At 34.1% G+C, this 52,940-nt stretch overlaps 2 protein-coding genes across 2 annotated transcripts; both read right to left on the bottom strand.

Annotated features, from left to right (window-relative positions):
* Nucleotides 1-2,155: 2,155 nt before the first annotated feature.
* On the bottom strand, nucleotides 2,156-4,974 carry LOC132304598 (protein FAR1-RELATED SEQUENCE 5-like). The gene is made up of 3 exons (XM_059802352.1): nucleotides 4,351-4,974; nucleotides 4,012-4,261; nucleotides 2,156-2,451 (listed from the first exon to the last, which is right to left on the bottom strand). Exons 1-3 carry the CDS (start codon nucleotides 4,972-4,974, stop codon nucleotides 2,156-2,158), a joined length of 1,170 nt encoding a protein of 389 aa, XP_059658335.1.
* A 9,303-nt stretch (nucleotides 4,975-14,277) lies between these two features.
* Nucleotides 14,278-21,986, bottom strand: LOC132302441 (anthranilate synthase beta subunit 2, chloroplastic-like). Its single transcript, XM_059799309.1, has 7 exons — nucleotides 21,471-21,986; nucleotides 18,993-19,063; nucleotides 18,807-18,844; nucleotides 18,620-18,730; nucleotides 16,844-16,943; nucleotides 15,362-15,497; nucleotides 14,278-14,703 (listed from the first exon to the last, which is right to left on the bottom strand). The coding sequence occupies exons 1-7, from the start codon at nucleotides 21,753-21,755 to the stop codon at nucleotides 14,599-14,601; spliced, it is 846 nt and encodes a 281-aa protein (XP_059655292.1). The 5' UTR covers nucleotides 21,756-21,986; the 3' UTR covers nucleotides 14,278-14,598.
* Between the last annotated feature and the right edge of the window lie 30,954 nt (nucleotides 21,987-52,940).

Here is a 52,940-nt window from a genome sequence, read left to right as displayed (position 1 = left end):
ATTAGCACTGTCTAACATAAAATCGCCATATGCAAGAGGCAATTAAGTATCGCCATCATTGGAGAAAATAGCCAGATGCCATTCACGGAACCATGTCACCTTGAAATTAATGGTTTCAACCTGTCCCAAATCACAAACAAAATGGACTAAACAATATATGTACACATACATATTTCAATTGACATAAATAGGCTTGAATAAAAATCCATTTCATTTTCTATATATACAAAACCCAAAAAACAAAAGTGAACAAGTTATCCATACATTTACAAATCTTTACTCAAAAAGGGATATATTTTTTATGCCACCATATTCTGTTATCATCCATCAACCATAGTATACCTATACACCATCAATTTGTCAAGAATTTCTTAACTCAAAACAAATTTTGCCGAGCTGGAGGATTGATCTTGGATGTTGTCTCCTCCGATATTGGCATCAAATTACGGTCACCACTGGTGTGATCAACATCCTTAAAATGGATCATACAAAAACAATGTTTGTACATACGTTAATTAATGCAAAGTTAAAACATACATGTTTAGAATATATTGCAGAAGCATAAATTTTATAAGAGATAAACTTACAAGATAATCTGAGAATCGGCACTCATGATACGAAACAAATGGAGTCCCCTGCCAATATATTCTCAATGTTCATTAACTAATGGATTTCAAAAGTATGAAATAATGTTCATTAATTTTTATATACCTAGTTCAGAATAAAAGTTTGTTTATACCTGTTGAGTTGGTGGAGTCCTGGGATGACTGAAGTTAGTGGTAGGGCAATATGTCATTTGGTCGATATTTGTTTCCGAATGTAAACGTGCACATGGGTGATGATCTTCGTAAATCCAAGTGGCGTCGCTAGGAATGTCACAACCCTTATTTCAATATAAACATTCTTAATTAAGAGATTATCATACTGAAAATTATAATAATATATAAAAAATAAAAAATCAATGTTTTCATTTAAGAAAAGGAGAAAACTCACATTCAAACGTACATATGTAATAGGTGCCACGGTATTACTGCCACCTACACCTGCACTAACGCTGTTGTTGCCATTTGATTTCTACAAAATAATAGATTTATTCATTGTAAAAATAAAATTATGACATTGCTAATATCAAAATGTTAATGACATATACTGGAAAATTAAATTATCAAATAATAAAAAATAAATTAAATTAACCTTTCGTTTCGCATAGTTTTTTTTTCTCTGCATGTATTGTTCAAACTTATTCTTCTTCTTGCGCCTTGGTCCCTTACCACCTGTTTCTTTATTCTTTATACTCTTGGCATTACTTCCGGTCACGGCTTGCCCAATGATACTTTCATTATGTTCATGATTATTACTTTTTTCAGTTGAAAAAACTGAATTGGTTGCCTCTTGTTCAACATCGAAACATTGCCTTTCAACATTAATGTGTTTCCTTTTCCATTTCATCCCCTTTAGCATCAAATTATTGAATACCTCTTCTTTCTCGGATGCAAATGAGCTGATTTCTGTAAAAAAAACAATGACATAACATCCTATACCTTCTGCGTACTTCAAGTTTAGGATCAGCAATAACTTCACATCCACGGATGTCTTGTACGCTGTTATCCCTAGCTTTTCTCGTCCACCTTTTTAGTATATACATAGAAGGTAATTCTTTGAAATACTGAGTGTCGTCTTTCAGTACTTTAAGTACATGGCTGCACAAAATACCTTTCATTGCATATTTCTCGCACGAACAACTTAGAAAGCCATCATCCCACCTTGTCACAGTCCGATCCATACTGCCATCATGAACAGATACTCTAGAAACACGTAATCCATTTTCATCAAAACTTGTTCCTTCCACGGTAGCAACCACACAAGCTTCTATGAATTGGTCCTGGAAAAGTTCAAAAATCTTCAATGTGTACATATTGCCCACTTGTTTTAGAATGGGACAATTTTGTTTAAGTCTAGGTAGTTTACTGAGTAAACCATACTCAGCTTGATATTCCTTGTACCGTTTGTCTGACAATAGCCTGTCAAGGTGCATGAAGAAATCTGGAATACTCATTTTCCTGGTTAAGTACTCTTTCAAGCAGCTATTTAAACTTTCACTCAGCTGCGTTGTCCGCATTCCAGCGGTAAACCAATGTTTAACAAATGGATAACCCTATTTTTCTCTTAAACCCAACAAATTGTTCAACCATGTGTTACCAACAACATTGTAGTCCCTTAACATTACATCCCATTGTATACAAAAATCATCCTTATCATCATAACAGTACATGAATTGACTCAGCACACTTTTAATCCCTTCATCATTCCTAAAAATGGTGCCTACATGCTTCTGTGCATTTGCCATGATGTGCCACGTGCAAAGTAAATGTCTTGTCCTCGGCATAACTTGTGCCAACGCCTTTGCCATTGCACCATCTTGGTCAGTAAGAATCGTTTGTGGTGCTTTACCTAACATCACATTCAAGAATATATCAAAAAGGCATGTAAATGAATAGGCAATCTTATCATACATCATCACTAAAATTTTTAACAGTATTGAAAATTTGAAGGCGAGAACATTATGGCCCAATAAAATATCTTCATTTGAAAAAGTAATTCACATAAAAAAGGTAAAAAAGAATGGCCATGTTCAATTATTAAAGGCTGAAGTTGATCATGCCCTTTTTTAACCCTTCCTTTTATATATATATATATATATATATATATATATATATATATATATATATATATATACTTTTTCAATATGATTCTGATTTTTATGTAAATTACTTGTGGTTACTTGAGTGAGTTTATTGTTTGTAACTTGTAGCTCACCAGTAACTTAATCATATTTGAAGTCTACTACACTACCTGGAGATGTTAGAATCTTTGCTTCCCAAGGGTAGTAGGAACAGTCATTTATACCTTCCAAATACCTGTATATGTTTTCCTGAATACAAATACTGAATAATGCATTGACAATACTCGTGTATAAAGTACTAACTTTTTCTTGTATACATACATGTCCATTATGTGCACTCTCGGGTTGAGTTTGAGTTATATTTTAAAAAACAAGCAGAGAAGAATAATGAGATGAAAAGAGAAATAAAAATAAAAGGACTTTATTTAGGTAAGTCCCACAATCCACATTCTTTACATCTCCCACAACACCTTGTGTTGTTATTATTATTATTAAAGAGATATAAATTTTTTTTAAGACATAAAGAGTTATAATTTGAGCTAAATCATTTTAGTGTAAAAGATGTGAACAAAAAGAATAGAGGAGTTAGAATTCTTATTTTACCCTTGACATTTGACAAAATGAGTACAATAAAATGTTGCAACTATTTTTGTTTTTCTTTTCCATGATATAGAAACAGAAAAACAGAGATTATTCATTGTTCTCTCCTTGATAATTAACTTCTAATTAAGTAGGTGCAGCACAGATAATTAAATTATAATTTTAACCTACATGGAATCTTAAACCAATTCATTTTTTTTTTAACCAAATGCACTCTTCCAATCTTTCACCTCACACAATCCACATTCTTTACATTTCCACCTTCATCTCATTATTCTTCTCTGCTTGTGTTTTAAAATATGACTCAAACTCAACCCGAGAGTGCACATAATGGACATGTACCTACACAAGAAAAAGTTAGTATTTTATACACGAGTATTGTCAATGCATTATTTAGTATTTGTATTCAGGAAAACATATACAGGTATTTGGAAGGAATAAATGACTGTTGCTACTACCCTTGGGAAGTAAAGATTCTAACATCTCCAGGTAGTGTAGTAGACTTCAAATATGATTAAGCTACTGGTGAGCTACAAGGTACAAACAATAAACTCACTCAAGTAACCACAAGTAATTTACATAAAAATCAGAATCATACTGAAAAAGTATATATATATATAAAAATAAAAAAAAAGAAAAAAAAAAGGAAGGGTTAAAAAAGGGCATGATCAACTTTAGCCTTTAATAATTGCAAAAAGAAAAAAAAAAATTACATTTAGACTACTTACCTGACATTGCATTCAAGAATGAATCAAACAGCCACGCAAAGGAATTGGCAGTCTCGTCATACATCAATGCTAGTTCAAAGACAGCAGTCTCCCTATGATGATTCAAACCGAGAAAAGCCATAAAAGGACGATTACTTTGGACGAGCTTGTATGTCGTGTCGAATGTGACGATGTCTCCAAAATACCCATAGTCAATTATCATTCTCGAATCTGCCCAGAAGATATTAGTTATCATTTCATCGCTATCCAACTGCATGGTGTGAAAAAATGAAGGATTCTCACAAGATTGAATTTTGAAATAATTCATCAGCCATGTCTTCTCTCCGTATTCTAACTCACTCTGTCTCTTGTCCTTAGAAAATTTTGTTGATCAACTTTGGTGTAGCCAATTGATTGCCTCCCACCAGCCTGCCTGCTCATTGACTCAAATGCATTACCGAGTGGAACTCCAGATTCGCAGGCCAATTCCACATCAATTGCTTGGGCAACACTTATTCTTCGTTGTGATGGCATCATATGTGTGCATTCTTCAATTATCATAGGATGATTGTGAGATTCGACAAAATTATATACAACATACTTTCCCTTCTTGCGGTCATATCTAATTTGCATCAGTACACTACAACTGGTTCGAGTTTCAGCCCTGGGCTTTCTTGTATGGATATCCCTCTTGTCCTTCACCCTAAAACCTTGTTTGGAACACACAAACTTGCTTATTGTAATATTTCCTGTCTTACGGCTTTTATTTGCATAATCCTTACGAATACTGAATCCAACTTTACCCCCATAAGCATTATAAAAGTCGTATGCTTCATCCTCAGTGTCAAACTGCATGTTCAATTTTGGTGTGAATTCTATGTCAATGGGATTGACAACTTCTGCTACTAAGTTTTCAGAAATATTGATTTCGGCAACGATTGCAACGCTTGTTTTCACATCATTAATACTTAAGTCATTATCCATTGGGATAACTTCAGTATGAATGCTACAACAAGCAAAAGGTCCATCAAAACGTTAAAGTCAGTTTCTATAACTTGTGACAACAAAAAATATATACTAAATATTTACCGAACTAATGAAAAGGGCTAAAAAATCGTACAATTAACCAAGATTTCAGATACACTAGAATGCTTAACCAAAGTCAATTTCAAGAAGAAAAAAAAAATAACATAATTTAAACGAACTGATGACAAATGAAAGAATTAAAAAAATTTAACTTTAGGTGTGAAATTAGTTTTGCAGAGGTGTGAAATTAGTTTGCAGAATTGTGTTAATTGCTTATTTTGATGGTGAAGGTGATCAGTGTCCCTACTTATTAAACTTTAAAATGTTCTTTTCCTCATAAATATCACATAATAACCTGTGAAATGCGTAATTGCCTCATACATGAGAAGACAAAATATTTGGATAACACATTGGTACCTAATGAAGCCGACTCAGTTAAAAAAAAAAAAAAAAACAATTATGGAAGATTTTACATTCACTAGAATAGTTATTGAATATTATAAAAGAAAATCCTACAATTATCCAGGATTTCAAATGCCCTAGAATGCTTAACCAATGCCAATTTCAAGTAAAAAAAATCATAATTTACACTAACGGACGACAAATGAAAGAATTAAAAAATGTTAAATTTAGGTGTGAAATTAGTTTTGAAGAACGGTGTAAATAGTTTATTTTGATGGTGAAGGTGATCAGTGTCCCTACTCATTAAACTTCACAATGTATTTTTTCTCAAAAATGTGACATAATAACCTGTGAAAGTGTAATTGAAGACAAAATATTTGGATAACACATTAGTACCTAATGAAGCTAACTCAGTTAAAAAAAACAATTATGTAAGATTTTACATTCACTAGAATGGTTATTGAAGATTATAGAAGAAAATCCTATAATTATCCAAGATTTCAAATACGCTAGAATGCTTAACCAATGCCAATTTCAAGTAAAAAAAATCATAATTTACACTAACGGATGACAAATGAAAGAATTAAAAAATGTTAAATTTAGGTGTGAAATTAGTTTTACAGAGGTGTGAAATTAGTTTGTTAGAACTGTGTGAATAGCTTATTTTGATGGTGAAGGTGATCAGTGTCCCTACTTATTAAACTTCACAATGTTTTTTTCCTCATAAATATCACATAATAACCTGTGAAATGCGTAATTGCCGCATACATGAGAAGACAAAATATTTGGATAACACATTGGTACCTAATGAAGCCAACTCAGTTTTAAAAAAACAATTATATAAGATTTTACATTCACTAGAATGGTTATTGAAGATTATAGAAGAAAATCCTACAATTATCCAACATTTCAAATACGCTAGAATGCTTAACCAATGTTAATTTCAAGTAGAAAAATATCATAATTTACACTAACAGATGACAAATGAAAGAATTAAAAAATGTTAAATTTAGGTGTGAAATTAGTTTTGCATAGGTGTGAAATTAGTTTTTCAGAACTGTGTAAATAGCTTATTTTGATGGTGAAGGTGATCAGTATTCCTACTTATTAAACTTCATAATGTTTTTTTCTTCATAAATATCACATAATAATCTGTGAAATATGTAATTGCCGCATACATGAGAAGACAAAATATTTGGATAACACATTGGTACCAAATGAAGCCAACTCAGTTAAAAAAAATAATTATGGAAGATTTTACATTCACTAGAATGGTTATTGAAGATTATAAAAGTAAATCCTACAATTATCCAAGATTTCAAATATACTGGAATGTTTAACCAATGTCAATTTCAATTAAAAAAATATCATAATTTACACTAACGGATGACAAATGAAAGAATTAAAAAATGTTAAATTTAGGTGTGAAATTAGTTTTACAGAGGTGTGTGAATAACTTATTTTGATGGTAAAGGTGATCAGTGTCCCTACTTATTAAACTTCACAATGTATTTTTTCTCATAAATGTGACATAATAAACTGTGAAATGTGTAATTGCCGCATACATGAGAAGACAAAATATTTGGATAACACATTGGTATCTAATAAAGCCAACTCAGTTAAAAAAAAATAATTATGGAAGATTTTACATTCACTAGAATGGTTATTAAAGATTATAGAAGAAAATCCTACAATTAACCAAGATTTCAAATACTCTAGAATGCTTAACTAATGTTAATTTCAAGTAAAAAAAATCAGAATTTACACTAACGGATGACAAATGAAAGAATTAAAAAATGTTAAATTTAGGCGTGAAATTAGTTTGGCAAAGGTGTGAAATTAGTTTTTTAGAACTGTGTAAATAACTTATTTTGATGGTGAAGGTGATCAGTGTCCCTACTTATTAAACTTCACAATGTATTTTTTCTCAGAAATGTGACATAATAACCTGTGAAATATGTAATTGCCGCATACATGAGAAGACAAAATATTAGGATAACACATTGATATCTAATGAAGCCAACTCAGTTAAAAAAACAATTATGGAAGATTTTACATTCACTAGAATGGTTATTGAAGATTATAGAAGAAAATCCTATAATTACCCAAGATTTCAAATACGCTAGAATGCTTAATCAATGCCAATTTCAAGTAAAAAGAATCATAATTTACACTAACGGATGATAAATGAAAGAATTAAAAAATGTTAAATTTAGGTGTGAATTAGTTTTGCAGAGATGTGAAATTAGTTTTGTAGAACTGTGTGAATAGCTTATTTTGAAGGTGAAGGTAATCAGTGTCCCTACTTATTAAACTTCACAATGTATTTTTTCTCAGAAATGTGACATAATAACCTGTGAAATGTGTAATTGCCGCATACATGAGAAGACAAAATATTTGGATAACACATTGGTATCTAAAGAAGCCAACTCAGTTAAAAAAAACAATTATGGAAGATTTTACATTCACTAGAATGATTATTGAAGATTATAGAAGAAAATTCTATAATTATCCAAGATTTCAAATACGCTACAATGCTTAACCAATGCCAATTTCAAGTAAAAATAATCATAATTTACACTGACGGATGACAAATGAAAGAATTAAAAAATGTTAAATTTATGTGTGAAATTAGTTTTGCAGAGGTGTGAAATTAGTTTTACAGAACTGTGTGAATAACTTATTTTGATGGTGAAGGTGATCAGTGTCCCTACTTATTAAACTTCACAATGTATTTTTTCTCATAAATGTGACATAATAACCTGTGAAATGTGTAATTGCCGCATACATGAAAAGACAAAATATTTGGATAACACATTGGTATCTAATGATGCCAACTCAGTTAAAAAAAAAAAATTATGGAAGATTTTAAATTCACTAGAATGGTTATTGAAAATTATAGAAGAAAATCCTAAAATTAACCAAGATTTCAAATACACTAGAATGCTTAACTAATGTCAATTTCAAGTAAAAAAAATCATAATTTACACTAATGGATGACAAATGAAAGAATTAAAAAATGTTAAATTTAGGTGTGAAATTAGTTTGGTAAAGGTATGAAATTAGTTTTTTAGAACTGTGTGAATAGCTTATTTTGATGGTGAAGGTGATCAGTGTCCCTACTTATTAAACTTCACAATGTATTTTTTCTCATAAATGTGACATAATAACATATGAAATGTGTAATTGCCACATACATGAGAAGACAAAATATTTGGATAACACATTGATATCTAATGAAGCCAACTCAGTTAAAAAAAAACAATTATGAAAGATTTTACATTCACTAGGATGGTTATTGAAGATTATAGAAGAAAATTCCATAATTAACCAAGATTTCAAATACGCTAGAATGCTTAACTACTGTCAATTTCAAGTAAAAGATATCATAATTTACACTAACGGATGACAAATGAAAGAATTAAAAAATGTTAAATTTAGGTGTGAAATTAGTTTTGCAGAGCTGTGTAAATAGTTTATTTTGATGGTGAAGGTGATCAGTGTCCCTACTTATTAAACTTCACAATGTATTTTTTCTCAGAAATGTGACATAATAACCTGTGAAATGTGTAATTGCCGCATACATGAGAAGACAAAATATTTGGATAACACATTGGTACCTAATGAAGCCAACTCAGTAAAAAAAAAAAAACAATTATGCAAGATTTTACATTCACTAGAATGGTTATTGAAAATTATAGAAGAAAATTCTACAATTATCGAAGATTTTAAATACGCTAGAATGCTTAACCAATGTCAATTTCAAGTAAAAAAATATCATAATTTACACTAACAGATGACAAATGAAAGAATTAAAAAATGTTAAATTTAGATGTGAAATTAGTTTTGTAGAGGTGTGAAATTAGTTTTACAGAACTGTGTGAATAGCTTATTTTGATGATGAAGGTGATCAGTGTCCTTACTTATTAAACTTCACAATCTTTTTTTCCTCATAAATATCACATAATAACCTGTGAAATGCGTAATTGCCGCATACATGAGAAGACAAAATATTTGGATAACACATTGGTACCTAATGAAGCCAACTCAGTTAAAAAAAAATAATTATGGAAGATTTTACATTCACTAGAATGGTTATTGAAGAATACAGAAGAAAATCCTACAATTATCCAATATTTCAAATACACTATAATGCTTAACTAATGTCAATTTCAAGTAAATAAATATTATAATTTACACTAACGGATGACAAATGAAAGAATTAAAAAATGTTAAATTTAGGTGTGAAATTAGTTTTGCAGAGGTGTGAAATTAGTTTTGTAGACCTCTGTGAATAGCTTATTTTGATGGTGAAGGTGATCAGTGTCCCTACTTATTAAACTTCACAATGTTTTTTTTCTCATAAATATCATATAATAACATGTGAAATGCGTAATTGCCGCATATATGAGAAGACAAAATATTTGGATAACACATTGGTACCTAATAAAGCCAACTCAGTTAAAAAAAAAAAAAAAAAATTTATGGAAGATTTTACATTCACTAGAATGGTTATTGAAGATTGTAGAAGAAAATCCTACAATTATCCAATATTTCAATTACGCTAGAATGCTTAACAAATGTCAATTTCAAGTAAAAAATATCATAATTTACACTAACAGATGACAAATGAAAGAACTAAAAAATGTTAACTTTAGGTGTGAAATTAGTTTTTCAGAACTGTGTGAATAGCTTATTTTGATGGTAAAGGTAATCAGTGTCCCTACTTATTAGACTTCATAATGTTTTTTTCCTCATAAATATCACATAATAACCTGTGAAATACGTAATTGTCGCATACATGAGAAGACAAAATATTTGTATAACACATTGGTACGTAATGAAGCCAATTCAGTTAAAAAAAAAAAAACAATTACGGAAGATTTTACATTCACTAGAATGGTTATTGAAGATTATTGAAGAAAATTTTACAATTATCCAAAGGTTCAAATACGCTAGAATGCTTAACCAATGTCAATTTCAAGTAAAAAAAAATCATAATTTATACTAACGGATGACAAATGAAAGAATTAAAAAATGTTAAATTTAGGTGTGATATTAGTTTTGCAGAGGTGTGAAATTAGTTTAGTAGAACTGTGTAAATAGCTTATTTTGATGGTGAAGATAATCAGTGTCCCTACTTATTAAACTTCACAATGTATTTTTTCTCATAAATGTCACATAATAATCTGTGAAATGTGTAATTGCCGCATACATGAGAAGAAAAAATATTTGGATAACAAATTGGTACCTAATGAAGCCAACTTAGTTAAAAAAAAAAAAACAATTATGTAAGATTTTACATTCACTAGAATGGTTATTGAAGATTATAGAAAAAAATCCTACAATTATCCAATATTTCAAATATGCTAGAATGCTTAACCAATGTCAATTTCAAGTAGAAAAATATCATAATTTACACTAACAGATGACAAATGAAAGAATTAAAAAATGTTAAATTTAGGTGTGAAATTAGTTTTTACAGAGGTGTGAAATTAGTTTTACAGAACTGTGTCAATAGCTTATTTTGATGGTGAAGGTGATCAGTGTCCCTACTTATTAAATTTCACAATGTTTTTTTCCTCATAAATATCACATAATAACTTGTGAAATGCGTAATTGCCGCATACATGAGAAGACAAAATATTTGGATAACACATTGGTACCTAATGAAGCCAACTCAGTTAAAAAAAAAATAATTATGGAAGATTTTACATTCACTAAAATGGTTATTGAAGATTATAGAAGAAAATCCTACAATTATCCAAGATTTCAAGTTCACTATAATGCTTAACCAATGTCAATTTCAAGTAAAAAAATTTCATAATTTACACTAACGGATGACAAATGAAAGAATTAAAAAATGTTGAATTTAGGTGTGAAATTAATTTTGCAAAGGTGTGAAATTAGTTTAGTAGAACTGTGTGAATAGCTTATTTTGATGGTGAATGTGATCAGTGTCCCTACTTATTAAACTTCACAATGTTTTTTTCCCCATAAATATCACATAATAACATGTGAAATGCGTAATTGCCGCTTACATGAGAAGACAAAATATTTGGATAACACATTGGTACCTAATGAAGCCAACTCAGTTAAAAAAAAAAACAATTATGTAAGATTTTACATTCACTAGAATGGTTATTGAAGATTATAGCAGAAAATCCTACAATTATCCAACATTTCAAATACGCTAGAATGCTTAACCAATGTTAATTTCAAGTAGAAAAATATCATAATTTACACTAACAGATAACAAATGAAAGAATTAAAAAATGTTAAATTTAGGTGTGAAATTAGTTTTGCATAGGTGTGAAATTAGTTTTTCAGAACTGTGTAAATAGCTTATTTTGATGGTGAAGGTGATCAGTGTCCCTACTTATTAAACTTCATAATGTTTTTTTCCTCATAAATATCACATAATAACCTGTGAAATATGTAATTGCCGCATACATGAGAAAACAAAATATTTGGATAACACATTGATACCAAATGAAGCCAACTCAGTTAAAAAAAAACAATTATGGAAGATTTTACATTCACTAGAATGGTTATTGAAGATTATAGAAGTAAATCTTACAATTATCCAAGATTTCAAATATACTGGAATGCTTAACCAATGTCAATTTCAATTAAAAAAAATATCATAATTTACACTAACGGATGACTAATGAAAGAATTAAAAAATGTTAAAATTAGGTGTGAAATTAGTTTTACAGAGGTGTGAAATTAGTTTTGTAGAACTGTGTGAATAACTTAATTTGAAGGTGAAGGTGATCAGTGTCCCTATTTATTAAACTTCACAGTGTTTTTTTTTTTTTTTCTCATAAATATCACATAATAACCTGTGAAATGTGTAATTGCCGCATACATGAGAAGACAAAATATTTGGATAACACATCGGTACCTAATGAAGCCAACTCAATTTAAAAAAACAATTATGGAAGATTTTACATTCACTAGAATGGTTATTAAAGATTATGGAAGAAAATCCAACAATTATCCAAGATTTCAAATACACTAAAATGCTTAACCATTGTCAATTTCAAGTTAAAAAATATCATAATTTACACTAACAGATGACAAATGAAAGAATTAAAAAATGTTAAATTTAGGTGTGAAATTAGTTTGGCAGAGTTATGAAATTAGTTTTGTAGAACTGTGTGAATAACTTAATTCGACGGTGAAGGTGATCAGTGTCCCTACTTATTAAACTTCACAATGTTTTTTTTTCTCATAAATGTCACATAATAACCTGTGAAATGTGTAATTGCCGCATATATGAGAAGACAAAATATTTGGATAACACATTGGTACCTAAAGAAGCCAACTCAGTTAAAAAAAAAAAATTATGGAAGATTTTACATTCACTAGAATGCTTATTTATAATTATAGAAGAAAACCCTACAATTAGCTAAGATTTCAGATTCACTATAATGCTTAACCAATGTCAATTTCAATAAAAAAATATCATAGTTTACACTAATAGATGACAAATAAAATAATCATAAATTCTTAAGTTTATGTGTGACATAAGTTAGTCTGTACTGTGTGAATAGCTTATTTTGATGGTGAAGGTGATCAGAGTTCCTATTTGTTAAACTTCGCAATTTTTTTTTCTTAGAAATATCAAATATTAACCTCTGAAATGTCTAATTGCCGCATGCATTTAATACCAATTTTTTTTTTATTACACATTCATACCTACTGAAGCCAATTCAGTTCTAAAAATCAATTATAGAAGATTTTACATTCATTACAATGATAGATCGATGACAAATGAAAGAATCATAAATTTTCTAAATCTACATTGTTCCGTTCAAAACAAAAATTTCACTGTAAATGAACAATATATTAAATGCACAATATTAATAAGACTTACCAACAATCAAGCATTAATTAGGTCAATTGTAGATACCACATCAGGTCCATTGTAGATTTCCTTCCTGTAGATGAATAGTTGACATTGCGTTGAGAAATCAGCACACTGCAATCTGGGTTTTGATTCAAAAAAGATTATAAAAAAAGTAAGAATAGAGGAGAGAGGAATTAGGGTTTCCAATAAAAAAGAAATTCAAAAGCAATATGTTTTTTTGATGGAACAAAGAGAGGAATAAGGGTTTGGATTAAAATGAAAAAGGAAGGAGGGAAATAACAAAAGCAAAAGGGAAGAAGGGGAAAGTGAAACTGCAGAAGGGCGGGGGCGGCAGCTTATTTCAACTTTCCTCTTTTTTTTTTTTTTTTTTTTTTATTGGCTTTACAGTTGGCACGTTAAGTTACTGTGCTGTTTGTGGACTTCTTTTTCTTGTGCCAAGCCAAACACGGCATTAAGCAGCTCACAGCAGGGGACTGTAGGGTAATTCACAGCAGGGGATTTGAGCCCTGGCCATTTTTGCTGTACGCACACTCTCATGTGTTGTATCCGTGTTCGGATTGGAAGTGTAATTTTTTTTATTTGGTTAGAATATAAATTTTTACATTTGTTTTTCTTTGAAAATCTTTAGCCTAAAAGTTTCTCTTCAAAGTATAAAATTCTAATTTCGACTAATGCTAAAAATAGATAAGTAAGAATTTAGGTAGCTCCATTAGAGGCATATATTGTATCTTCCGGTTCTTTTATGAGATTACCGGCATCTTAACGAATTTGTTCGCTAACAGAGAAAGAAGTGAGAGTTTGCCGGTGCAACGATTGGGGGAGGCCCAAGTGCTGTGTACCTGGTAACTCTTTATCATCGTTTCTTTTTCCAGTTTCTTTCAGTTCACGCCTTCTGCTATGTTCCTTTCCTTGTTTTCTCGCTAGTAGTCGGGGATAATAATGATGACAAAAAGAACCAAAATAATCAAAGGGAACCAGTAGTATGATAAGAAAAGAACTCGGCGACTGAAGCCAAATTTACTCACCAGAGTGTAACAGAGCAGGATTGTACATATGTTTGCCCATCACTGAATTGCCTTCTTGTGGAGCTGGCTTAGGTTAAGGTCAGGTTCAACAGACCTCACAAACATAAACCCTTCATTCTATTTCATAACTTGAGAGTTTACAGAAGGAGAGACTACAAATTTTTTTAAAGCTCCCCTCATAAGGAACGGAACTGGTCCATACGTTCTACATTTTATGATTCCCTGGCATATCAAGATCTATTACATCGATAAAGAGTTACCAGGTACAGCATTCAAGCTCTAGTTTTCAGATTCGGCTTCCTTTTTCTCTATCAGTTTGAGAAAGTTTTCAACTATCATCTTGCCTTCGGTGGTTATGATGCTTTCTGGATGGAACTGCACCCCCTGCATTTTCAAAGTTGAAGCAAATAAATAATCTTAAGTTCATCATAAATGAAACGAAAAGAATAAACCAGGACTCAGTTTTTTTTTTTGGTCCCGTCTTCAATGATTCTCAAATGTTAACTACTGAGTAGTTTAACATTGTTATTTCTTATAAACATCTAAACAGAGTACTTAATTCCATATTTTGCTGCATTTTGAATGGGATGATAAAAAGATGCAGAGCGAGAGTGAGGAACATTAATAATAGGAGGGCAAAATTCACATCAAACCATGAGGGCAGGAATGAGGTTTGCTAATGAAATAAAAGGGGTATTACATGTCCAAAAAAAAGGGTAGAACATGAAAAGTTATAGGCTCATCAATTACATTCTTATTTAGAAATTTCTTCACAATGAAGTACAGCAGTTGAAGCACATATAATCTCAGAACTTGCTAACTATATACCAAGAAGTGGTTTTGAATTAAACTGCCCCCTTATTGTCCAATTTGTGTGTATGATAGTGCATTAACTTACTATAATTCAAGACTATTATTAGATGACCCAGAAGTTGTCAACTCTTCATCACATAACACATTGGGAGAGCCTCTGTGGCTTAGGCCAATGCATCCTCAAGCAGCCATTACGAATTATAAGTCAAAAGGGAAAACATCAACATACCTGAACATGCTTATATATTTTGTGACGAGCAGCCATTACCAGTCCATCCTCCGTCCAGGCAGTTATCTCAAGCGCGTCATGAGGAAAACTCTCCTTTTCAATCACAAGGCTATGATATCGACCAGCAGTAAAAGGGCTGACAACAAATATACATATATTAGAACATATCATTCAATCAGTTAGTTACGTAAAATTTTATTTAAATTGGCCACATTAGTGAAAATTGAGGAGGTATTTGAGAATATAAACCAGATCACATGAAAAGGAGAATATTAAACCAACTGATTACTTAATTTTCCACTTAAGTACAAGGCAGAGCTTATAAAAAGAAAACAACAAAAGATCACAGAATTTTCAAATATAAGGAAATCTTGTCAGTTTGTCACCAAAGTACCAAAAAAATAACTTCAATATATTCATTTATTAAGATAACCGACTCCTAAGACAGCTGAGTGATACATAACAGATTTGATAAACCCTGATTAAAATTGGGAGATTTACAAAGAAGTCCTACTTTTGAAAAGTAGGAGTTGATGGTCTCATATTTTTTAAAGTAAGATTTCTTTGTAATTTTCTAATGAAATTTTACTGAACTAAAAATAAAAACCAATGATAATAAGGGAATAAAGTTCTCAACAATGCAATAAAAAAGTAAGCATGGGAGCCATTCTTCCCTCAACCCTACCAATGATATATAATGCAACCACTTAGGATAACAATCCTTTTCTCGTGAAACTCCACTAAAACTCATATCCTCCACTGATTAATTAATGATGTTCTGAGGCAGGATAGATAATGAGAATTTTCTTTTTTACATTTCTTTTTGTAAGTTAGACAATGAAATATTCCACAATCAAGAAAAAGAGAGAGTGAATACTGAGAAGTCAAAAAACAAGGTTTATGTCAAGTTGAGTACAAAAGACGAGGAAGAGTGATAAATACATAATTACATATGAACGAACATATATATACCTATAAATATAAGGTAGCTAGGAGAAGCAAGAGAAAATGTATAGTATTGAAACAATTACATTAAGGATGCAGATCAGAAGCTAAAAGAAAATGAGATTAAGAAGATGGAAGAGTTATTCTCATTACTTAATGGAAAAATCGTAAAGATTCACTTTAGCCTTTAGGAGAACATTTTCATTGAAAGTGATGGTGCTGATCTGAAAAAAAAAAAAAAAAAGGCTAATGAAAACAAAAAGATGGTATGAAAAACCTAATCAGGAAAAGAACTATTAAAAGAAAATGATGAAAACCAAAGTTGCACCATTTGAGCGAGGTCAACAATTTTTAAAAGACATGAAACCATGAATTTATTTTCTACATCTGGAATGTTCACCACATTATAAAAATAATTTTTAATTACTGAACTCACGTATGAATGAAAACTTGACAGTTAAAGGCTTTTCTATTTGAATATAACATTAAAACAAATAATATTTACAAACTAAATGCTGTAAAGTGAAAAGAACATACTTCGTTAAGCCTACAAACAATCCATCTTCACCGCCCTCATTGTAGTATACAAGAGAACTTTTTCCATGCATAACACCAGTAGGAGCACGCACAATCTTCCCTGCAAAAACAATCACAAAAAGTTACATTAAATTATAACCACAAGCAAGAAGCTTGAATAGTAACCCAGAAAAGGAATGTTTATGCGCGCGCGTGTATATATACACAGATATGTATAACCTTATAATACATTTTCTCAATCCTACAGCAAATATAAATCAAGATTCTATAACTAAGAGTTTTGATGAACTCATTGAAGCCTTCTTCCACGTATTTATGATTTGTTGAACAAATCACCAATCACAATTTTGCCCTGTCAGTCCAATCAAAGGTCGGTACAAGTTTTCTTACAGCTTTAACCCACATTCTTTAACCTTATCTTCGTTATCGCAATGCCTTCTACTAGAATAGTATCACTCAAAATTAATGACATTGAACCTTTATTGCAGAGAATCAAATCACCACCAACTCTCTCTTAACAATAGTGTATCCCATAAATAATTCTCCTACACTTCTTCTATTGATTTTGATGACAAAAGCGTGTTTCAAACTTTTGCCTCGTCATCCAACAGAAGCATATTCAAATCTTACTGATAGACCATCCTCTTGAGAGAACAAGAGAAGACAAAGGATTTTAGGTCACTTCATTTTACATTTTATTTCAAAGAGCATCCAATTGTAAATGACTTTGTGCTGACAAGATCCATGGAAGAACACAGATTTTGTTCAATAGTGCTCATCATATCAGTAAAGGACTTCTCCTTGGTATCCTTTTTACCGCTCCATAATATTTCAATTGTTTGCTCACTAAACTGATTTTTAGGATATTCAATCTTTAATCTTGTTCGTACTTCCCTTGATCTTGTCTCTCTCTATGTTTCAATTGTTACTTTATATTGCAATATATAAGCCAAACAATTTGAAAATCACCTAAAAAACCTACAGATTGATAGAAGATTTATTAATCTGTTCATGAGCATCAATTTCAGTGGCGCTAGTTCGTGCACCAGAGCAGTCACTTTGTGAAAACGCTAGTGGAGCCTCACAGTAGCCACTTTGTGACATCAAGAACTTGGTCTGTCTCAAGTCCTCCCTCCCCATGACTCTGTTGTAATGGGACTAGAACTACTTAATGTGCCTATTAATAAAAGATTTGTCAGCATAGAGGATTTTTTCTTTAGAAGAAAGAATGAATTATCTCAATTACGTATGGACCAATTTTATGTAATATTTTTTAATTAACAATTTCGAGAAAATTTTGAGGAGCTCCTTCCTTTAATAACCATCTATATAGAGAGAAATTTATATGTTAAAAAATTAAATGTTTTCATATGAACATTGTACGTGGTCATGAGAAAATCTCGTTTCAGAATTGGCATCTGGCTGGAGGTACATATTAAATGTTTATATTACATATCACATTTTACTGTGGTCATTTATCTGTTCGCTTATCTATTTGCTGTTCTTCTCACAGCATCACCTGAGAAGTAATTATTTAAAGATCATCATACTGGGGGTAGATATTTGACAATTTTTAGTAATATGTGCATAATCTGAGAGTTTACCATTTTGTATTACTTTCTATTGCTTTTGTTACTACATATACCAGCCATTTAATATGGAACACTGAATACGTCAAGCCGGTATACTCCATTCCAATTAAAAATATATATATATACTAAATATCAATTCAATGATTCCAATCCAAACTCACAAATTTGATCAAAATCAACTCACCTCCAAAAGCCTCTCCCATGCATTGTAACCCCATACACACACCAAATAATGGTATAGTGGGTCCAAGTTCCAAAACAGTTTGCAATGATATTCCAGAATCTTGAGGTGTACCTATAATAAAAGAGAAAACATGATGTATAAAATTTCACTATGATTAAATATATACAAGACAAATGAAATAGTTTACCAGGTCCTGGGGATATGAGTATTCCTCTTGGATTTTTCCTAAAATAAAGCAGAAAAAGAAACATACATTCAGACAACAGTCACATAAATTACAACAAGAGAAAAATATTATAAAACAAATCCCTCACCACCCAAAATGCAAAAATCAGTAAACATAACTTTTTGAACTAAAAATTAAAATTCTTACCTTCTCAATTCATCGACAGTAAGCTCATCATTTCGGTAGACCTCAAAGTTACAGCCCAGTTCTCCCATATACTTTGGAACACAAAGACAGGGTATTAGCATGATATTCTACCTATTGAAGCATCAGAATCATGAACAACAACTCACAAAGTAAATACATTTCATCATCTAATAAATTCATCTTCTAAATAATATGGGATTACTACAAAATAATAATGCTGTTTAATTCAAAAAATGCACGGAGAAGATTACGGCAATAGTCAAGGGGCAAACAGGGAAAGGATGTAGAAAATTTTTATGGAAAAAGAGCAAATTTGCAAACACCTTTGTTCCTTTCCTGCAAAATCTCTCACAACCTTGTTGTCTTCTAAATAAGTCTTTTTAAGGTAACACGCGAGACATTTTAATTGTCTTCCAAAACATTTTCCTCTCAAATTCTCTCTCTTCATTCAAAAGAAAGGAGCAAGAATAATTTTAATCAAAATATCTTTCTCCCAACATACCTCAAACTAATAGAGATAACCTATGAAATGATATCAATTTCCCATTTTCAAATCTTACTTACCAAAGAGAAAAATATATATCAATTTCTCATTTGAATCATTACTAACAAATTGTTGAAAGATGCCCTCTGATGATCAAAAAAGTTTTCCCACCAAAATGATAATGCAAAAGACTTCCACCGTTTTGGCATAACATTATTACCACACCCAATTGTTGATATACCATAAGAAAGGAATACAAATGAGCAAACTCATTTAGATTATTATAAGAAAACATGAAAAACCAGTATCAATTTATTTTTTTCCCCGGTATGGTGAATTAATTTCTATAGATGAAGAATAATCAGTTGTACAAACAAGGCAAAAGCCACAAGGCCTTCAGAAGGCCAAGACAAAAGGACAACTAAAACAAGGCGCATACACTCCAATAAAAATAGGTCCAAACAGGCACAGCCAAAGAATAACTACAAATCCAATCACAAGCCCAAGCCCAGTGGAGCAAAAGAAGAGGAACAATGGCATAAGAGATTTAGTCACCAGTCTGAAATGCATAAGAGATCTATTCCTTTTCCTTTTTATCCTCTAAATTCAATTAAAAACGAAAAGTTCTGTAACTTAGTCTGGAATTTGCACTCTGATTGAAATTCTTTGAATAGTGGTAACTTAATATAATCAAAGGACCAAATTCCAAAATGAATAAAACCGACTAATTAATTTAGAATAGAAGCCTAGTCATTGTATAGCTTTACAAGTACATCGATAAAGTGATCTGGTATAAAATGGGGGGTTCATGCAAAATCGTGGATTGAATGCTAAATAGGTGGATTCTCAAGGTATACCTTGATTTGAAAAGCTTTACCTAATATCTCTTCTCTAATGCATTCGCTAAAGAAATGGAAACAAGGTTTAATAAATGAAGCTACGTTGTCCTCTATTTGCGGATGAATGTTTAACATGTATGGACTTAAAATCCCAAAAAGAAAAACCAATTCTACAATTTGAAAGCCTAAAAAAAAAATAGCAAAAATGGAAGTGCATTGGAATGTGATACGGCAAAGGCACTCACCCTTGAGGTTCAAGGTTTTGGAGCATTTAAAAAGCATCTATACTTACAAACAAACACATAAGTACACACGCACAAATACATTTAAATATACATGTATTATCGTGTCACTGAGCATGATAGAATTAAATTTTTATAAAAAAATCATAGAAAAATAATTTTGATTAACATACTTTGAATATGAATTGTAGGAGAGGAATTTTCAGTATTGTATGTGAAAGAAAATTGTAACCATGTTCTTTAATTGCTTTGCTAATTAGGCGAGAAACCAGCAAGGGCTTTGTGACCTAGTGGTATCTCCTCTGCCTTCCAAAGTGGATGGTGAGGGTTCAAGTTCCATGAGTGTGAGTTTATTGCCGATGAAAAAATAAATAAATAAATTATTTATTGCTTTGCTTCTATGTTGTTTCAATTTCCAGAAACATTAAAAATGGAATAAATTTTAAAAAATAATAATAACAACTTCAACTAAGCCAAAAATAATAATAAAACAGATCTTTTTACAAGCGTGAAATTTTATAAGTAGTTCAATTTTAAATGGATCTAAATTAATCAGTGATCAAGATGCTTTTTTTTTTTTTTTTCAAATGTTATCTATCCTTCCTTGATATTTCAAATGGCATTTTTTTCCTACCAGTCTTCTTATCAACTTAAACTTGTTAACTAGTATTTTTTTTTTTTTTGTTGATGATGTCTCCAATTTCTAAAAAAAAAAAAATTTTAATTAAAAAATGAAGAAATTTTAAAAGAATTAACTTCAACTAAGCCCAAAACGTACTATGAAACACATTTTGCGATACATGCAATGAAAATCTGATTACCAAAATTATAAATTTGATATCTTTCCTGCATTTTCTCAACATGCAAACAAAGAGAACATAAAACGAAGGTAGACGAAAAGAAGAAATCAAACCTGGCACAGATTATAAGTGAAGCTATCGTAGTTGTCGATGACGATGATAGGAGCGGTTGTCTTCTTTTCCGACTCGACGGGACACGCAGAAGCATTGTCGGAGACAGCCAAGGGCATTTTGGGGAAAAAAGCACATCCAGCACGAAGCAGAGATGAGCCGCCGCGAAAGGGCTTATGTGTGTGAAGAGAGAGAAGGGAAGGAGGGTTTGGGGTCTTGAGAGAAAGTGAGGGTTTGACTACGCCATGGAGGAGGAGTGAGGACTGAGAGAGACTAGCGACGGCCATGGTTTAGGTCTTTGGATTGAACGGAGGAGAGAAAGAGAGAGGAGAATGCGTTTGGAGAGAGGCACTAAAGCATACATATATATACTTATGTATGTATATTTGTAGCATTGGCGACTACACGGACATGTGGAGCTTCGCTGTCAGAGCGATTGCTGGAACGACCGAACCCTTTCTATACGGGCCGCTTCAACAGTGAAGAGAGAGAGAGTGAGGGAGAGAGAATAGTACATTGAATTTTCAATTAATAATAGGGAATTTTGTTGGGTCAATAAATACTTAATACAAATTTTTATTTAAAGAAAATGATAGAAGTATTGATGGATTTTTCTTATGATGTGAGAATTACTTAGATAAATACTCTTTTCGTCTTATAAAAAATAATACTTTTGAAGAACCGTGACTTTTAAAAATTCAACGGTCACGTTTCCTTCATAAACGGCACTTTTTTTTTTAAGACTAAAATAGTACGTGATATGACTATATTATTATGGGTACAACTAATTTTTTCCTTGTCCAAAAAAATTATATACATATAAATGAAATGTCTAACAAAAAGTCTTTGTCTTTCATTTATGAAGGTTCTAAAATAATTATCTTAATTTAAAATTGAATGTATTATTTTTAATATTATTTATATTCTTTATTTTAAAATTATAAAAGTAGGCGGACCATATATTAAAAAAATTTATTCTTTACTAATATTTACTATAATAGAAAAATTATAAGCGTTATACTCTTAAAATTTTTGAGAGGATTCGGATTTAATATGTATAATTAAATGGGCAACATCAGAATGTATACAAGCACAAAATTTAGGTCGACTCAATAATAAGACAGAATTAATGACTCACAAGTACTTTCATGTTTCTTCCATGTTTAATAGTTTCCCTTCATTCGCATTGATTTTTTTTTCCTTTTTTAATACCCTTCTTTTGGTTCGCATTTATTTGAATGTTTTTGCCCAATAACACAATAAATGTTTGTTTTTTTGGATAATTAATAACACAATAAATGTTGATGGAAAGTAAGTCACACTTTCTCTTGACATTGCTCAACCAAATTGTATGATCGAAGAGCTCAATCTAATTTAAGAATTAGAGGAATGATAAGGACAGTCGCTTCACAGCCTCTTATCTCATTGCCTACTTTAAATCTCATTAATTACTCTTTTTTTATTATCAAGGAACGTGAAATATTTAACTACTTTAAAACAAAACTTACCTTTAAAAAACAAAATTAACCTTTAAATTTTTTTCCATTACTTTTCTTGTATCTCCTCCCTCAATTCATATACGTGTAGTATATATATATTTTTTACCGCCTTTATTTCTTTCCTTTTTATTTCAATTGTCGCCACTAGTTAATTATTTCCTTCTTTTTTTTCTTTATTTCCCTTTTTTTTTTCTAAATTGTTGCCATTAAACCAAATTGTTATTAAATTTTAACCCAGAACAAATAAGAACAGGGGAATGTTCACCAAATTTAGAAAAAAATTTAAGAACAAGAGAATGTTCACCAAATTTGTTATTAAACCGAAACAATTTAGAAAAAAATAAGAAAAAAAAAATGAATTGAGGGTATACTAAAAAATATGATGGCCTTATAAAAAAGAATATATTCATTATAAAAAATTTATTTCAATTGTGGCCCTGTTCTTAAATTTTTTTCTAAATTTGGTGAACATTCCCCTATTCTTATTTGTTCTGGTTTAAAAAAAAAAAAAATGAAAAGAATGAAGGAAAAAAGGCTAATGGCAACAATTTAGAAAAAAAGGGAAATAAAGAAAAAAAGAAGGAAATAATTAACTAGTGGCTACAATTGAAATAAAAAGGAAAGAAATAAAGGTAGTAAAATATATATATATACTACACGTATATGGATTGAGGGAGGAGATATAAGAAAGATAATGAAAAATGATTTAAATGGTAGTTTTGTCTTTTAAAGGTAAGTTTTGTTTTAAAGTATGTTAAATATTTTACGTTTCCTTGAGAATAGAAAAAAAGTAATTAATGAGATTTAAAGTAACCAATGAGATTAGCGACTGTGAAATGATAGTTGCTTGACCTTAGCATTCCTCTATGAATTAATATATTTTTTTTAAATGCAGAAAGTAGACACTTGTTACTCATTCTAAAGTTTACGGAAGACACTAATACACTGAGATATTGAGGCATGTGCAATTTACGAATTAATTAAGAAGGCGTATTTAATTATTCTAACAAATATTAACACATTTTTATGCAAACAATTCTTATGGGTAAAGTTTAACCAAAGCCGGCAACGTTTTACGTGTGTGTGATACAAGAGAACATTGGAAATAATAATTTATATCCACTAAGAGTAACATTGCAAAACAAATTTGAAGGTAAATTACATTGATCTCCCTTGAGGATTAGGCAAATTATAAATCGTTATTATGTTGACACATTTAAGATTTGGTGCATGCCTTCAATGACACCCCTAGAGGCAGGCTTGTTAACCTCCCTTTTATAAAATATTAAATAATATGAGTATATTATTATAATATAAGGGTATTGCTGATTTTTCATACTAAAAGTCACTTTTTGGAATGGGCAACTAGGTTTAAGAAAACTCAAACTAATAAACGTTGAACGATCTATCAGTGTATAATTTGCTAAACATGAAGGAAGGTCAATGTAATTTGTCCAAATGTAAAAAATATATATCGAGAAAAAGGAAAGAAAAATTGTTATCTTTTCAACTGGGATAACTTGACTTTTGTTTGTCTTTTTTTTCCTTGGATAATCTGAATTGACTTCGGTTGTAAATTCGGGTACTTCCATTTCATTTTCTTTTCTTTTTTTATCAGGGCAAAAACAGGGGGAAAAAATACAAAAACAACAAGACATATCCTCCAGCAAAGCTTCTCCACAGAAGCAGGAACAAAGGACCAGACTGGCTCAAAAAAATTTGGAAAGGAGAGACCATCGACATACTTCATAAGCCACCCGATTACGGTGTCTTGGGAGTTGGGACCCAATTCAACGAGAAATCTTCTCGATGCTGAAGAAGAACCTTGATATCGCAAATAAATGAGGCTAAAGCTTCTTCTTATATGCAAAAATTCATAATTGGTTGACAATCACCTTCAAAAATAATTCTAGGCTAGCCAGCCTAGCTGTGGGGGCAAAAATCTCCCCTTCCAATTAAGACAAGACACATCATCACATAAGGGGACCACCACAAATACTGAGACTATTCAACTTTCATATTGGGCTTCTACAAGAAGCTTGGGCCGGGTCAACTAATCATAATGGGTTGAACTCATTAAAAAAGTCCGAGATGATGAGACCCTGAGCCCATGTACGAATATATTACTAAACCCATTTTCGTAATAGTTCTATTAGAAGAAAAATTATAATTTATGGAAACTAAATAATATAAATTCTTGTTATAAGGAAAGTATGATGTAATTCAGATTCTTAAGGGACAAGCAATGCGAGTCCTAAAAGGAATCCATTAAGGTTTTTTCCTATATAAAAATGGCTCAAGACCCTCAATGGGGGACACAGAGAAAAAAAGGCAAAGCCCCCAAAAATAGAGATCCAATTCTCATTACTAGAACTACGTTCCAACCTGCTTCCCAAGCTCCATGCGGGATACGTAGGCAATCTAGGTAATCCTAGATTTGGTCATATTATCAAAATACCCCCTCATCTCTCTATAATTTCTCTAGTTCATTGTTTGTTCTAAATTATTATTTTGGGTGTAGTAATTGTAGAGAATTCGTTGACTTGTCAAAGTTGAGCGAATTTTTGCATCTACACTAGCCCTATTGTAGACAACCTTGAATAGTCGCTTAAAGGGAAAGTCCTTTAGCTACCTCTGGTGAAGAAACATCTTGAAAAAACCAAGAGTCCAATCTAAGAACTTGCCCTTCATGATTTTTAACAACATAGCCACCCCCACATAATTTTGAAGAAGAACAAAACGTTGCATCAACATTCACTTTAACAAGATCATAAGGAAGAAGGCTCCGCTGGTGACTTTGAAGCAAAGCATGATGGGGAATAAGGAATAACAATTTATTTTGTCTCTGGACTTCATAAAATTCATGATAGTCATATACTGCATTTTCAACCAGAGTTTGAGGATCCACCATTTTGAACGAGAAAACACTGTTGTTTCTATTCTTCCACAAATGCCATCAAATGTATGCAGCTAGACTTGCACATTCCATATAACTGTCACCATTCTTCCAGAGTTCAACCAAGGCAAGCCATCTCATCTGCCAAATTGTTGAATTGGACTTTGAAAAATCCAAATGCAAATGACTTAGTTTTCAAACCCTTTGAGCAAAACTGCAGTAACACAAAAGATAATCCATTATTTTCTCTACTTGACCACAAATTTTACACATAACCTCTGTTTTAATTTTCCTTTTCTTCAAGTTGTAATTGACTGCAATTTTTTCATGGACACATATTGTCATATGAAGAACTGCACCTTCTTGGTAGTTTGCAAACTCCATATCTCTTTCCATTTTTTTTTCCCCAACTGAGATGTATAGCTGCAACCCTCCCCTTAAGGTGAAAAAGTATGAATTAAAGTTTTCATCACTTTTAAGGCTAAAAAGTAAGCACTTTTGACTGTAAACTTCCCATCAACAGTCAAACCCTAAATTTTTGTGTCCTAAGTATCTTCTAAAGATATAGGAATTTGGAGAATTCTTTCTCCGTCAAGATGGGTGAAAGAATTTAACACCAATTCGCGCTTCCAACTTCTAGTGTTACAGTCTATAAGAACTCCCACCAGTTGAATATCATTACCATGGGGGAGGGATGACACATTGAAATTCTTTTTCCCTGGTAACTAAGGGTCTTTCCACACATTAATTGATTTGTCATTCCCAATCTGACATTTCATACCTTTTTAAATCACTTCTTTTGTAGCTGCCAGATTTCTCCATAACCATGAGCATCCAGCATTACATGGAGAATCAATAAAATTACATTTGTGAAAAAATCTCTCTTTGAAAATCTTAAAAAGTATGGAATCATCACCCATTTCAAGACGCCAAACCATTTTCGCTAGCAACACAACATTAAAAGCTTCTAGGTCACGAAATCCTAATTCTCCCTCTTTTTTATGCTCACATAATTTTTGATAGCTAGCCCAATGAATCTTATTGGAATCAATCTTGCTGCCCCACCAAATTTCATTATCTTACTTTTAAGAAAATCCAGAGTTGAGAGAGGAATCTTAAAACACTGCATTGAGTAATTAGGGAGAACAAAGAAAACCCATTTTAAGAGAGTTTCACGCCCTGTTTTAGACATATATTCCCCTTTAAGTGATTTAACTTTTGCAGAGACAATTTATTTCAGGTAATTGAAAGTATCAGTTTTTTATCTCCCAATGATTGAGGGAAGACCCAAATAACTGTTAATCCAATCGACATTTCGATCGAATTCTTAACATCCTTCTAAGATGGTCTATTGTATTTAAGTATGTGTCAAAACTAAATAAAATGCTTGATTTGTCAAAGTTGACTAATTGGCCTGTTAAAACACCATATCTTGTGAGAATGTCCTTCAACGACTCTGCTTGTGATGGAATGGCTTGACAAAATAAAATGGCATCGTCGACAAAAAACAAATGAAAAATAACAGAGCAACCATTTCCCAAGCTACAACCTTGAATTTGTTTTTTCTTTCTGTTTCTTGTAAAGGAAGAGACAACCCTTATGTGCAAAACAAAAATAGGTATGGAGAGATAGGATCACTTTGCTGCAACACTCTTAATGGTGGAAAATGTGATACCCCTCGAATCCGAGACACGGGTTGATCAGGCCCAGGCCCAAACCCGAGGGAATATCAAACAATTAAAGTATTTTAAAGCGAACACAGATGATAAAATGAAACAAAAGTGATGGGATAAAACTGAAAGTAACATTAATTATAAAATCCTCCATGTATAACAGAAAATTGAAAATCCAATCCTCCAAAACTTCAAGGTTACAACTCGGGAATCCACTGATGGACCCCTAACCAAAAGTTCAACTGAAACTGAAAACTGAAAATAGATAATGCTAGAAATATCGAGAGAAGTCCTACGTAATCAGATGAAGGTGAGACTGTCCTCGACAAGCATGATCAAGCTCTAAGGCTGGAACCGTCCTGTACCTGAAAAGAATAATAAAGGAGTGGGTCAGACCCACGAGCAAGTTCTAATCTAACTGCAATCCATACAGTGACCCGATACGCATATACACCGTAGACACCTCACAATATCTATCTAGTCCATACGTATAAATATATCCACACTAAGGGACATTCACCAGTCTATAATAGGGGTCTCAACCTGAATAGAAGGCAACATGCGAATACGCACCCAAAGGTGGGCATGAGTACCTAGACCTAACAGGGTACACCTCAATCTATTATAACCAGCTACACATCCACTGCATATACGCGCCCAAACCAATGAGTCTGAGACTCAAGCTCAACTCGTGGTACCATAACCATATATATAAAGTCCATCCAAATCCAAGGTATGCAGTTCAACTATTTATTAAACTGTCATACAATAAACCAACTAGTTAGTCATTCAACTTATTCAGTTGATATGACTTAACTACCATCCGTTAATCCAGGAAGTCATCCAACTTGTTTACAGCTGATCTGACTTAGTCACAATTAGGATTCGATATCTTTCAATCCATTCCATTAATCCATTAGGTTAGGTTTATGCGTTTTAAGCTAAACCGTCCCTAGTATGTCACCGTCCCATACTGGTACATACCATCATCCATATCCATGTAAATTACCACATATATAACAGTTCAATAATTTACAGACCAAAAACTACCATCCAAACAATTGCAGAAAAATATTTAAAGCTTCAGCAACTTAAATCCAAGCATTTAACCATATAGTTGCAGGAGACAATTTAACAAATCAACAACTAACATCCAGAGCATGCATAGACCAAATTTAATATGTCAGGGACTCCATCATGCATGTGAATAGGTTAAATAATCCCACTATTAACCAATAAATTGCTAAAACAATTCAGAAGATTGTTTAAATATTTCAGCAGTTTAAATCCAAGCATTAACCATATAGTTGCAGTAAACAATTTAATAATTCAGCAACTAGCCTCCTAAGCATGCATAGATCAAAATTAATAATTAAATGACCTTATCATGCACTTGAATGCATTCTAAAACAAGTTTTATAAACACATTATGTTCCATCAAATTGCTGAATTTTAATTCAACAATTAATTCAACTTCCATTTGTTAAGTGCCTTAATTTTTACACTGTTTGTCCCGACAACTTAGAATTAAACTTTACTCAATTTAGGGTCTTAATAACACTCAAAATTCATTCCTTGATCCCTCTGTAAAGTTCCAAATTCATTCAAACAGTCTCCATGCTCCAACAGTGAACATAGTATGTAGAAAATTAAAAAAAAATCGTAAAATAAATCAAAAATAACAAGGGAGCCTGCTCCAGAATTTGGAGCAGGCTCTTTTCCAGCCTAGAGCCGGCTCTAGGACTCCCTAGAGCCGGCTCTACTTTGTTGTGGGAGCCGGCTCCCACTTCTACGGAGCCGGCTCTCACCTCCTTTGAGAGCCTTCGTCCCCGGTGCGTCGTTTCAGCTCTTGTGCTCCTTCTCCGGCTTATTCCTAACCCTCTGTTAGTTTTTAAAACCAAACTTAGGTGTCATATTAATACCTAGTAGCATCCCAATGGCTTGATAACAACAATTAAAAATAATTACAGAGATTAAATTTGCTACCGAACTAACGCAAATTTGCTACCGAACTAACCTGCGTTAGGAACAAAACTGAAATTATAATTTTATTCCAACCTCTCTGTTTCTCTTCACAAACTGATCTTAGGAGTCTTATAACATCCCATTAACATCCCTAGGGTTTGTTTACAGAAGATAGAGGCAAGAATCATAACCAAAACTCAACAGATTTTTAATATGCTTTAATGAACAGAACAGGAAGTAACAATACACGAACTATAAACAGATTTGGATTCAATGCAAACAAATCGTCAACAAGCATACATTGAACACATAAGTTTCATTTACTAATTAGTTAATCCCTAGAGACTATCTAGGTGCACAGAACACGAGCCAAAGGGAAGGAGAAAGAGAAGAACTTGCCTGTGATTTCAATTGTGAAATCCTTGTGTCGTCTCTAAGTTTTCCTGCAATTCTGAACGCCGCCAAGCTTCCTATAACTCTGTCTGTAATCCTTACTCAACCTCCTTGGTCCTCTCTGTACAAATCCTCTTAAGCCTCACTCTATTTTCCCACAACTGCTCTCTGTTTCTCTCTCTCTGTATCTCACGGTCTCTGTTGTTTTTACAGAAATTACGTTTAATTATTCTCATACCCTAAACCACCGTGACACACATACTTATAGGCTTAGTGATTAAACCCTAATCCATGTAACCTTAAAGCCAGAGCCCATCTCGGCCCATAAACCGACCTAAGATAAATACCTACGTCGGCCACCTATGTAATTGCAACCCTAAATTTAACTGTAACTTAAAACAGAATTAAATGAAAAAAAATAATAAAATTAAATCCACTTAACTAATTAATTCCAATTAAATAACCCCATTAAATAATTAAAAACACTTAACCAATAAAATGCCAATTAAAGAATAAAAGATAACTTAACTCAATTTAAAACACATGACACATAGGTAAACAATTACATCAAAACAATAAATAAAAATAATTAATCCAAATAATCATGCAAAAAGACCATAAAAATAAGAAATAAATGCCGAGACTATCCTTTTAAAATTAGGGGTATTACATTCTTCCCTCATAACAAAAGGAATTCCGTCCTCAGAATTCGCCCTTACCTTCTTCTAATATTTCAGGAAACTGCGAGCGAATGACATCCTCCCGTTCCCAAGTGGACTCGGCCTCATTGTGATGGCTCCACTACACACGAACTAAAGGGATAACCTTATTGCGAAGGATTTGATCCTGACGGTCAACAATACGACATGGTGGCTCCAAATAAGTTGCATCCGGCTGCAACTCAATCTCCCCAACATCGATATGTTGATACCGATCCTCATCACGCAGAAATTTTCGCAACATGGACACATGGAATACGTTGTGTACGCGGTCCAAATTATCCGGAAGTGCCAACCGATAAGCGACAGCTCCAACTCGATCCGTAATCATGAATGGACCGACAAACCGCGGAGACAACTTCTCTTTCTTCCCAAAGCGCATAACACCCTTCATAGGAGATACTTTGAGAAGAACCTGATCCCCAACCCGAAACTCCAAAGCACGAGTGCGACGATCAGCATAGCTCTTCTACCTACTTTGGGCAGTACGCATGCGATCTCGAATAAGAGCAATCTTTTCAGAGGTATCCTTGATGAACTCAGGACCTAAGAATCGATTCTCTCCAACCTCCATCCAACAAACAGGTGATCGACACGGTCGACCGTATAACGCCTCAAAAGGTGCCATCCCAATAGTCTTCTGGAAACTATTGTTATAAGCAAACTCCATAAGTGGCAAACATTCCTCCCAGTGGCCCTTGAAATCAAGGACACACGACCGAAGCATATATTCCATAATCTGATTCACCCTCTCAGTCTGTCCGTCAGTCTGAGGATGATAAGCAGTACTAAGGTGTAACTCCGTACCTAAAGCCTGCTGAAAACTCTTCCAAAATCCAGATACAAACCTCGAATCCCTGTCCGATATAATAGACAATGGAATGCCATGTAGCTTCACAATCTCTGAAATGTAAAGCCTCACCAACTGCTCCGAAGTGTAGTCAGTGCAAATAGGCAAGAAATGAGCTAACTTGGTCAACCTATCCACAATGACCCATATGGAATTATGCCCCTTGAAAGAATTTGGCAACCCTTCCACAAAATCCATAGATATGCTCTCCCATTTCCACTCCGAAATTGGTAGTGACTGCAGAGCTCCTGGCGGCCTTTGACGATCAATCTTAACCATCTGACAAGTACTGCACTGAGAAACAAAAAGAGCAATGTCCCTCTTCATACCTGCCCACCAAAACTGCCGTTTCATATCCTGATACATCTTATCGCCTCCTGGATGAACAGAGAACTCAGAGTGGTGAGTCTCAGTCATCACATCCTTCCTCAAATTATCAGCAGAAGGTACCACTAACCGTCCCTTGTACCTTAAACCTCCATCAGCCCCAACATAGTAGAATGGAACCTCTCCGGAAGCTATCTCTGCGACCTTGTCGACACACTGCTGATCGGTGAGTTGTGCTTGTAAAACCTTGCGAATGATGGAAGGTGTAACCACCATGCAAGCCATAAAAGCGTCTGACAACTCATCTACATTCTTCAAAGCATTCCACTCAATAGCGAATAGAGCAGAAAGACTACCAACAGGTCGGCGATTGAGTGCATCCGCCACCACATTCGCTTTCCCTGGATGGTACTGTATAGAAAAATGATAGTCTTTTACAAACTCCAACCATCTGCGCTGTCTCATATTCAGCTCCCGCTGAGTGAACAAGTACTACAGACTCTTGTGATCACTGAATAATCTGAAGGACTCACCCAACAGATAATGCTTCCAAATACGCAAGGCAAAAACCACTGCTGCCAACTCCAAATCATGTGTTGGATAATTAAGCTCATGAGGCTTAAGTTTCCGAGATCCATAAGAAATCGATCGCTCCTCCTGCATCAATACACATCCAAGACCCTGCAATGAAGCATCCGTGTAAACAAGATACTCTATCCCGCTCTGCGGAGTAGCCAGAACCGGTGCAGAAGTCAACTTCCTTTTCAGCTCATCAAAAGCTCGCTGACAGTGTTCATCCCACACGAACTGTACACCCTTTTTGGTCAGATGAGTGAGTGGTCCTGCTATCTTGGAGAACCCCTGGATGAATCTCCTGTAATATCATGCCAGACCGAGAAAACTCCGAATCTCTGTAGGTGATGTAGGCTGTCCCCACTCAACCACCGCCGAAACCTTGGCCGGATCCACTGTTATCCCCTTTTCTGACACCACGTGACCCAGAAATTTCACCTCCCGCTGCCAAAATTCACACTTCTCGAACTTGGCATATAACTGGTGTTCACGAAGCGTCTGCAAGACTATGCAAAGATGTCTAGCATGATCGTCCTCCGACCGAGAATAGATCAAGATGTCATCAATAAAGACAATAACAAACTGATCCAAATAAGCCCAGAAGACTCTATTCATTAAGTCCATGAACACTGCAGGTGCATTAGTCGTCCCAAACGGCATAACACGAAACTCATAAGAACCATATCTCGTGAGAAACGCTGTCTTAGGAACATCCTGCTCCCTAACCCTCAGCTGATGATACCCAGAACGCAGATCAATCTTGGAGAAGTATGTGGCTCCCCTTAACTGATCAAACAAGTCATCAATCCTGGGTAAAGGATACTTGTTACGAATCGTAACCTTGTTCAACTCCCTGTAATCTATACACAGACGAAGCGAACCATCCTTCTTCTTCACAAACAGAACCGGTGCTCCCCAAGGTGATGTACTCCTACGAATAAAACCCTGGCTGAGTAACTGCTGAATCTGATCCCTCAGCTCTCTCATCTCTACCGGTGCCATCCTATAGGGTGCCCTAACAATAGGCGCAATGCCTGAAGCTAAGTCTATCGCAAAATCAATCTCGCGACTAGGTGGCAACCCTGGAATCTCCTTAAATACATCCGAGAAATCCTGTACAATTGGTAGGTTTTCCAATGACACAGTAATCCCCTCATCTTTTTCCTCCTCCATATGGAACAAATAGGTGTTACCGCCTCCTTTAGAACGTGGCATAGCTACTACATACATATCCTGACCAGGTATGGTAAAAATAATAGATCTATCAAAACAATCAACTTGGGCATGGTAGTGAGACAACCAATCCATCCCAAGTATCACATCATAAGTGTGCATGTCCAGGACCAGTAGATTGGCTAGAAATCTGAGTCTGCCAATATCTAGTGTCACAGGCCCATCACTCTCATGTATAATAGCTGTATCACCCAACGGTGTAGAAATACCCTGAGGTCTAGTGCATACCCTCGTCCTCATCCCAGATAAAGCAACAAAAGTCAAAGCTACAAATGAGTGTGTAGCACCCGTATCAAATAAAACACGTCCATGTAAACCATAAATAAGAAACTTACCCTCAATAGTCTGAGGTGCCTGAACATCCTGTGGCTTGGGGTTATACACCCTGCCATAATGCAACTGCTGTGGTGCCTGTCCCTGAGTTTGCGGCGGTGCCGGTAAAGCCAGATGTGTCTGTCCCTGAATCCGTGGAACCTGTGGAGCTGGTAGAGGCACTGGTGCTCTCTGTCCCTGCTGCACATACTGTCTCTGTCCCTGTCCTGCTTTAGGACACTGCCTGGTGGTGTGACCATACTCTCCACAAGTATAACAACTACCCTGGAAAGTACCAAATGGACTCCTCTGTCGGTTAGCCTGTGGCTGTCCCTGTCCAGCCTGTGGTCCCCCATTCTGTTGCCTCTGAATAGGTGCCCCATTCCGATGAGCATCTGAACCACCCTTGTGCTTCTTCCAAGGCTGTTGCCCTTGGAACTTACCTTTGTCATTCTGCCGGTGACCATTGCCGTTCCCCTTTTCAGCTGACTGATTAGTAGAGTCTTTATCACCGCGCTTCTTACCACGAGCCTGTCGGATGTCCACAGTCAACTGATACTGTTGTAGCGCGGCGTCTACCACCTGAGCATAGGTAGTATAGACTGGACTACCTGTAATAGCTCTCTTGATAGACCACATCAGTCCCTTGACGAAACTGTTACGCTTCTTCTCCTCTGTATCCACCTCCTCCGGTGCAAAGAGAGACAAGCGTGTGAACTGCTGCTCATACTCTGCCACTGTCATGTTTCCCTGCTGCAGACTTAGAAACTCGGTCTTCATAGCTGCCCTGACTGCATAGGGAAAATATTTCTCCTCAAAGTGAGCACTGAACTCCTCATAAGTCAATGTCATCCTCTCCTCTGGGGTGGTAACGGACTCCCACCACTGTAGTGCATCCCCAACTAGTTTGAAAGTAGCAAGCATCTGCTTTTGAACCTCCGTGCACTGAACCAAACGAAGATGACGCTCAATGTTTTGTTTCCACTGGTGAGCTGCTCTCGCATCAGTGGAGCCTGAGAACACAGGTGGACTCCCCTTTGTGAAAGAGCTCCTTGCCTTTCCCCAAGAATCCGTCTGAACCACTGGTGCTGGTACAGGTGCCCGCTGAACCTGTGGTAGGTTCCGGAGTGCAGCTGTTACCCCAGCCTCTATAGCCCGAGCAACAAGGTCATTGAGGTGTGGAGGAATCTCTGAATCTCTGTCCCGACCCTGAGTCTGTTGAACTTCCTCCTGCTCCTCCTGAAACCCTGGCATTTGCTGCTCTTCTTCCATTTGCCGACGTTGCAGACGTTCCTGCCGTCTACGTGCCGCTCTCCTCTGTCGACTGTTCATGTTCTGTCCTCTTCCAGTGTTAACCATGCTGTTAACATAGAATGACAGACATCAGTACGAGTTTAAACGAACCGTAAAAGAATTCAACGAATCCTAAACATAAGCTCTATATAAAAACGCTACGCGGAAGTCTTAATACGAAACGTCCTAGAGACACTTGAACCTGGAGTGCTCTGATACCAACTGTGATACCCCTCGAATCCGAGACACGGGTTGATCAGGCCCAGGTCCAAACCCGAGGGAATATCAAACAATTAAAGTATTTTAAAGCGAACACAGATGACAGAATGAAACAAAAGTGATGGAATAAAACTGAAAGTAACATTAATTATAAAATCCTCCATGTATAACAGAAAATTGAAAATCCAATCCTCCAAAACTTCAAGGTTACAACTCGGGAATCCACTGATGGACCCCTAACCAAAAGTCCAACTGAAACTGAAAACTGAAAATAGATAATGCTAGAAATATCGAGAGAAGTCCTACGTAATCAGATGAAGGTGAGACTGTCCTCGACAAGCACGATCAAGCTCTAAGGCTGGACCCGTCCTGTACCTGAAAAGAATAATAAAGGAGTGGGTCAGACCCACGAGCAAGTTCTAATCTAACTGCAATCCATACAGTGACCCGATACGCAGATACACCGTAGACACCTCACAATATCTATCTAGTCCATACGTATAAATATATCCACACTAAGGGACATTCACCAGTCTATAATAGGGTCTCAACCTGAATAGAAGGCAACATGCGAATACGCACCCAAAGGTGGGCATGAGTACCTAGACCTAACAGGGTACACCTCAATCTATTATAACCAGCTACGCATCCACTGCATATACGCGCCTTAACCAACGAGTCTGAGACTCAAGCTCAACTCGTGGTACCATAACCATATATATAAAGTTCGTCCAAATCCAGGGTATGCAGTTCAACTATTTATTAAACTGTCATACAATAAACCAACTAGTTAGTCATTCAACTTATTCAGTTGATATGACTTAACTACCATCCGTTAATCCAGGAAGTCATCCAACTTGTTTACAGCTGATCTGACTTAGTCACAATTAGGATTCGATATCTTTCAATCCATTCCATTAATCCATTAGGTTAGGTTTATGCGTTTTGAGCTAAACCGTCCCTAGTATGTCACCGTCCCATACCGGTACATACCATCCTCCATATCCATGTAAATTACCACATATATAACAGTTCAATAATTTACAGACCAAAAACTACCATCCAAACAATTGCAGAAAAATATTTAAAGCTTCAGCAATTTAAATCCAAGCATTTAACCATATAGTTGCAGGAGACGATTTAACAAATCAACAACTAACATCCAGAGCATGCATAGACCAAATTTAATATGTCAGGGACTCCATCATGCATGTGAATAGGTTAAATAATCCCACTATTAACCAATAAATTGCTAAAACAATTCAAAAGATTGTTTAAATATTTCAGCAGTTTAAATCCAAGCATTAACCATATAGTTACAGTAAACAATTTAATAATTCAGCAACTAGCCTCCTAAGCATGCATAGATCAAAATTAATAATTAAATGACCTTATCATGCACTTGAATGCATTCTAAAACAAGTTTTATAAACACATTATGTTCCATCAAATTGCTGAATTTTAATTCAACAATTAATTCAACTTCCATTTGTTAAGTGCCTTAATTTTTACACTGTTTGTCCCGACAACTTAGAATTAAACTTTACTCAATTTAGGGTCTTAATAACACTCAAAATTCATTCCTTGATCCCTCTGTAAAGTTCCAAATTCATTCAAACAGTCTCCATGCTCCAACAGTGAACATAGTATGTAGAAAATTAAAAAAAATTGTAAAATAAATCAAAAATAACAAGGGAGCCTGCTCCAGAATTTGGAGCAGGCTCTTTTCCAGCCTAGAGCCGGCTCTAGGACTCCCTAGAGCACGCTCTACTTTGTTGTGGGAGCCGGCTCCCACTTCTATGGAGCCGGCTCTCACCTCCTTTGAGAGCCTTCGTCCCCGGTGCGTCGTTTCAGCTCTTGTGCTCCTTCTCCGGCTTATTCCTAACCCTCTGTTAGTTTTTAAAACCAAACTTAGGTGTCATATTAATACCTAGTAGCATCCCAATGGCTTGATAACAACAATTAAAAATAATTACAGAGATTAAATTTGCTACCGAACTAACGCAAATTTGCTACCGAACTAACCTGCGTTAGGAACAAAACTGAAATTATAATTTTATTCCAACCTCTCTGTTTCTCTTCACAAACTGATCTTAGGAGTCTTATAACATCCCATTAACATCCCTAGGGTTTGTTTACAGAAGATAGAGGCAAGAATCATAACCAAAACTCAACAGATTTTTAATATGCTTTAATGAACAGAACAGGAAGCAACAATACACGAACTATAAACAGATTTGGATTCAATGCAAACAAATCGTCAACAAGCATACATTGAACACATAAGTTTCATTTACTAATTAGTTAATCCCTAGAGACTATCTAGGTGCACAGAACACGAGCCAAAGGGAAGGAGAAAGAGAAGAACTTGCCTGTGATTTCAATTGTGAAATCCCTGTGTCGTCTCTAAGTTTTCCTGCAATTCTGAACGCCGCCAAGCTTCCTATAACTCTGTCTGTAATCCTTACTCAACCTCCTTGGTCCTCTCTGTACAAATCCTCTTAAGCCTCACTCTATTTTCCCACAACTGCTCTCTGTTTCTCTCTCTCTGTATCTCACGGTCTCTGTTGTTTTTACAGAAATTACGTTTAATTATTCTCATACCCTAAACCACCGTGACACACATACTTATAGGCTTAGTGATTAAACCCTAATCCATGTAACCTTAAAGCCAGAGCCCATCTCGGCCCATAAACCGACCTAAGATAAATACCTACGTCGGCCACCTATGTAATTGCAACCCTAAATTTAACTGTAACTTAAAACAGAATTAAATGAAAAAAAATAATAAAATTAAATCCACTTAACTAATTAATTCCAATTAAATAACCCCATTAAATAATTAAAAACACTTAACCAATAAAATGCCAATTAAAGAATAAAAGATAACTTAACTCAATTTAAAACACATGACACATAGGTAAACAATTACATCAAAACAATAAATAAAAATAATTAATCCAAATAATCATGCAAAAAGACCATAAAAATAAGAAATAAATGCCGAGACTATCCTTTTAAAATTAGGGGTATTACAGAAAAATAGTCCAACACTCCCCATTTGTTGATCCATAAGTCTATCATGTTTGCACATTTAATGTAAAATCAAATTTATTGGGCATCTCATATTTATCTTAAGTATTGTTAGGTATTAATATTTAAATATCATTATCAGTTATGCACTAACAATTATATCAAGGACTTTTTAGTCTGTGCTTGTGTGCAGATGTAATACGAGGATAACCAAGTGTCCTCTATGTCCATTAATTCCACATACTTCAATATCTAGTATATGGAATGTTTGCTAGCTATGCTTTAACGAAGCTTATTATATAAGAGTATATAATCTGCTAACTAGAGTGATCCAACGGCCTCAAGTTATCTGGTCAGCTTTTATTTGAAGTCAAGGGCTGTGATTAATTCATTATTTGGATAGCTTTTGTGTGGCTTTGAGAAGCTGGTGCTTTCTCTCTCTAACGGCTTCATAGTTCAGAGATATATATAGATCATGTGTGCATCTATTCATATGTGTTATTAAAAACTGAATATAGACAATTATTAGAGAGCTTGAAAATGAACACCAAAAGAGTGAGCCTAATTGCAGACTGAATCAGAGCAATAGTGAAGACCCATTTTGACCAAAGCTCCATTGAAGAACCCATCATCGGAGAGCCACAGTGACGACACCAGAGAGCTACAACGACCACACCAGCGAACCGAATCTCTATCAGCGTGAAGACCTCATTCTGGTGACATTCAGAACTGTTTCCATCATTCCGATGATATTCACTCTCAGTCCAGCGAACCCAGACAATAGCATACCAGTCCAGCAAATCTCTAAGTTTGTAGTCAAGTTCCAGTGAACAAATCACAAGCTTCAAACACCAGTGACTTTCAGTCATACCCAGCAAGTGGCAAAGGCTAAACTGTTCCAACGAACTTCACAAAGTTCCTACTTCCGGTCCGGTGCAATTCACTCTATAGAAGCAGTTCGAACAAGTTTCAGTCCATCTCCGTTCAAACAAGCACCATCTTCGATTAAAGCTTTGAAGCTGATAAACTTAGTGGGTTCAATAGTGAGCAACAGTGAGTTTGGGAGAAAATACAAGGGTATTTGTCTTGACAAATCATGAAGGATTATTTACTGCACTAATTTACAGATAATCAAATCCAGAAGCTGTGTGCATTGTTTATCATGTAAGGGCTGTGAAATCTATCTTTCAAGTTTTATATCGATCTATTTAACTTTTATCCTGTAAAACTTGGGAGAACACCATTATTTTATTATATTTTCTTGTTCAGTAATTTGGTGAGCACTTGATTTAAGCATTGGGATGCTGTGAACAGGGAGAGTGCTGGAGTGATTGTTGTGAGATTGGTGAGTGGTCCTAGCACGGGATGTTGTGGACACGGGAAAGTGCAAGAATGACTTGTATGTGAGTTTGGTGAGTGAGATTGAGAGTTGGTGTACTCTATTTCATTCATAGTGTATTATGAGTTGGGTTTCACAGCCCCCGAGGACATTTCCCCCACATTTGGGGTTTTACCTCGTATATCTGGTGTGAGACAATCTTAGCATTTCATTTGAGATTCCATCACCGTGCATTAAGATAAAAAGTTGCAGAAATCTCATAAGATACCAATTCACCCCCCTCTTGATCTCTTCAATTGGAATCAAAGCGAAGGTCTACTTGTGTCAGGTTTCACCACCTGTAGAAAAGGTCATTAATCATGGCAGATGAAGGTCAAGCTATTAACAAAGCTCCAGGATTTAATAGGACAGACTATAACTTATGGAAGATTAGGATGGAGGCATTTTTAATGTCTCAAACCTATGAGGTTTGGCAAGCTACTATAATAAGAATTGTTGTGTTTAATCCTGATGACCCTTCAACCGCAGATAGAACAACTTTGTCAAATGATGGCAGAGCAAAACATGATCTGTATTGTGCATTGAAGCAACAAGAGTTCACCAGAGTGAAAAATTGTAAAGCTGCAAAAGAAATTTGGGATTCTTTAAGAGCTGTTCATGAGGGAAACAATATTATTAAGGAGAACAATATTCAGTTTCTTAAGGTTCAATACGAAGGATGCAAAATAGAAGAGATGAAGAATGTGGCAGAATACATGTTCAGAATTAATAAGATTGTCAACAACATTAGAGCTCTTGGTGAAGACATGAAAGACTCAAATGTGTGCAAAAAGATGCTTAGGCCACTAACACCTAGATTCAATCCAAAAGTGACTTTTCTTGAAGATAAGGACATATCTAAAATGACTATTGATGATTTGCAAGCCTGTTTGACTGCCTATGAAATGAGGATTGGTGTTCAGACTTAATATAGAAGAAAAGCTGCTCTAAAGGCTAAGGAAACCGTGGAAGAAGAAGTTCAAAAATCTGATAGTGACTTATCTGATGATGAAGTAGCTTATCTAGCTAAGAAATTCAAGAAGTTCAGGTTCAAGAAAAGAGGACAGTTACTGGGTCAGACTTATTTTGGATGTGAAAATTATGGTCACTTTATTGCAAGTTGTCTAAGTAACAAAAGGGCTCAAACTTATAGAAAACCAGAGAATTTCAACAACAGAAACAAAGGTAAGAAGAAAGCTTTCCTCACTGGTTAGGAATCAAGCTCTGAAGAAGAAGAAGAAAAAATAGTTTCAGGGGATGAAGGAACCTGTCTATTCAAGGCTATTCATGAGCCTCCCTCATTTCAAATTAATGAAGAGGTAAATGAAAATAAAGAAGATGATCTTGATGAAGTCCTTACTGAATATGAAAGGCTTAAAAGAAAATGTAATTCATAGAAGAAAGAATTGAAGCTGATCAGCCATAAGTTAGAAACAACTAAAGAGCTACTCATGAAACACATCAAGGTAAAACTTTCTATTTTTTGTTCTATTTCCTTAATTGTGTGTTAGTGTACCAAAGACAGGATATGTGATACAAAATAGAACACTAAAAAATGTAAAGAGGAATTGGCTATGGCATTAAAAAAAAGGTCCAAAAAGATGACTGAGATCTGGACTAACTCAACTAAACAAATTGGAATGATAGGTATTGGGTATGATCTAAATTCACATGAGAAGGTAAAACAAACCTCATCACACTCTATCTTTGTTAAATCTGAAAGTGGTAAAATTTATGCTGCTTATCCTATTACTGTCAGTGCATGTAGACCCAAGTATAAATTACTTTAGTCCACTTATTTCAATTTAAAACATAATCACTTAGATGTTGCATCATATGCAAATAGAAACTCTAAAGCTAAACTTGCCTATGTAAAGAAATCTGAATTGAAGCATGATAGTGTATCGAAAATAAACAAGTCATTTGTGAAAACTAGAATGATGTGGATACCTAAGAAACAAAATGTAGTTAGCTTTCTAATTTACACTGCTTTTAAAGTATGCAATATTAGCAATAAATGGTATGTTGATAATGGATGCTCTAGACTCATGACAGGTGACATGTCAAAATTTGAAAAAACTTGAAAAGTATGATGGTGGCACAGTTATCTTTGGAGATAACAAAAAGGCCAAAATTGTGGGGAAAAGAATTATATCTAAAATTGCTGACATCCCTAAAATTAAAGAATGTTTTATACGTTGAGGGCCTTAAACATAGTTTGCTCAGTGTTAGTCAATTGTGTGACACTGGATGTATGGTATACTTTGATAAGAATGATTGTAAAGTCATTGATAAACAATCTGCAAAAGTTTTATTTTCTGTAAATCAGCGCATTTTTTGCCTATTCGCACTTGTTTCACTTCAAAATAATTGGCAAGACTTTACATTACAGAGATTGTAAAGTTACATGGCATTCCATTATCTATTTTATCGGACAGGGATTCGAGCTTTGTGTTAGGATTTTGTAAGAGTTTTCAGCAAGTTTTAGGTACAAAGTTACATCTTAGCACTGCTTATCATCCTCAGATTGATGGACAGACCGAGAGAGTTAATTAGATCATAGAGGATATGTTTCGTTCTTGTGTTCTTGACTTCAAAGGCCACTGGGAGAATTATTTGCCACTTGTGGAGTTCGCGTATAATAATAGCTTCCAGAAGACTATTTGTATAGCACCGTTTGAGGCATTGTACGGCCGACCATGTCGATCTCCTGTTTGTTGGATGGAAGTTGGAGAGAGCAGATTTTTGGGTCCTGAGTTCATTAAAGATGCCTTTGAGAAGATCGCTCTTATTAGGTTTCGCATGCGCATTGCTCAACGTAGGCAGAAGAGTTATGCAGATCGTCGTACTCGTGCATTTAGAGTTTCAAGTTGGAGATCAGGTTTTACTCAAAATGTCTCACATGAAAGAATTAATGCGCTTTGGGAGGAAAGGAAAGTTATCACCATGGTTTGTCGGTCCATTCATGATTACGGATCGAATTGGTGCTGTAGCTTATCGATTAGCACTTCCGGACCATTTAGATCGTGTGCACAAAGTGTTTCATGTTTCATGTTGCGGAAATTTTTACAAGATGAGGATCATTATCAGCATGTCAATGTTGGTGAGATTGAGTTGCAGCCGGATGCAACATATATGGAGCCACCGTGTCGTATTGTAAATCGTTGGGATCAGATTCTTTGCAATAAGGTTATACCTTTTGTGCGTGTCCAGTAAAGTCACCATAATGAGGCTAAGTCTACTTGGGAACAGGAGGATGCCATTCACTTGCAGTTTCCTGAAATAATGGAAGAAGGTAAGAGCGAATTTCGAGGATGTAATTATTTTTGTTAGGGGGGAAGAATGTAATACCCCTAATTTTAAAAGGATAGTCTCGGTATTTAATTAATTGTTTCATTGCATTTTTATTTGATTATATGATTATTTGGCTAATTGGTTACTTATGAAATTGTTTTATTTGTCTAATTGTTTATTTGTTGTTTTATTTGAATAATTTGGTTAATTAAATAACGTGATTAGATGATGTGTGCTAACTGTTTAGTTGTAATTAATTGTTTAAATTAAATGTTTATTCTGTTTATTTTTATTGTTAAAGGAGTTGGGCTTGGATAGTTGTAATGGACCAACCGTTTGGGTCTCATGGACTACTTGGATAAGAGATTAAATGGGTACAGCTATTACCCATGGATAGTTATACATATATTTATAGATATATATTGTGATACCCCAGGATTTCCGAATGTGGATTGGCCAGGCCCACGCCCGAATACCCGAGGATATCAAAACAAATTGATAATAAATGAACATAGAGTACAAAAGAATAAAGAAGAATAAATAAAATGCTGACAAGAAACTAAAATGATAATCTAATAATAAACCTCAGAATATATTTCCATTAATTAATAAACTTTTCTGATACAACGGGTCATCCAAAATATAACTCGGGAATCCATACTGTGTGGACCCCTAGAAAATTCAAACTAAACAAATGACAGCAATAACTGTCTAAATCAAGAAACTGAATCATAAAGGAACTCTTATGTAGCATCGGAAGAATGAAGTAGACTGATTCCCGCTCAGCACGAACAACCTCTACTCCTGACGAACACCTGAAAAATAATAGTGGGTCAGGCCCACAAACAAGTTCTACTCTATTACAGTCCAAGCAGAGATTCGATACACGTATACATCCTAGTCAATCCAATAGTAACTAGTAGTCCGTATATATATATACACACTAAAGGAACCTCACTAGACTATAGGGTTGTTTCAACCTGAATAGTAGGCAACATGCAAAACGCACATATAGTGGGCATAAGTACCTAGACCTACCAGGGTACACAACTACACTATATCTAGCTACACATCCCTGGCGATATACGCGCCCTAACCACTAATCCTGAGACTCAAGCTCATATCATGGCACCATACTTATATATATAAAATCTAGTAACCATCCTATCTAGTATAAATTAATCCTCCATAAGACATTCAACTTATTTAGCTGACCTGACTTAAATATAAGTAGGACTTAACATTTTAGTTAATCAATTCCCTTATATAATAAATTAATCATTCATAAGTCATTCAACTTGTTCAGCTGACCTGACTTGAATATAAGTAGGACTTAACATTTTAGTTAATCCATTCCTTTACATAAAATAGGTAGGACTTAACTGATAAGTTAATCCGTCCTTAGAATGTCATCGTCCCATACTGGTGCATTAAACCACACAATCCAACAACAATTGATGTAACGATTAAGGAAATACATCAAACAATCCAGAAATAACTATAATAATATGATATCAAGTTATCACAAAATAGGAATGACTTATTATTTATTTAAGTGTTTCCTATATCATATGTCCTACACAAACTAAATCTTATACATGATGATATTTTATTATACTGTCGAATAAGCATTTTCCATGTCCAATTCATCCTACACATTTAATCTCAATTGCTACAACATTTTAAAAGATTAAATCCATTCATCTGTTTAAAACATTCAAATAGCAAACATCATTATGATTGAGTCTATTTAAATTTATTTAAACCCAAACCTAGTTTCTATTTAATGTTCAGGAATCCTAGGCATGTTTTTACGTTCCATCATTCCATAGATATAAAAAATACATAATGTAAACATATAAAAATTCACACCGGAAATCACATCAAAATCATGCATTTATCAATTCATAACACAAGAACAGATATGAACCAATTTCATAAAACCTATGTTCTAATCCAATTAAACATGCATAATTATTTAATTTTATGTGTTTAATAAATTCTGGAATTTCCTAGGCATGCATAAAAACACGAATCAAAGGGAAAGAGATAGAAGAAGAACTTGCCTTAAACTTTCGGATTGAAAGTTAAACTTCTTCTTCCTTGATCTTCTCTCTACAGGGTTTTTTTTCCTCCTTCCTTCATTTTCCTCCTTCCTTCTCTAACTCTCTCTCTCTAGAATATATCACATGAATATTTCTAACCCTTTTTTACAACCTATAGCTATATATTTATAGGCTAAATAAAATAACCCTAACCCTTTTCCCAATCTAAGTCAACTTAAAAAAATAAATATTAAAATATTAAAAAGGTAAGTAAAATATGTTACGTATATAATTTATGTATATCTTTATTAAATAAATAAATTATACACATCCCATTTTTTATTAATGGATTATCCAATAATACTTAAGTTACTATAACATTATAAAATAATTTAAAACATAACACGTATCAAATCTATGTATATTTTTAATATTTAAATATAAAACATATACATCAGATTAAATATTACTACCCAAGTTACCATAAAAGTAATTAATAAATTATTTTTCCTTTTATATATATTAAAAAGGTAAGTAAAATATGTTACGTATATAATTTATATGTATGTTTATTAAATAAATAAATTATACATATTCCATTATTTATTAATGGATTATTCAATAATACTTAAGTTACCATAATATTATAAGGTAACTTAAAACATAACACGTATCAAATCTATGTATATTTTTATTATTTAAATATAAAACATATATATCAGATTAAATATTACTACCCAAGTTACCATAAAAGTAATTAATAAATTACTTTCCTTTTTTATATATGTATATAATATATATCTATATATATACATACACAACTATCCATGGGTAATAATCCATACACATCTAACCTCCTATCTAAGTAGTCCATGCGACCCAATTGGTTGGCCCATTACTACTAACCATAACCATAAAAGAAAAATAAAATAAAATAATAAAAGAAAAGAAAACATTTAATTTACAATTAATCAAAACACCATTTAAGCACATAATCTAATTAAACAATTAACACATAAACAAATACAAATAATACATAGACACGTAATCAAATAATCAAGTAATACCTAATTCAATTAAACACATAAGCAATTAGTCCAATAATCAATTAAATAATTAACAATATAATTAAAACAAATAAATAAATACCGAGACTATCCTTTTAAAATTAGAGGTATTACATACATGTATTAAGATTAGTTTAATTATTAATTAATATTAATGGTTAAATTAGTAGTAATACTCAGTATTTATGTATTATTTAGTTTTAGGATTTGTTATATATATATATGATAACACGTTGTAGTAGGATAGCAGACTTATATATATATATATATATATATATATATATATATATATATATATATTTATCTTATATTTTATTTTTTTTTATTTTTCTTTCCCTTCTCCTCATATAATTGTAATTAGGTTTTTGTACAAGCCTATAAATATATCATTATATGTCTTCCAAGGGTTAAAAACCCTATTCACGTACACATAGAGGCTGAGTGATATACAGAGAGGTTTGAAAGAAAACTGAGAAAATAAGTTAGGGTTTTGGCCATAGAGTGAAGGTCGAACAAGGAGGATGGAAGAAGGTTGTGATACCCTCGGATTTCCGAATGCGGGTTGGCCAGGCCCACGTCTGATTACCCAAGGATATTAAACCAATTAGCAATAAACGAACACAGAATACAAATAAGGAAATAGGAATAAATAAAAATTTGCTGAAAAGAAACTAGAATGATAATCCAAATACTGAAACCTCAGAATAAAATTAAATTAATAAAGAATTATTCTGATACATCCAAATTCTCCATTTCTAATACAACTTGAGATCCATCTGGTGGACCCCTAAAAACTCCAACACTGAAATCATCAACTGAAGAACTCCACTGCTAAAACATGAAGAAGCTCCTACGTCGTCGGAAGAATGAGAAGCCATCTCTGCTCAGCATGAACAAGATCTAAGACCTGGAACCGTCCGTTACCTGAAAAATAATAGAGGGTCAGACCCACGAACAAGTTCTATCCTAACTACAATCCAAACAGAGACCCGATACGCAGATACATCCTAGATGTCTCAACCATATATATATAGTCCGTAATAGATAAATATATATCCACACTACAGGACTCTCACTGAATTACGCATCCTACTGCATATACGCACCCTAACCGTCGACTATGAGACTCAAGCTCAGATCGCGGTACCATAATATATATATATAAATTCCATCCAAACTAACGTAGTGCCGCTCAACAGTTTGTTGCCATGACACAATATAAAATTATGATTTAAGTGTTTTAATTAAATCCCTATCTATTTTACTATAGAAAATATAAACAACCATCCGTTATGTCGTTCAACTGTTTTAGTTGACAGGACACACATCCATGTAGGAGTTAACTGTTTTAGTTAATCCATTCCGTATGTATGAAGGGATAGGACTTAGCTTTTTAATCTAATCCATCCTTGATATGTCACCGTCCCATACCGGTACATATAATGCAAATGATTCACAAATGATGCAACATTTTATACAGTACATCAAACACATCCATATAATCCAAATAGATAATAAACAGAATCTAAACAGTTCATCATCTATAATCCATAATCCATCCACGTAACTAACAAGACAAGGTTTAATAGTTCATCAAGTTAATTATCCAGTATCCATCTAAGTAATTGACGAGACAAGATATAATAAATTCATCAATTCAAAGTCTAGTATATATCCACATAACTAACAGAATGTAATTTACCTATTCTGTAATTAAAACTAGACCAACATCCATGTAAATTGACAGAAATTATATAATTAACTCTTCAATTCAATCCAGGAAAAACATAATGGAATCTAATATGTATAAGGTCCTACTATGCATCCAAAACAACCTTTAAAATCCTACTCTAGTTATTTAGGTTGCAAAACCAATGTAAGCAACTAAATACTTTACAACCGTCAACCGTGTGCGACATTTGCTTAAAACTTCCATACGGTGAATACTATTAACATATAGAGATTAATTATGCATTGTGGGTTCAATTTTAGCATAATCTAATGTTTGGGATCCATGGTACAATCCATTGAATTCCTAGACCCAGTTGAAACAATTAAATCCTCTATATCCGTTACATCTGTGAACAACATGCGATTTGTTTTAAATTTTACATATCGTTTTAAGAAAACATTAGCATAACTAATTTGTTGCATACTAGGGCATTAGAACCTCATGAATTAATATTTAAAAACCTCTCCCCACTCCAACACAGTTTATAAAACCAAATTTGGACCCAAACAGTGCCCGAAAGTGCCCAAAACTGTTCTGGATTGCAACCAAACGAAGACTAACCAATTAAGCCTGCTCTAAAAAAAATTGAGCAGGCTCTAAAACACCTTAGAGCCAGCTCCCTTGCCCTTGGAGCCGGCTTAATGAAGGGGGGAGCCGGCTCTCTTCTTCCTTGAGAGCCCAGTACCCTTCCAGTTTCATTTCCGATCATCCACTACGTCTCCGGTCTGTTCTTACCCTTCTATTCTTCCTTAAAATTGGTCTTACCAGTCTAATAAACATCCAATATCCATCCCAAGTCCTTAGCTTACACAGTAAGAATTAATTCAGTGATTTAAATCAACACCAAATTTGTTTACTTTGAAATAGACAACGAAGAACAGAGTTTCAAGTATATATTTTTTCAGACAATATGCACATATATAGATGATCCAATTAACATATACCAAGCATATAAGATTCAATTAATATTCAATTACAATCCTAGAGATCATCTAAAGATGCACAGAACACAGGCAAAGGGAGAGAGACAGAATGGAACTTGCCTCTGTAGTTTTGGTTTGAAACCTTTAACCGTCCTCTGTCCAGACTTTCCGGCGACCTCTCGACTGTCGTCTACTCCTTTGTTGCCCTAGGTTCAACCCACGAGCAACACCTCTTCTTTCTCTCCTTGGTTCAGCCTTGGTTCTTGGCCGAAACCCTAATTCTCCTTCTCTCTGTTTTCTCTAAAAAACTCATTGTTCGTGAAACAGAGTTCTACCACCCTCATATAGACTTATAACAGTATATATATAGGAAATACTAATACCTAGGTCCAATTGTAATTAGAGACAGAAACCCTAATTAACCCCAGTCGGCCAAACTGTAATTCCTAAAAGAATATAACCCTAAGTTCACATTATAGTCAATAACTCTAATTTAATCCAATTAATTCATTTAAAAAAAACTAATAAACCAATAAACAATTTAAAACAATTAATACAAGTAATTCAATTAAAAGAAATAAAAATACACTTAAATAACATCATTAAACAAAACACACAATTTAAATACAATAATTAAAATAAAATTTTAATTTAAACAAATTAGTTAAACACACCTTTTATTAAATTTAACACAAACCATGAAATAATCTAGACACATAACCACATAAGCACCTTAAATTCAAAAATATAAAAATTAAATCCCAGTTATATCCTTTTGAAACTAGGGGTATTACAAAGGTCTACTTGTGAGTTGAATCAGGAGCAGCAGAGGAGTTTAACGGCAGTTAAGAAGTCACCGGTATATTTAGAGAAGACAGTTTAAAGTTTCAAACTGAAATATAAGGCAAGTTATTTCTCTTACTCTTTCCCCCTAGACTTGTGTTCTGTACATGACTAGGTAATCTCCAGGATTAATTAGACATTAATATTGATCATGTATGCATGTTGAATCAGATTAAAACAATATGTATGTTAATGAAAATTATAATTACTTGATCTTGAATTTTCTTGCGTGAATACTTGTTTTAATCAGTGTTAATAATGCATAATGGATTTAGATAATTTTCTGGAATAATCTGGGACTTAGTTCAGACCGTTAGGGACTTTAACATAGACGAACGGAATGATGAGGAAGACGATGCATAGCAGGGAGAGAGCCGGCTCCCTCTTGGAAGGAGGCGGCTCCCTTAGGAGGGAGCCGGCTTTGTTTGATTGGGGGAAGCAGCTCCCTTAGGAGGGAAGTGGCTCCCCTCCTATGTGTTGGGTTTTGACGAATTTTTTTTGCCACAGTGTTTGGGTTTTGGGGGTTCCAGATTTAATTAGGAACTTTCGCGGGGGATTTAAATGATTTCTAAGGACATGTTAAAACCCCAGAGTGCATAATAAACCCTATAATGCTAAGAACTTGAACAATATGAAATTTTAAATGAATTTGCATATTGTTATTGGATATGGATGATTCAAATTACTTACCTTTACTCTACCAATTTCTATGCATGATTATACAATTTTTAATCACGTATCGGCAGAATAATATGATCCTGTTATTTTACATATTTTTATTATGATTATTCTGAATTAATTGATGTTTTAATTTATTATTTACTTCATCAATTATTGGATTTGTGAATTATATGTACCAGTATGGGACTGTGGCATATTAAGGACGGATTAGCTCAAAACGTTAAGTCCTACCTATTCTGGTATAATGGAATAGATTAACTACAATGTTAAATCCTACTTATATTCGTGTCAGGTCTACGAACAGTTGAATAACATACCTAAGTTTTGGATGGATTTTTATACATATGTTTATGTTGCCATAATATGAGTTTGAGTTTCAGGATCATGGTTAGGGTGCGTATATTGTTTAGGATAGATAACTGGATATAGTAGACATCTGGGTGCCCTGGTAGGTCTAGGTACACATGCCCGTTTTACGTGCAATTTGCATGTTACCTTCTATTCAGGTTGAGACAGACCTATAGTCCAGTGAGCGTCCTTAGTGTGTGTATATATATATATATACGGACTACTTAGCTATTGTTGAGTTGTCTAGGATGTATATGTGTATCGGGTCTTTGTTTGGATTGTAGTAGAGTAGAACTTGTTCGTGGACCTGATCCACTATTATTTTTCAGGTACTCGACAGTTTCAGTCTTAGAGATTGTTCGGGCGGAGCAGAGACAGTGATTCATTCTTCCGACTCTATGTAGGATTTTCTTCATGATTTAGTTTTTGAACTTCTTTTATTTCAGTTATTCGGTTGGGATTTTATTAGGGGTCCACTTGATGGAATCCTGAGTTGCAATAAGAGGATTTGAAGAAATTTATATTTGGAGGATTATTTATTTATTAATTCAAGGATTATCATTTAGTTTGTTTTCAACTTTAATTATTTATTCTTAAATTCTTCTTGTGTTCCATGCTTGTTTATATACTTAATTGTTTGGTATGCCTCGGATTTGTACTCGGACTTGATCACCCGTGACTCTAGAATCGGGGGGTATCACAAGCCCCAAATGACGCCGCGGGGTTACCAAGGGTCAGGGACAGTAGCCAATCCTTCTCTCGTGTCGCTGAGGAGTCACCGAGGGACAGGTTATGTTAACGGATTGGAAAGTGATGGATGGTTTTGAAAATAGGGAGCTACATAACATGGTATCGTATTCCATAACACGACATTGTTTATTTTTTATTTGAAATTGATGTTGTATTTTCTGGGATAGTATGATCCCGTTCCCTATTGATCTATTCATTGTTTGGATTCATGGAGTCGCAAGAAGTGTGTCTTAGGCACCACCTACTGAGCAATTTGCTCACCCCTTATATTTATCATTTTTCAGGTCATGGAAAGGAGGTGGCGGATGACAATCCACCACAAGCTTGATGGGGGCTAGAAGTCCATTTTTGTTATCTTTTGTGTCATTGAACCATTCTTTTGTAAAGGCTTTATTTTGGAATGTAATTAAACTTGCTAGTATGGCTTTGTAATCCAACTATGAGCCTTAGCTCTATTTTGATGTAAATTTAGACGAATTGTAGAGATTAAGTATTATTTCTTGTTTGAATGGGTTTGTTGATGTTGTATCATATTAAAATGTTGATGATCATGACCATATTATGTGCTTTTATCGTTTGAAGTGTTTTTAGAACAAGTTTTGAAGCAGATTTGTAAAGTTGCCCATAAGCCTTCACTAATTCTCAGTTTCATCGCATTTTCAGTTGCAGGACTAGCTCGTAAAGCCATTTCGGCAGGCCAAAATGTTTGTTTCGGCCGACTGGTTCGTCCAGTAGCTTCGGCTACTGTTGAGTTCACAATCGGCCGACCGAAATGCCTGTTTCGGTCGACCGGTACAGAGAAGGTTGCTTCGGCTGACCGAAGCCCTATTTCGATGGACCGAAGTGCATCTGCTTTGCCCACTTTATTCCTTCCTCCGATGTAATCTATCCTAAGCTTTGGGAATTTGTTTTTGTGCCATTGTAAAGCGCATCAATGACTTAAGAGTGTTATTTTGACCCTAGACATGACTTGATGGACTTAGGTAACCTCGTGTTCGGGTAAAGACTCGGTTAATGATTCGGACCCATGGGTTCGGGTCGTTACAGAGTCACACCAAATACCAGCTGCGTCTTCTAATCCCATGATGATATTTTTTGCTGACAAATTTGGGTTTTTTGATGAAAAAATCTAGTATTGTTATCTTTATGAGAAAGCCAATCGATTCGAGATTTATATTTCCAATAAAGTTTCTCATCTCGCCATGCATTTCCAAACTCCTTTTCTAATTGCCAAAATTCCTCTCTGGTTCTTTATACCTTTTTGTCCCTTAACATTTCTATTCTGCTCTGAAGGGCTCTAATTTGTTCTTTGGAATTTGGACGTTTAAGCACACTCAATTTCTTTAAGTTTCGTTTTCAATTACGTAGTTTCTTTTGCACACGAAATTGTTTAGGGACAACTACAAGGGCCTCTAAGCTTCCTTCA

Source organism: Cornus florida, unplaced genomic scaffold, assembly GCF_030987335.1.
Source record: "Cornus florida cultivar Cherokee Brave unplaced genomic scaffold, ASM3098733v1 CherokeeBrave_3.0.0_Hap2_Chr04, whole genome shotgun sequence".
Lineage (NCBI taxonomy): Eukaryota > Viridiplantae > Streptophyta > Magnoliopsida > Cornales > Cornaceae > Cornus > Cornus florida.
The sequence above is the reverse complement of the archived record's forward strand: the minus strand, read 5'-3'. Positions and strand labels throughout refer to the sequence as shown.

Coding starts and splice junctions, on each gene's coding strand:
- LOC132304598 (XM_059802352.1), bottom strand. CDS start 4,974: ATGGATAATGACTTAAGTATTAATGATGTGAAAACAAGCGTTGCAATC. Junction 4,262..4,350: donor TTCTAAGGACAAGAGACAGA/GTGAGTTAGAAT, acceptor CACACCATGCAG/TTGGATAGCGATGAAATGAT. Junction 2,452..4,011: donor ATTCTTGAATGCAATGTCAG/GTAAGTAGTCTA, acceptor ATGTGATGTTAG/GTAAAGCACCACAAACGATT.
- LOC132302441 (XM_059799309.1), bottom strand. CDS start 21,755: ATGGCCGTCGCTAGTCTCTCTCAGTCCTCACTCCTCCTCCATGGCGTA. Junction 18,845..18,992: donor ACTGTCGATGAATTGAGAAG/GTAAGAATTTTA, acceptor GCTTTATTTTAG/GAAAAATCCAAGAGGAATAC. Junction 16,944..18,619: donor CATGGGAGAGGCTTTTGGAG/GTGAGTTGATTT, acceptor TTGTTTTTGCAG/GGAAGATTGTGCGTGCTCCT.